Genomic DNA, 72,089 nt, shown 5'->3' with positions numbered 1-72,089 from the left:
AGATTTCTTTGTTGTTGTTTGGATAATAGAAAAAGTACCCCGGCAACTTATTTAACCTTGAAATATTGCAAAGAAGTCGTACTATATTATTAAATATGTATGTGTTGTGATATTTTGGGAATTTTTGCAAGGTGTTGTGGGAAAAGCTTGCAGGAAATGGCATCACATTTGCCAGTATCTTTGAATTGACATCATTGTTACCAAACTATCCTTGTCTATGCATATGTATTGATTTTCCGTCAGTAGGTAATATTTTTAATACTGAAAACGTCGAATGTCATGGCAATTAGAACGCATGTTGAAGATAACCCCTCTCACGTGTCCTAGAAAGCCTGTGTGCGTAGTTTTTACTTTTATTGAGTTATTTCATAATTAATGATTTTATTTCATACAGTTTGTACATCCTTTGATGATGACCAAAGACACTTCGAAATTTAATGCGTGTTGCTGTAGCTTTTACTTGTAATGAGGATTTATTTATAGGTGATTTTGGGTAATTAGTCAATATCCCTGGATGCAAGCTTCCAATGTCAAAATGTTTGCTGTATTCATTAATTAAATCAAGACGCTTGTGCATGTGTCTAATAGAGCTAATTGGTGCCATTTGGATTATTAAGTATTTGGGTAATTGGGCAGTATGTTATGAATTAAATCTCAAAATGTTATATAATTCAGTACCTGCTTCGATGATAACAAAGTGTACTTGGCCGATATTGCTTGTTGACATAGACATTTGCATAATTAATGTCTATGGTCATTAAGTAAAGGTTAGGCAATTTCATGTAATTTGGTACACACATTGACGAAGACAAAATGCATCTGCCCCATATCTTAACAATGCATGCTTCAAATTCAAATAGTTTGGTATATGCGTTGATGACAAAGCAAAGGATATAGGAGTAACACTCTGACAGAAGGCATTCAGTTTATATATGTTACAATTTGTCAGTATGGTTATAGGTATCGATGTGATGTGTAAATCATGGGAAAATAAATACAATAAAAGGGTTCCTCTTCAGCTGTCCAAGAGTTAATGTTGACTAATAAAATCGAAAGAGACTATGTAATGAGGTGCAAACAAACCATATTTTATTATAGTACATAATCAGTAAGCCTTCTGGCGCAAGTCATGACAATGTCTGAATAAATAAAAGAAACTCATACCTTCTAACTGCTCAACTGTCAGATGCCATCCGGATCTTCTTGAACTGCCATCAGCTTCCCATCTTATCCATATACTAGGACCAGGGGATATCCAATCATTAGGTAAAGATGACCCGGACATAGAGTTCACTTGCGTCAATTGGATATCCGAATCATGACCGTACCCGTAGCTCAGGTAATCATAACCACCCTCGGTGTTGAATGCCACAAAGTGAATTTTGAGAACGTTACTAGTATCTGTAGTCAGTTGCCAAACGCAGTCATCATTGTTATTGTAATAATCAGGATAGTTTGGTGAAGTTAAAATCATTTGCTGACCGAATGAGACGTACACATCTTTATTGCCACTGCAAGCTGTAATTGTAAAGAATGTACACTTATTAGAAAACATGTGATTTAGTAATAGTCGGTACACAACAAATCTGTCTTAAAATATCACCATGTGGATGTGAAGGAATTGAAAACATGTCTACTATCTATTTCATTGTAATATTTTGTGACACCACCCGATAAGGCATGCAACTATCTTTCAGATAACGACATGAAACGATCTGTTACCGGAAATGCGCTTTTTTGTGTGTAGCCTAAGTATCAAAACCAAAATTTTAGGATACGGTGATTTGGGTCTTTGGATTTCTTACAAAACCTGCTGGGTAAATGACATTTATACGACCAGATATCCTCGTGGTATTAATATGCATCAATATAGAATACAGAATTTAAAATGTTGGTTTAATTTGTTTTTAGAAACAATAGTATATTTTACTCTACAATACATTGTGTTACAACTGCATTATGAAGATTTGAGACTCAGCTTCAAATTTAGATTTGGTCGACTTATCAGAATGGTAGTAAGCATTGTCATGATTTATCTTTTAGCATTCACACTATTGCCTGCAATAACACCGCCCAACTACTGATTCCAGTCGACTAATAATCACTTGTATAATTTGCTTGAACACACAATAATTCGAGTCCACAACAAGGCCAACTTCTTTTTACTTCGATTACAATACAAGTATACGAATACATTTGTATTCTTATACTTATCCCGCGTCTAGACTACTCGGGCCGAAAATAATGCCATGAAAATATGACTTCAGAAAGTTGGATAGGTGGGTAAAATGTTCACCTTTAAAATTTCTTTATGGGGGAGAATTGCTTCGATGCTAAGACAAAATACTCATTGGTTCAAATACTAATAAAATGTGATAGCTTGATGCTTTTATAATATTGAAAGAAACTGCTCACCGAATACTCACTTAGGTCATGATTAGGCTACACAGTTGTTTTAAAAATGTTATTCAAATACGAAAAAGACTGAAGAAAGCGCGGCGACTTGTCAAGAGCAAGTCTCGTCTTAACTGACAATCGACCGTATTGAATATACAAGGTGTAGGCAGGTGAAAGACACTCCCTACCTTTTTGTATCAAACTTAAACAACATCTTGTAATAGCAAACTAACATTTCAGGATTTTCAATGGTACCAGAATACCCGAAAGAGCCCCTGTGGAAAAATCGTAGTCATGTGGTCGATTTTCTGGCATTCATTAACCATGGCTGCGTTTTTTACTATATGGAGGGTGTTCGGTTTACATATAGAGGGCGCTGTGTATAACCCCCACACATCCTGTCTCAAACCTGTACTTCCTGCAACTGGTGTATTTTATCATCAAAATACCAAAGATATGCTTCCTAAAAATTGGTTCATTAGTTATAGAAAGGCATTGTATCTGTTGTGGGAAATAGTTGTCAATATTATGTGTAGGTACAGTGTAGTGGCAAGTTTAAATCGTGCGCGGAAGTTCAGTTTGGAATCTATCACCGTGTTCAAACTGTACTGGTTGTAACTGGAGTGTCATATTCGATCAAAAAACCGCAACATCATTGGAAATTGTAAAATACCAATAATTAGACATTGAGCATTTTAATCATTGATCAATATTATGCATAAGGAGTATGGAAACAGGTTCAAAATGAATATCATTTGATTGACCATGTATATAAATACAAACTATACGTTCACCTACAGGCGATGTAATACTTTTCTTGGTGTTACGAGTAAATTATTGTACCTAACAAAAATATCTTTTAAAGTATGGTTGCAGTTGTAGCTAGTGCAGTATTAAGCTCGCTCATTCTCCATCGTTTAGAACAAAGTCATCTGTTACAGGTAATATTTCGTTTGAATCAGTTGTAGATGGAAATATTACTACAAGAAAACTACAACAAATTATGATAATGATATTAGACTTACCACATCCATATTCATCTTTGTTATTACTGCATTCTCCTGTCCCATTACATATCGTAGATGGGGGTGTGCACTCGCTATAACTATGTGAACAGTATATGTCATCACCTTCGCAAACTGTCGAATTTGGTGAAGCTATAAATGCAAAATAGAATTTGTTCGATACTGTATGTAACATCTAGCTACAAGATGTTTCTTACAAAGGTAAATGTTACCTACTTTTTGAATATCTTTGACATTAATTAGATAGTTGGATATCTTTCAACCGAATATAACCTAAAAATGACAGAAACCCATACGCGTGAGTGTATTTGAGGAGTACTTGGGATATCTGTATGAGTGCTTGCAGAGTTCTCTGTACCCGTACTTTCACGAGTATATGGAGTTATTTACTTACTATACGCTCAAGAAATTGCAGCAGAAAATACCACAAATACTTATGAGCTGTAATTGTGCAAATAATCGCTGGAGTGTAATAAGTAAAGGATATACTACACGGTGCATGTCAAGACGACGCTGGTTGTCAGGGGTAACATTGTATTATATATTGTATTTGAAGTATAGAATAAAACAAGTACATTCTTCATTTATTGAAATACATGGCGAATTGAAAACAAACAAGGCATTCATTCATAATAATAAGTATTAATAATAATCCGTGCAATGCCAATATTAAAACGAATAATAATGACAGCAAACAATATTTCGGTTTCATAGAAACCAGTTTCAAGATGCGTTCTGCTAATCGCAAGATTTCTTTGTTGTTGTTTGGGTAATAGAAAAAGTACACCGGCAACTTATTTAACCTTGAAATATTGCAAAGAAATCCTACTGTATTATTGTACATGTTGTGATATTTTGGGAATTTTTGCAAGGTGTTGTGGGAAAAGCTTGCAGGAAATGACATCACATTTTCCAGTATCTTTGAATTGACATCATTGTTACCAAACTATCCTTGTCTTTGCATAAGTATTGGTTTTCAGTCAGTAGATAACATGTTTAATAATGCAAACGTCGAATGTCACGTCATTTAGTACGCATGTTGCAGACAGCACCTCTCACGTGTCCTAGAAAGCCTCTGTGTGTAGTTTTTAGTTTTATTGAGTTATTTCATAATTAATGATTTTATCTCATACAGTTATGTACATCCTTTGATGATTACCAAAGACACTTTGTAATTTGAAGTATGTTGCTGTAGCTTTTACTTGTAATGAGGATTTATTTATAGTTGATTTTGGGTAATTAGTCAATATCCCAAGGATGCAATCTTCCAATGTCATAATGTTTGCTATATTCATTAATGAAATCAAGACGCTTGTGCTTATGTCTACTAGAGTTAATTGGTGTCATTTGGATTGTTGAGTATTTGGTTAATTAGGCAGTAAGTTATGAATTAAATCTCAAAATGTTATACAATTCAGTACATGCGTCGATGGTAACAAATTGTACTTGGCCGATATTGCTTGTTGACGTAGACATTTGCATAATTAATGACTTTGGGTCATTAAGTAACCTTTAGGCAATTTCGTGTAATTTGGTACACACATTGACGAAGACAAAATGCATCTGCCCCATATCTTAACTGTGGATGCTTCAAATTTCATATAATTTGGTGCATAATTTGACAATGACAAAATGTATGTACCCTATACGTTAACAATGCATGCTTCAAATTCAAATAGTTTGATATATATGTTGATGACATAACAACGGATACATGAGTAACACTCTGACAGAGAGCATTCAGTTTATATATATGTTACAATTTGTCATTATGGTTATATGAATCGATGTGATGTGTAAATCATGCGAATATAAATACAATAAAATGGTTCCTCTTCAGCAGTCCAAGACTTGATGTTGACTAATAAGATCGAATGAGACTATGTAATGGGGCGCAAAGAAACCATATTTTATTATATGACATAATCAGTAAGCCTTCTGGCGCAAGTCATGACAATGTCTGAATAAATAAAAAAAACACATACCTTCTAACTGCTCAACTGTCAGATACCATCCTGAGCTTGTTATCTGATAATCAGCGTCCCATCTTATCCATATACTAGGACCAGGAGATATCCAATCATTAGGTAAAGATGACCCGGACATTGAGTCCACTTGCGTCCATTGGATATCCGAATCATGACCGTACCCGTAGCTCAGGTAATCATAACCACCCTCGGTGTTGAATGCCACAAAGTGAATTTTGAGAACGTTACTAGTATCCGTAGTCAGTTGCCAAACGCAGTCATCATAATCATTGTAATGATCAGGATAGTTTGGTGAAGTTAAAATCATTTGCTGACCGAATGAGACGTACACATCTTTATTGCCACTGCAAGCTGTAATTGTAAAGATTGTACACTTATTAGAAAAATGTGAATGGGTAACAGATCCTACACAACAAATCTGTCTTAAGGTATCACCATGTGGATGTGAAGGAATTGAAATGTGTCTATAATCTATTTCATTGTAATATTTTGTGACACAACCCGATAAGGCAAGCAACTGTATCCTTCAGATAACGACATGACATGAATGGTTATCGGAAATGCGTTTTTTTTGTGTAGCCTAAGTATCGAAACCAAAGTTTTAGGATGCAGTGATTTGGCTCTTTCGGTTTCTTACAAAACCTGTCGAGTAATCGATTTTACACGACCAGATATCCTCGTTGTATTAATATGCATCAATATAGAATACTGAATTTAAAATGATGGTTTAATTTGCTTTTAGAAACAATAGTATATTTTACTCTACTAACAGTACATTGCGTTACAACTGAATATGTAGATTTTTGACTCAGCTTCAAATTTAAATTTGGTCGACTTATCAGAATGGTAGTAAGCATTGTCATGATTTATCTTGACAGGCATTCACACTATTTCCTGCAATAAAACTGCCCAACTACTGATTCCTGTCGACTAATAATCACTTGTATAATTTACTTGAACACACAATAATTCGAGTCCACAACAAGGCCAACTTCTGTTTACTTCGATTGCAATACAAGTATACGAGTATTCTTAATATACTTATCCCGCGTCTAGACTGCTCGGGCCGAAAACAATGCGATAAAAATATGACTTCAGAAAGTTGGTTGGGTAGGTAAAATGTTCACCTTTAAAATTTCGTTATGGAGGGGAGAAATTGCTTCGACACTAAGACAAAATACTCACTGGTTCAAATACTAATAAAATGTGATAGCTTGATGCTTTTGTAATATTGAAAGAAACTGCTCACCGAATACTCACTTAGGTCATGATTAGGCTACACAGTTGTGTTAAAATGTTATTCAAATACGAAAAAGACTGAAGAAAGCGCGGCGACTTGTCAAGAGCAAGTCTAGTCTTAAAGTTGTAAATTGTTTAAAATTGCCATTTTTTTCAATATTTTGAAATCACATTTTGCCGTTGGTATCATATTCTATGCACTGAGTTACACTGATTCTGCATTTACTTGGTTGATATTGATTGCTGGTAAAATTGTAATTTTTAAAAAATATGATAATTTTTTGTGTGTGTACGTACACAAATGTTATGGAAAGATGTGTACTTGACGCATGACTTATCATTTGTACATGCGCACAATATTGTTGCTATTAGACAACATGGCGTCGAACATGATCGATGGTAATGTGGAACTGCTCCATTCCGCTTGTAAAACAAGTAGGAGAAAAGAAATGAGGGCAAAATCAACATTTTTAGTGAGATACACCGATGGAATGCAGTCAAAGAACAAACTGGTCTGCCAAAACACGTGGACGTTGCAAGATTGCTGTTAAATAAGTCTGACATTGGTAAATAATAACATGACAAGTACCATAATGGTACTATTAGGAGTATTTGTATGTAGTGATCACAGAACTAAAGTATTTTCACTCTTCAATATGTATTTGCCTAAACACGTCTATATTATCGACATTTCACTGTATTCTGATAAAAAATACTCCATGGCATATCTTGAGAACCTTGTCCCTGTGAACACCGGCCCCACCACATCACGACGACTAACGCGACCCAGCGGTGAATTCGAATAATAATCAGACTATATAGTCATGCAAGTAAACTCAGGGCAGCTTGATATATTGTGGAATTATTGCTGGAAATAAAATACATGCCAACACGGCTTTCTTGTAGCGATGACCTTGACGACATTATCTTATACATCCATGATTATATATATGTGAACCGGGATGTGATAATGCACTGCAGCCTAAAAATGGAAAATTTTACCGTATGATCGCACGTCAAGTATCGAAGTCTATGCATTTGGAGCGGAGAGGGGTATATGTTGAACTATTTAGCGACCTGGGCATTTGCTAACGTTCCTTTCATAAATATTTGTAATAGATTGATAATTGGAAGTGAATTTGGGTGTGTTCAGAGGCAAAACTTGTTTATACAGTGATTTTTCTCGAGTTGAGCCACTTTCTCCTGATAACGATCGGTACCATTGTCAAAATGAACGCATGTCACGAACACAGTGAGGTCTGAGTCTGCCATGCATATCGTTGTACAATGTATCACGTCGTCGTGTTTCATTGCATGCCCTTGAATAAATACTATCGCCAGTCGCACATTGAGCAGTTTATATAGTCACCTGCTGAGAGGTAAATTTTTGTGGAATCGTCTGTCGACATTGAAGTGAAGTAGGTAAGGGGTAGACCATTCGATTTCCTAGGGTGGGGGGCTTGGAAGATTGGTGGAGAGTCATTATTTTTTTCCCTCCTGCTTGCGTGAGAATTGTTATTTTTTCTCCGCCGCCTATGCTGGCAACTTTTTTTCTTTGCTTCTTCGAGATATCCGGATTTTCTTACGTCAATGTTGACCACCAACTTCTGTTGCCACAATTTTCTGTTTGGTTTTCGCACAGGGTAATACAGAGAGTAAAAAGATGCTGTTCTATCACACACATATTTTATTTAGAAAACTACATATTTCATACATGTTTGATTTTCAATTAAATAAACGTCATTGACAGCTTTTATGCCATGGTATGATAACACACTGAAAATACAAATCGGAAACTTGATTGGTGAGCTCAAACATTCAGATAGACCGGCCAGTTTTTCCAGCTTGGGGATGGGAGGGGGTTGTCAGTGTCTCCACTAGAAGCCCTGGAGGTTTTTTACTTCTAAAGGCAATAGGCTATTCACAGACACTTTCAGACAATAATTTGCAAGACAGCCTCTAACAATTGTAAAAAGCAACTACACATGGTTGAAACATTTTTGAAATAAAGTTTCATAGCATCTTGACAGCAAGAGGTGGAGGGAAGAACTTTGATCTGAGGCTTGGACATGTCGACCTCTTATCGGGGGTCCGAGGGGGTCTCCCCTAGAAGCTTTTGAAGTTTTTTTTTTACCAATTTTGGTGAATCTTATTGTTGGTTTAACGAATGAGTGGCCTCTGGGATAATGGAGTCCAAGGGGTTCCCCGGCAGGTCTGCAGTTTTTTTGTTTCTATTTAGGCAATTTTTAGGTTATTCACAGCCTCTGAGATATATTGCCAAGCTTCGAAAAGCTAAAGTAAGTATACCTTTTTAAATAAGTTTTTCATGTTAGAAAAGTGGGCCTGTAACATTGGTATAAAGGCATTGATATTGCATGTATAGTAAAGTTACTGATGTGTTAGAGCACTTTAGGAGGTCATACCTAGTGTACAATAGAAACTTGAATTTAAGTTATGGTGGCGATATATGTTGTCCGAAATAGGAAGTAAATTCATCCCTTCTGACAAATTCATACTGATGAGACTAGAACAATTTAGATTAAGTTCTTTTATAAACTATCTAATAGTATGAAGATAGCGATAACAAAACCTTCAAGTTCACTGTTTTTGCCCCAAAGTGCAAGATAAGTGAAGCACTGATTGTGAAACAGCCAAACACTTACATGGCATGTTCTGTAACTAGTGTGGTAGATAGGTAATACATGTATTATATGTACGTATAATCTTATGTATAGTTATGTTTGAACCCTTACATGAAGTACTATTTAAACAATTTATGAAAGAAACAGAGACAAGAACAAATATATATATGTACCATAGGCTAACGAAACTGACTGGTCCATGACATGTGTTTGTATATGTCTGTCATGATTTGACAAGTGTCCTGGTTGGATAGGTACGATCAGATTGAACAATATACTCGGTCCTGTGCATCATTTCCCTGCCAAGACAGTTTTTTTTTCTAGCAGCAGTGGTCCATCTTTTTTTCCATCACCCACTCATATCCAGATTTTTTTCCAACAACTCCATTTGGCATCTTTTTTCCCCGAAATCTTCCAAGCCCCCCCCCCCCCCAGGATATCAAATGGTCCACCCCTAACATAGATGGGTAAACCTGATCACTCAATGTGACATTCACGCTCATCATAACAAACATTACTGCCAAGATAGCCCTGTTTGCAGACGGTGTACACGTACGGTAACTTCCGTTGGTTTTATTTTCAATTCAGGTGCGAAAATCAATAGCTAGAAAGTAGCACGAAAGTAATGAAAAGTGACAATGTGACACTTCTGTACGTCATGTAAAATGAACTTGCCGATACAACCAGAAACTATATACAACAATTGGACAATAATTATAGCTTCTTTCAACTTTCAAGGATAACAAACATAGCTCTACATTTGCCTACACTACGCAAGGCAGATACTTCGAACGTGTCAGCCATGATAGTGAAGTCGCGTCCCAAATTCTCACGTGATCTCGTTTCTTAAAGAACATGGCAATTTGTGCGGTAATGGCGGAAGGTTCAAAACATTTTGTTTACGATCGAATTATTCTCTGAAGCCGTACGTCGTTACAAGGGTCAATTTGACTTGCATGCGTGGACGAGGCAATTGATTACATGGTAAAGGTTGGTTGTACACGATCTTTTACAGTATTTGAAATATTGAAAAAATGGCAATTTTAAACAATTTTACAACTTTAATTGACAATCGACCATATTGAATATACAAGGTGTAGGCAGGTGAATGACACCCCTGCCTTTTTTGTATCAAACTTTAACAACATCTTGTAATAGCAAACTAACATTTCAGGATTTTCAATGGTACCAAAGTACCTGCAACTGGTGTATTTTATCATCAAAATACCAAAGATATGCTTCTCGAAATTGGTTCATAAGTTATAGAAAGGCATTGTATCTGTTGTGGTAAATAGTTGTTAATATTATGTGTAGGTATAGTGTAGTGGCAAGTTTAAATCTTGCGCGGAAGTTCTATTTGGAATCTATCACCATGTTCAAACTGTACTGGTTGTAACTGGAGTGTCATATTCAATCGAAAAACCACATCATTGGAAATGGTAAAATACCAATAATTAGACATTGTGCATGTTAATCATTGGTCGATATTATCCATAAGGAGTATGGAAACAGGTTGAAAATGAATATCATTTGATTGACCATGTATATAAATACAAACTATACGTTCACCTACAGGCAATGTAATACTTTTCTTGGTGTACGATATTACGAGTAAATTATTATACCTAACAAAACTATCTTTAAGCTCGTTCATTCTACATCGTTTAGAACAAAGTCATCTGTTACACGTAAGATTTCATTTGAATCAGTTGTAGATGGAAATATTACTACAAGAAAACTACAACAAATTATGATAATGATATTAGACTTACCACATCCATATTCATCTTCGTTATTACTGCATTCTCCTGTTCCATTACATATCGTAGATAGTGGTGTGCACTCGTTATAATTGTGTGAACAGTATTTGTCATCACCTTCGCAAACTGTCGAATTTGGTAAAGCTATAAATGCAAAATAGAATTTGATCGATACTGATGTACCAAATACACAGTATGAAGCATCTAACTACAAGATGTTTCTTACAAAGTTAAATGTTACCCACATTTTGAATATCTTTGACATTAATTAGATAGTTGGATATCTTTCAACCGAATATAACCTAAAAATGACAACCCCATACGCGTGAGTGTATATGAGGAGTACTCGGGGTATCTGTATGAGTGCTTGCAGAGTTCTCTGTACCCGTACTTTCACGAGTATATGGAATTATTTACTTACTATACGCTCAAAAAATTGCAGCAGAAAATACTACAAACACGAGCTGCAAAGGTGGAAATAATCGCTGGGGTGTAGTAAGTAAAGGATATACAACGCGGTGCATGTCAAGACGACGTTGGTTGTCATGGGTAACATTGTATTATATATTGTGAAGTATAGAATAAAACGTACATTCTTCACCTATTGATATACATGACTAATTATAAACAAACAAGGCATTCAGTCGTAATAATAATTGTTAATAATAATACTTACAAGGCCAATGTTAAAACGGACAGTAATGACAGCAAACAATATTTCGGTTCCATAGAAACCAGTTATGCGTTCTGCTATTCACAAGTTTGATTTTTGGGTAATAGAAAAAGTACCCCGGCAACATATTTAACCTTGAAATATTGCAAAGAAGTCGTACTATATATAGATATATATTTCATAATGAAAACGTCAAATGTCACGTCAATTAGAACTCATGTTGAAGATAACCCCTCTGACGTATCGTATAAAGCCTCTAAGTGTAGTTTTTAGTTTAATGGAGTATTTCATAATTAATGATTTTATTTAATACAGTTTGTACATCCACTGATGATGACCAAAGACATTTCGTAATTTAATGCATGTTGCTGTAGCTTTTACTTGTAATGTGCATTTATGTATAGGTGATTTTGGGTAATTAGTCAATATCCCTGGGATGCAAATTTCCAATGTCATAATGGTTCTTGTATTCATTAATGAAATCAAGACGCTTTTGCTTGTGTCTAATAGAGCTAATTGGTGCCGTTTGGATTTTAAGTATTTGGGTAATTACGCAGTATGTTATGACTTAAATCTAAACGTGTTACATGAATCAATACATGATGATAGGGAATTGTACTTGGCCGATACTGCTTGTTGACGTAGTCATTTTCATAATTAATGTCTTTGGGTGATTGAGTAATCATAATGCAATTTCATGTAATTTAGTACACACATTGACGAAGACAACATGCAACTGCCCCATATCTTAACAACGCATGCTCCAAATTTATAATAATTTGGTTCATAAAGTGACGATAACAAAGTGTATGTGCCCTATATATTAACAATGCATGCTTCAAATTCAAATAGTTTGGTATATGCGTTGATGACATCACAAAGGATATAGGAGTAACGCTCTGACAGAGAACATTCAGTTTATATATATGTTACAATTTGTCAGTATGGTTATAGGTATCGATGTGATGTGTAAATCATGCGAAAATCAATACAATAAAATGGTTCCTCTTCAGCAGTCCAAGAGTTAATGTTGACTAATAAAATCGAATGAGACTGTATAATGAGGCGCAAAGAAACCATATTTTATTATAGTACATAAATAGTAAGCCTTCTGGCGCATGTCATGACAATGTCTGAATAAATAAAGAAACTCATACCTTCTAACTGCTCAACTGTCAGATACCATCCTGAGCTTGTTATCTCATAATCAGATTTCCATTTTATCCACATACTACGACCAGGGGATATCCAATCATTAGGTAAAGATGACCCAGACATTGAATCCACCTGTATACTTTGGAGGGCGGAATCATGACCGTAGCTCAGGTAATCATAACCACCCTCAGTGTTGAATGCCACAAAGTGAATTTTGAGAACGTTACTAGTATCTGTAGTCAGTTGCCAAACGCAATCATCATAGTTATTGTAATGATCAGGATAGTTTGGTGAAGTTAAAATGATTTGCTGACCGAATGAGACATACACATCTTTATTGCCACTGCAGGCTGTAATTGTAAAGAATGTACACAAAAATGTGAATGAGTATTAAATAGACAGTACACAACAAGTCTGTCTTCAAATATCACCATACGGATGCGAAGGAATTGAAAACATGTCTATAATTTATTTCATTGTAATATTTTGTAACACCACACGATAAGTGTATCTTTCAGATAAGGACATGACCGTGCATTTTCATATGCTGCGCTAAACTATGGAACGTACTACCACTCGACATCAGAGAATCTCCAAACTTGGAAACTTTCAAAAGAAAACTGAAAACGCACTTATCCTCCAAGCATACAGTGTGGTTTAGCCATTGAGCGTCATAGAGCAAAACAATGTTTTTGGATTTTGGCGCTATATAAACTTTGCTGATTGATTGATTGATTGATGACATGATCGGTTATCGGAAATGCGCTTTTTGTATAGCCTAAGTATCAAAACCAAAGTTTTAGGATACGGTGATTTGGCTCTTTGGGTTTGTTACGAAACCTGCCGAGTAATTAACATATACACGACCAGATATCCTTGTTGTATTAATATGCATCAATATAGAATACTGAATGTAAAATGATGGTTTAATTTGTTTTTAGAAAAATAGTATATTTTACTCTACAGTACATTGTGTTACAACTGATTATGAAGATTTCAGACTCGGCTTCAAAATTAAATTTGGTAGACTTATCAGAATGGTAGTAAGCATTGTCACAATTTATTTTGACAGGTATTCACACTATTGCCTGCAATAAAACTGCCCAGCCACCGCTTCTTGTCGACTAATAATCACTTGTATAATTTTCTTGAACACACAATAATTCGAGTCCACGGTCAATTGCAAGCCAACGTAACTTCTTTTTAGTCCGATTACAATACACAGTATACTTATACTTATTCTGCACCTAGACTGCCCTGGCCAAAAAGAATTATAAAATATAAACTTGTAGTCACAAGCCAAATTATAAAAGCATAGTGCAATGATACAAAGCCACAACGAAAGTCGAACATTTATAGGTCGCTTCTACTTCATATATAGGCAAAAAAGTGAGAAAGTCAAAGCCTAGCTGTGTGAAACCATTCAAATTTACATGTAGCTATCTATCAACTTCGAGGTTGGCTTTCACTAATATCAAACTAATCGCATTTGAATTGGTAGTAAGTATTACCATAACAAAATTGTACAAATTCAATAATATTGTGGTAATTTTGAACTTACAGCATCCAAACTCATCACTGTTATCGCTGCATTCTGCCGTTCCATTACACAACGCAGATGTGGGTACACACTCGTTAAGGCTGTCGTCACTGCACTGCAGGTAACCACTCGAGCAGCTACCTACTGCTACAAAGATAAAAATTAATTTGATAAATAGTGCTGAACCAATAACGAACTCAGTTCAATCATATCCAGTATGTTGCATAAAACGCATCTCTCCCCAGAACCCGTCTTTGCAAAAGTGACTCTTCCCCCTCAATTTCCCTTTCTTTAAAACATGACCCCCCCCCTCCCCCACAGTTCAAATATTTCAAAACATCTGGGAACCAGAAGCAGTGGATTTGATCCTACCTTCAACCATCATATTAATAAGCCACCACATATTTATGGCATTGGTTGTTTTCCATTACTACCACCATCACAGTAACATGTGGACGACACAGCATTAACTTATTTCAAGGTTTAGATGTATGTATAGCTGACCTGAAGGCCAGAACTCCAAAAGACAAGATGGGCACAATCCTGACATTTTCTTGACAGAGGTCAACGTCCCTTTCAACGCCCCAATATTTTACGACACTGTTCCCACTTCACCCTTGTGAGACCCACCCACCTCTAAAAAACCCACAAATAACAATAATCGATTCATTGCATGTTTGTGAGTAGTGACGTAACTGATATTTTGTGTATAATAGATACAATGATGGCAGTGGTGGGCTGTGGCAGCAGTTAGACGTAGCAGTGGTGGGATGCCAAAATCACAAACCCCATTTTTATGGTAAATTAATTACGATGAGTCAAAGTAAGTATGACCCTGGTCACTGGGGGGTCTTCTACGAGACCATGCAGACGAGAGTCTGGGGAAACCACGTTTCAACTACCCTGCGCTGGGGTCACACAGTACATTTCTTCCAAGTCATAAAAAGTGGGCATACGAGGCCTGTTTGTTGTAGTTTAGATGTATGAGAAGTGATAACTTGTCGCGAAAGTACCTAATTCTATTAGACTACAATGTTGGACGTGAAGTATTCTCCAGCATGCACTGCTATGATCGGTACTTCCTGTGCTGGCGAGATTGAATCTCGTTTCCACAGACTCTCGTTTGGGGTGGTCTAAGTTATAGGTAGAGAGCCTCCAGCATACCCAAATTAACAGATGAAAGCCGGTACGGTCAGTATACAGGGAACCTCAGTTGTACATCCTAGCACTGGCATGTTCACATCCTTATGCTAGAATGTAGCCCCATCCTAGTACTAGAAAGAAGAGTACAGCTATGTACCACTTGTGTGCCCCTTTAGCCCCATCATCACAGGGTATGTTTTTCCAAAGCCCTGGTACATGGTTGTGAAAAATATACCTGTTGCATGGATATGGAATACCACTTCTGTGTCACGACTGTTTTGCACATCCAGTACCATAGCTGTAACATCCTTGTAACAGCTATAGTTGAATAATACCCTGTAGTAACTCTTTTGTTCATATCCGACTAGCATTGCTTACAGGAAATACCACTGTCACAGCAATGTTGACATATATAGCTGGTGCATGGCTATGGGAAATGTCTACGTTACAGCTATACTCACATAGGTGGTACATGGCTGTAGGGAAAAGCTTGTGTACGCGGGTGTTATAAAAAATTGTTGGCACACCAGGTACACGATCTGTCAAATCTAGGTATGGTACGTTATACACCTCGTGTGTTGGCCAGAGCTGTTACAGGGATATTGCACACAGAGTTGGTATAGCCCCCCCCCCCCCCCGTGGCTCCACTAAGCTGGTACAGCTCAGTATGTGCACGACCCTGCCCTATAGGTATGTGAGGCGTGTGCACGGTTCCCTGTGTAAGTTTAAAGTATTTCTACTTATGAACAATATACATTAAGTAAACCTCTGAAAATGAAATTATAGTTACCAATTTTACTCCATTTGTTATCAGGGCAGACGGGACAACACGATCCTGGTGTCTGAATAGGATTTTCACATTGGGGTTCTGGGCATTCTATGTCATAACAATCCACTTTATTGTTTTCGCAGAGGCACTCTTCACAATTCTGTTTCCAGCGTTCGCCATTTCGACGAACTTTGCCAGTATTAGCATCTGTGCATGGCGGATCTCTTGAACCATCTTCTATTTTCAAATGAGAAAGGAAACCAATCATGGTAAAAAAGTTTTTTAATGAAAAAGAAGGACACTATCCATTATCAGAAGACTTCACAAACTTCTAAAACACTTGGCAGTACGATTGTTAATTTCAATTAAACTGTATTATGCACTCTCTTTCCTAAATATAATAACCTTCCAACTGGTTTTTAACGTCACTTGAACAAGTGACGTTGGTAAGCAGACCTTACCCCATGTTAAACCTACCTATAAAGACAATTTTGATGACTGTAATTTTCCCTTTACAAAACAAAATGTACACTCTGATACTATAGTAAAGTATAGCCTGCTCTTTTTTAAGCAAACACAGCTTACAAATCAGATTCCTATCTAGTAAAAGTAAATCGTAAATGTGTCGAATGAGAACTGGTTCAAAACCTCCCCACTCCTAAACTAAGAATGACGTTGTTATCCTGCTTTGAACTATTGTCATGACCTCGTACCACTAGGGAACTTGCAATCCAGACTGAGCATGCTCAGACACAAAGGACTATGGGATTATTTATGGTTATTGTAATATATTATATATGATAAATGATAAAATTAATCTCCCACAATTGTCAGGGTCACTATGAATTGATTATTTGTGGTTACAATGTATCAACATTGTTTACAATACTAATTGATTAGTATTTATTATCACATTTCCCATGATGCAACATTCAACATGGCGGGTTTGCATGTTCCCTATTAATCATTTTGATTTGTAACCAAATTAACACATCTTACACCAGATCTGGACACTGAAGAGTAGAGAGAATAACCAGCTCCACCAGAGAGGGCGGAGCAGAGAGTTGCGTTTTCACCTTCTTTGTCAACTTATTTGTTTGATGATAGCCTGAACATTCAAGGCGTTGTTTCCGCTTCTAAAATATATTCGGTAGTGAGTGGATACATAAAGCAAACTTAAACAAATGTATTTTTTCTGACAATCCGACAGACGCCAGCCGTAACATTGAAAGAAACGTTTTTGAACAAAAATAGAAATTCTTTGACCTTCATGCACGTCAGTTTTTTTCCCCAGCGATGTCTTTACATATTTCATCAAACTATCACAGAAGGGTATGCTGACCGACATTTCCTTTGGTTTTGGGGCGAAGCAATATTTTCTCTAATATAAAAACACTTATAAAAGAAAAGAAAACCCCGATCTACCTACCGCATTCTCTTAGGCCACGTTATCGAAAACACATCAATAATTTTTTCCCTAAGCTGATAAACTGTTGTTTTTCTTGACTGTTTGACTGCCTGCTTATAATGTGTCCCCAAACACGTATGGCTGAGTATGTACCTCCATGGCATATCGATAAAAATATTGTGGTCTTGCCTTTGAGATACGGACAATAGGATTAGATTTTCGTCAGTAGAGATCCGTTGTTATTGGCCACATATTACTCATATAATATTCGTTGGCAACAACTTACCTTAGGTTAAGGTTGAAAAACTGACTCCTCCTTATGCAACACTCTTAACTTGTGCATGGAATAAAAATTCTTTAAAATACTTACTTGATGTTTTCATTCCTATGGCCAACACGGGATAATCATTGGTAGAGGGTGTTGTTTGTTCAAGCTGTAGTTTACCAAGTTTTCTGTTCGGTTGGAATTCATTGGATTCGGTTGTCATCACATTCTGTTCACGTCCATATTTACTACTACTAGGTAGGGCTCTTTGTCTCGTGGTACTGGTTGGCGTAAAGGTGGGAGATGCAGTTGTGGTCAAACGAGGTGCAGGGGCATTGGTATTGGTACTGGTATCTTCGGCTCTCTCTGTCGTCACAATTCCTGGTATTTTGTCTGTTGTAGACGATGGTGAAGAATTGAGAAGTTCCGATGTTACTGTCGATGCAAGACCCAATGTTTCAGTCGATGCGATTTTCTTTGCAGTGTGTGTAGATTTGGTAGTCAAACCAGCAGGCGGTTCAAGATGTGTTGCATCCTCCATACCGACGTTTCCACTGTTCGGTAACTGCACACTGGTATCTGCACTACGGTTTGATGTGATTTCTTCCATTTCTGAAATATGGAAATAATGTCGATAATTTGATGAATTAAATGAATAACAACTGGTGAGTTTTTTCTTTCCATATCCAGAAAATGGTAGTACACATGCATTATAGAAAATAAATTTGAAGGAAAGAAACAGAACCAACTGAAAAGATAACATTTTAAAATTGAACTGATGAATGGAAAGGCATCTGACAGCATTGAAACCATAATGTGATTGTGATATGATATGACATTATATTGTGGCTGTGTCAACATACTTATCATCTTGAATTATTTCATGACATGAACATACAAGAAAACCAGATTTAAACTGAATGCCTTCCGTAAGGAATTTCATGATTTACGCAAGAAATTTAGCTCTATATCTGTGATTCGTCAAGTCCCAATGAAAGTTAGCTGTCAAAAATGTTGTTGAAATGCCCGCCACGCCTCCTATTCTCAGCACAGGAAAGCTAGCCATCCTCGACTTTACTCGGTTTTTGTGATCCCCTACATACCCAGGATATGGCATGTGCGTGTTGAACTTCCTTCTGTCCCACCACGAGTTTACACATTCCTTTAATCACTACTCAAGATTTTGTTGAGTGGCGCGCCCTCACTATACACTAATTATATAGAGGTCAATGTATAGGTCACCATTATTGATACATATTTGGGTATAAATTATAGATTATTACACTTAGTCTAGATAATATAAATATGTGAGAGTGTATTTATATCCTGAGATACAGAGTTAGATAAATGAATATGTACAAGCCTTGCAACAAACAGCGGTAGTTTGTTATCGAGAGAAATCGGAAAAGAACACAGTAAAAAGGAGAAGGTTTGAGGTCAATATAATACTTCCTAAATTTCTAATCGAAAATCTAAAAAGACACGATTTCTCTTTATTCATCTGCGCATTAGTGTGTGAAATTTGAAAAGAAAATATTGTTTTCTGGCGAGTTTGAATCAAGTTAAATACCCTGCCTCAATCTTCTTTTTTCTTGTGTTTGTCCAGCCAATGCAGAGTGCAGATCCAAGGGAAACATAAAATAAGGTCGGCACGTACGAAACCCCTGAAAACAGAGTCTTTCTCAGTGTAGAGCTATGTAGAGCATGAGTATAAAGTTGGCGTCAGATTCAGATTCAGGTAGCATCATATTGAGCGTCAGATCCGAATACACTTGATGGCAGTGAAGCAGAATCCTTCCCTGTACTCTCAATGGTATTATTTCAGGTTTGAGTCCGTCGGGTGTCTTCGGATCTGAGGCCATCTGACGCTCAATAGAACGTTCATAAGATAACGCTACCTGATAGTGCTATGAATCTGATGCCAACTTTATACTCGTTCAATCGATTAATTACTCAAATTACTCAAATTGGTCATTAATATTCATCGGATTATTATCAAAACCTAATCAGTTCTGGCCACTACCCTACTGAACATGTCTATGAAATTTCGTTTGAATTGATGCAGCCGTTTTTCTGAAATGGTAACACACACACACACACACACACACACACACACACACACACACACACACACACACACACACACACACAGACTTCATCGCTATATTAAGACCTTCCTTACTGAAGGTGACCAGTGCCCCTGTCACATTTTGTTTTGCCATTAGTATATAATTATTGCTATAAAATTACATATGATTTGGGGGATAAATTTGCAGCACTTCGATAAGACAACTTTTAAAATCTGCAAAGATAGTCTTTATTACATGTACCCGTTCTGCTGTTTTTTGAATTTCCATGCAAGGATTGGTGAGTAATTTAGTAATAAATATCAAAGTTCTTTAGATGACTAAAGTGATATCTTACTATCGGTAATCAGATTGAGTTGAAAGCAGCCTTTTTTTAAATTTATTTATTTATTTATTCAGCTTTGACATATAAAGTCACACAGGTGACTAACACCTATATATAGAAAGCGACTCTCCTCAATGTTCAGTGTTAATGAAGGAGGAAACCGGAGTACCCGGGGAAAACCTGCATTGTTCGGTAGAGTCAACCTGAATGACACTCTTCTTACTTTACAGCGTGGCCCGACCGCAGTGGTAAGAGGCAAGTGGTTTAACCACTCGGCCACCGACAACCCCAATTATTCAAATGTAGCATATGCAATGGAGGGTGAGATATGTACATAGGTTGAAACTTCAAAAATGGTAGTCAAATAAAAAAAAAAAAAAAAACATCCGATGTATAGTATTTGACCCACGAGCATTTGTTTTGTCTGTATTCTACTCCGGAATATATGGCAAATAAAAAAAGAGTTGACTTAATAAATGGCAGTGAAACTTAAAACCGTCCAATTTATTTGATTTCGTCATCAACAACCGGTCATTGAAAACTTAACCAGCTAAAATTGGGTTACTGATACATGGACTTGCCTTAGAATAGCGATCGTTCACTGAACGGGCGGGAACGACGGTTCATAGTGTCGTTGGTCAGTTTTATACAGTGGCCAACCAGCAGGACTAAGAGGTGTTCTCTATCGAAGTGAGGGATTCTCAATCAAAAAGCTCATCTTCTATGCGTGATTTATTGTGAAGCTGGGAGCACCTGTCTCTCCTCGGCCTTGGCTTCAATAAAGTTTATGTTCTAGTTTTACACCATACAAAGTCTCATATGCAGTTTATCCTTTACTACAAGTCTTGCTGATCGAAAGTTTTTCCAAGGTCTATGACTAGGTAGATAAAATGAATAATTACAAAGGTTCAATAACATTTGATTTAAAATTTACAGGGCATTTTGTGCAATGGAACCTTCTATACAGACAAGTAAGTTTTTATGTTGGATGTATTGTTTGGCCGAGAGTAGTCTTTTGTCCTCAAGTTCAAAGCGACGGCTGAACTATTATATAAATACGATCCCTTGATGAAGGGGGATTTAGAAGGTGTAAATTGGGTTGACCTTTGCAGTTCAAGTAAAACCAGTCCAGCAAAGTCGGAAACCATATGCCTGAACATAAAAGTATAGAAGGGGAGCCTCCATGGTCTGAAGAATGAAATGCAAGAGTACGACCCGGACCAAAATTGTTTGCCAAAATTACGAGGAGAACTTAATTACGGAGAAAAATACTTGTGGAGAGTAATTTCAAAAATGAGTCATACTACTGGACCATGAATGGAGTAGTGACTGCTCAGTAAGGAGGGCTCAACTATTACCATCTGAATGTGTACACTTTTATCTCGGTAATATCACCACGAGTTGCTGCTGATGAAGTCTTGTCAGTATTGGATAGTGTAAGACAAAGGGGGGTTACAAGGTGTGAATTGGGTTGACCTTTGTCGTTCAAGTAAAAACCGTCCAGCAAAGTCACAAAACATATGCCTGAACATAGACTCTCCTCCCACTACACAAACTTTAATATTAGCTCTGGTAGAGGACTGTTAATCCTGTACATGTCAAACACCAAGATCAACATTTTGACAGCAAAAGGGTATGAGGGTGTTGAAAGGCCGGTGTGTTCAATCTCGATTGACAACAACCACGGTCAGACATTTAAATTATCATAAATATGATTATAGTAGTTCTTTTCCTTTTCAGACAGACCTTCAGGACTTCAACTGTTAACTATTAACTGAAACAACTCTAAATTGCACTATTTATGAAATGTAAGTGGGGGAGCTGAATAAACGCGTGTGGTACGTAGGGACAACAACCAACGCAAACGCAATTTGCGAGTTCTTGTTTTCATTGTATGTTTAAATACATATGCTTTGAAATTTAGAATAGATGTAGAAAGTTTGATACGTTTCCGTCAGTAATTCATTTTGTCAAGTTATGACTATATACTACATATGCAGTGGATTCTGAATGGTTTATACCTTCTCTATGCATCAGTCTTTTTTCTGCGTTTGTTTTTGAGATGTCCTGCACAACACCCTCCCATGCACATTTTTAATGTTTGGCATATCGCCCACTGTATTTGCCGTATATACGGTGTTGATATTAACATTTGATTGCAATAGAATGTCATTGTTTAAACAAAGATAATAGTTTTACATTTAATTATTCGTTTTCTTTATGTTAATCTAGAATACTTATTATATAATTATTTTTGCTATTCTATAGAAACTATTTCTTTCTAAATTTCCCTACACAATAGATTGACAAAGGACACTATACAGATGGAAAAAGGGGATACCAGTTTTGCAGCCAAAATAAAAGAAATTTAAACAGTAAATGGCAATTAATTTTTAATCTCTTTAAATTGTAAAATCTAGTTTCAAGCACAAGTTCATAGAATTCGCAATTTATTTTGTTCGTAAGCTGTCAGTCATATCCTCGCAATTGTCCATCCCATATCTGAACTTATAAGGGAAAAATATCCTCATTACTACGAATGGTACTAGATACAGAGTCAACTGCCGAAACAAGCAGAAACAACATTTTCTCTCCATCTACCTGATATAGAATCTGATGTCGCCATACGTGTAAACCCTCGTACAAGTTAAAGTAGGGGGTATAGTTTTTATAATTTTGATTATATCACTTTTGTATCAGTCTTGTATTTATACACATCTTAACATAATAATAAATGTGAACTTACTTATCATGTAATAGGCGATGCCCCCTGCTACAAGGAGCGAAAAGAGTAGAACAGAAAAACAAATGCCCAAGAATTTAGATGAGGAATAACAGGGTTTGCTTCGTGTAGGCTGAACTAGTATTTCTCTGGTATGGGCAGGGTGAGCAAACCTCCTGGTCTTGACTTCTCCCTTTGGAGTTGCATATTGATATATAGGATCAGATGACGTCACTGAATATCGAGACGATGATCCACTTCCTGATGATACGCCAGAGTGTTGTGAAATGTTATCGTAGGCGTGGTTGTCCATCTGCAAAAAAAAATGATTTGTTCTGTTTTTACATGAATTAAAACGATTTCACTTGCAACGACGTCACCAGGTTGGGCAGAAATCTTAACAATATTGCCATAAAACACCATCAGCAAAACGATGTCGTTTGACACTGAAAGGCGTAACAACGAGTCGTCACAATCAGTTCGTGAGGCATATGAATGACGAAAAGGGTTAGCCGAACCATAACCTGCATGTCCGACTCGTTACATGCACGTCCCAGAGTGATGCATGAAAATGGCGAACCACTGTGATATATACATGGCGACGACACTTCTTTTTGTTCTCACAACTAAATGTGTCTAAAGTCACAAATCATCAATGCTGAACATACTTCTCTAACACCAGCAAGGCATTTACGAATCCAATAACATGTATCCTGTACTTACCATCCTGTACTTATCATAATGGTGACCATTTTAAGCTCTGATCAAATGAATATTCATAAGGTATGCATCGAAATTCCTCAAAACAAAGTTTTTTAAAATGTTTTGTGAGGTCACCGTGAACTCTCAGCTGCCATGAATTAATACTTAAAACAATTTTTTGCATTTTGCGAATAGTATTCTTCTAACATTAAGTTATTGTAAGATGAACAGTGTCAAATAATGACTGATTACAGATAGTTGGAAGAACGATGACGTAATCACATTGTTTATCCAGTTTTCATATTTGTCAGTATCGAGATCGAGAGAGAGAGAGAGAGAGGGGGGAGGGAGAGAGAGATAGAGAGATAGGGAGGGAGAGAGAGAGAGTGTGTGTGTGTGTAACACATATTGGAGTTACGTAACAGCAGAGGTCACCCCTCTATTTGTAACACTAGTATGCATAATCCTGAGGCTAGCGTACGTAATTGTCACTGTTAATTTCCGCATTGAGAACGTCCATCCCATAAATAACCCCTAACTTTTAACACACTTTATTACACTACGATGACTATACTTCAGTGCAGTCGTTAATGTTTTTTCCCTTAATCCATATCGCTAAATCTAATTATACAATTATATTAACCTGACGTGAAAAGTTAGTTGAGGGTGTAGAATACAATTGATCATTTGGTGACAAATACAAAAGAATGTGTGTACAATTGGTGCCTTGTGACACCACAAGGCCATCCTTTTGTTGCGTGGTCTTGCATTACAAAAGCAACTTCATTACCAAAATCATGCTGGTGGAGGGTCTATGCGTAAATCTTGTGATTAATAATAATAATAATAACGACTTTTATTTCAATGACAAACAGACACAAGATCGTCGTTTACAAGACTATATAGCAATGCATGTTAAGAAGGTGAAGTTAAAGGTTATGTGTTCTGACATAACAGGAATGCTTTCATATGCAAATACTCGCTCAGCGGAGGGTGTCATGAATGTGGAAGCAGCATAATATCTAACGAGATTGTCACTATTCGTTGTCTTTTTTTTCTCCTCAACGCTATAGAAATGTGTTAAGTGGCTATTTGTTTTTATTGATTTAATGAAAAGTGAAAAATAGAATTACAGTGGCCGGTTAATGAAAAGATGCTGGTGGCAGTCGGTCATTACTAGACATAATAAGTGGTCACTTACTTCATGAAAGTAACACCGATTGGGTGATACTTCCATGCTTACTGTATGTACAACTTTACAATTCTCTAGTACAGTAACTTCGACCATTCGTTATAGTTCAGTTGGTTTTAGTTTACTTGGACTTGACGTGACCAACGCTGTCAGGAGAAACCAGCCAGCTATGTACTATTATAGCCTTCTATGGACGAATGAGAGAGAACGCCCAGTCCGTGACCTGCAGACTGCAGTGTTGTGGGCTCCGACTGAGAAGTCGACTTGCGTGACTTGTGAAGATTAGTTGTGAAGTGGTGGCATGACTTTATCGTATGACTGTTATGTTATGTTATGTTATGTTTATTTATTTAAGTGTCATGTGTGGACTTACCCATAGCCACACCCAGCCCCTAGGGCTTACAAGACACTAAAGTAATACAAATCGTTAACTTATGAATAAGTAAGCGTACATATTTAAACATTGTACATAAATTCCTTTCTCTTACAAAAAGCATCGCTAACAAAATTTGCTAGGTCAAATGGCAAGTTTGTCATTAAAAATTCTAGGTTTTCGACAACGTCTCTTGTGTCAAAGTGAGGAGATATTTCCCTAGCTTTTGAAAACAGAAACTCTCGAAATTCATGATAAAGTCCACAGTGAAAAAGGAAATGTATCTCATCTTCAACTGCGTCTTTGCAGAAATCACAAAGTCTTTCCTCCCTGTCTAAATTAGAAAATCTACCAGTTTCAATTTTTAAAGGAAGAATACCTAGTCTGAGCTGAGCTAAAAGTGATCGCTTACCACGTGACAAATTATACGTTAAATAATTTTCCAGACCATAATGTTTTTTGAAAGTAACATATGTTTTTAACTTAGGCTTTTCTTTCACATTAATTTCCCAATTATTACCATGAAAGATTCTCAGTTTTTCTTTCACAAACGAAATATTACATGTCTCCATATTATGAAAAATTCCTTGTAAACCAATTTCTGTAAATAATTTCAACATATCCTGGGCCCAATTTTTTGAATTTAACTCGTAGTCCCATAAAAACACTTGTTTGGTTATCCTGTTATCTGGCATAGATAATAAACGATTCCATAATCTGGCCATATTAAGCTGGTGCCTTATCAGACAACTGTCCCAGCCCATATCTCCATTAACAGCAAGTATCGGAGCGAATTTATGGACACCGAGAAAATATCTCATAGCCCGATTTTGAATGGCGTTACATTTCGACTTGGATTTAAAGCCCCAAATGCCAGAACAATAATCCAATATTGGGGCAACACATGAATGAAAAAGAGTTGTAAAAGTATTATACCTGAAATCTTTAAACCTATGAATTTTTGAAATTACGGCACCAAGAGCTCTCCCAGCACCATTTGAGAGAGTTTCAGCAGTTACATCATAGTCTAAAAATTCATCCAGTACTACACCTAAGTACTTATACTTCGATACAACATCCAGGTCTGCATTACCAAAATGAAAAGAAACATTAGTTAAAGTTCTCCCTTTGATTCTAAAATGAACAATTTGCGTTTTTGATTTATTTACCATCATTCGCCATCTCCTACACCAATTTTGCAAATGATCAAGGACATTTTGAAGGTTTGCCTCATTTTCAGCTAAAACAACAATGTCATCGGCATATAACAAAATGTTGACCAGAGACTCCCCTACCGGGATACCCAGACCTAAATCATTTATCTCAGTCGCCAAATCATTTACAAAGATTGAAAAAAGTGTAGGAGACAACACATCACCTTGTCTAACACCATGAGATGTTGAAAACCAAGGTGTCAAATTACCATTCAAATTAATACAAGAAAGTGGTTTACTATACATACTTTTGATAGATTCGTAAAAAGGCCCATTTATACCATTATTTAGTAATTTGAAAAACAATAGATCTCTGTCAACCCAGTCAAATGCTTTTTTCATATCAATAAAAGCAGAAAAAGTGGACAGACCTTGTGCTTTTCTATTTCTAATTATAGATGTAAGTGCATAGATATGATCAATGCATGCTCTTGCTTTTCTAAATCCATTCTGTTCATCAACAATAATGTTTTCTGAGTCAAGTGCGGTGCATGGTGTAAGTGCTTGCAATATTTCATGGTGCTATTATACACGCAGATACATCATAGGTGTACAATTTACGTCTAGTTCTTAAATGGCAAAAAGGAGCCATATCTACAGTATGATCAACAGGTAAATGAGTCAGTATCTAAATTCCTGCTAGGTGAGATTTGTATTCGATGTTAAAGCACTGACAAGTAACACATGTGTTACTTGTCTGTGGTTATAGTTTGCATGATATGACACCTACCTCGTTCAACGAATGCTGTATTTTTTCAAAATGCCACTTTTACTGCTTCATCCACATCTTTATGCTGAGTGTATATCAAGATGTTGAGGACCACTACCTTCTGGACACGTCAGAGTCCGTGTATTGACACACCCTATGGACCAAACGGTTATTTATGGTTGCTAACAATTACATTTGCATAGCCAATGGTATGGGCGGATACATCCATTGTTTTTGACGTATCTGAGCACGCAGGAATTTGTATAAACATTCTTTTATTCCATCAGCAATTTCAATTTTTAAATTCCAGGGAACCTTAACTTCATGTTTATTTTGTCTTTATAGCTGTCAATTCCCATTTTAACTAGCTGTTGATCAGCACTGTCTCTGTAATTTTAGCCTGTCTTGTTGTTATCTATGTTCTTTGATTGTTGTATATGTAAATTTTTGACACGAGTGACCGAAAGCGATTCTGCATATATACACTGTGGACAATAAAGTTATTTCTATTCTATTCTGTTCTATTCATAAAGTTATTTCTATTCTATTCTGTTCTGTTCTATTCTATTCAATTCAATTCAATTCAATTCAATTCTATTCTATTCTATTCTATTCAAATCTATTATATTCTAATAAGTAACTTCAAATTAGTCTACATTGTAAGACTAGCTATCGGTCATTTTGATCACTACTCCATTTTCACCTTTCACCATAACAGTGATTGAAAGGACACTTTTCTGTGTTATTTAATACTAAACTTTTATTTGCGTCAAATCTGTATATACATATTGCGTACGTAAGATGTTAATAACTAATTAGAAAGGGTTGTAAAATTCAAACATTACATATTAAATGACTGATACTTAATATACGCCACATTCTTGTATTTGAAACTATGTTAGAGGAAGGTTAAATGTTAAACCAATAATCAAAGGAAACGTATTACAAATCATATATTGGAAGGTCTTTATATCGAAAAAATGATATCAAGCACTTTGAAATATTCTGAGTATAAAATTCGAGTTCCCAACTGTAAATGTCATTGTAATTATTGAAATTGGCCATACGGAAGGGATTTATTTTAGATTCTTAATTTATAAAACAAATTTACTATATTTGTCATGAATAATCTATGTGAAAATACATATACCAAGACCTTGGTTGTAACTAAATGAATTGCAAAAAAATCAGTGTGTGTAAAAAGCGTACATTAGCAACATTTTGCTCACATTTTTAGCTTTTGGTAATTTATTGAATTACAAACATGTACTTCGGTTTGTGCTTTTGAACTTTCACAATTTCTTTCAAGTAGGGAAACATAGTAAATTAAAGTTTTATATATTAAAAATCCAAAATAAACATCCCTTTGTCATCCAAAATGACCAGTTTAAGAAATGTATAAATGAATACCGTATATTGGTGTTTGTTAAGTTTATCTACTGTCTTTACTCTTTGGTATATGTTGTGGAACTTTTGAAGTATGAAATAACACACAAGCTCTCACCCGTTGACACAATACTTATTTAAGGTTCCCCACAGCCGTCTGTTTACCGGTAGGCAAAGTCAGAGAGAAACCAACAGTCGTTGGGAGAGGGGTGGAGGCATAGTACCTCTAGGAAATGTATGTAGTCAGTTCAATGGCCATTTCTATAGAAATATCACGAAATGCAAAGTGCAACTGCACGGTATTTGATGAGAAGCGGATGAAACGTCACTTGTGTATCATTTCGACCTGAAACATTTACATTGTGAAGTTTAATAACTAAGAAACCGATTATCTCTAGATTAGTGTCACTCTTATAAGTCGCAGTGAAACATCCTGATTAAATAATACAGCTATAGAAGGCACGGCAACAGTTTCCCTATAACAATCGCCACTTCTAAATCTTGAAGCTGTCACTTATTGTTGTCCTCTGAAATGAAGAAAATTTAAACTTATGTAAATGTTGGATTAGTAAATTTGTTAAAATAATTTATTCCAATCTCTCTTGTTTTTGGTATTTTCGTTCTAATAATTATCCTGTTGGCGTATAATATATATATATATATATATATATATATATATATATATATATATATATATATATATATATATATATATATATATATATATATATATATATATAACTTGGTGAGTATCAATCTGCTAAGACGGTGCTCTATACCGCAGTGGCAGAGCGTATATATATATATATATATATATATATATATATATATATATATATATATATATATATATATATATATATATATATATATATATATATATATTTATATATATATATATATATATATATATATATATATATATATATATATATATATATATATATATATATATATATATATAACTCGGTGAGTATCAATCTGCTAAGACAGTGCTCTATACCGCAGTGGCAGAGCGCAATAGTTTTGGTAGTACTGGAACTCTTTCTTGGTTAACGTTGTAACTCGGAGTTTCACGCATTGGGCGATCATCAGACAACTGCTCTGTTGTCTCAGTTGTCTGATGATCGCGCAATGCGTGAAACTCCGACTTACAACGTTAACCAAGAAAGAGTTCCAGTACTACCAAAACTATATATATATATATATATATATATATATATATATATATATATATATATATATATATATATATATATATATATATATATATATATATATATATATATGTGTGTGTATATAAATATATATATATATATATATATATATATATATATATATATATATATATATATATATATATATATATATATATATATATATATATATATACATATATATATATTATATGGGTTAAGGAGAATGGTCAAATTTCGATGCTACTGTTAGTTGCACATTTGCTGAAAGTACACAAACCAACTTGATAATTTGAGACCAATATTGCATATGTTGTAACGTAACAACATGTTTATCTGGTTAAAATACAACTTACATAAAATTATTTCATGTGACTCGTTACCTTATTTACCATGGTTCGACATAGTTTCTTCAATCCATGTTATCCCAGATGTCACACGAGCATACACACCAGGAACTCCATATCGTGCACATCCATCTCCCCAGCTAGTGACACCAGCAAGGTACCATCGTCCATTTTCCTTTTGGCATACCAAGGGACCACCACTATCACCCTAAAATATCAATACGTTATTGTCATGTCACATCCATATTCCTACAATAGACAGATTACTAGGGACTAGTCAAGCAAAGACAGACAAACACCATTGTGGCATGATGACGATTACATAACTATAAAGTAACACTGACTTAATGGCGACCACTAACAAGATTAAAAACATGGAAGCAACATTTAAAAGAAAATATTTTGAATTCAATAGTACACGCTGAATTCTCAAAACATCTTTGAAAACAAACAGTGCTAACACTGGAGTTATATCTTCATTCCTAAATATCTCATTGAAGAAAAAAGATATGTTGACTAGGATATTTAAATTCAAAATCGTTCTAGAATTATTCAGTATGAAACTTGCAGTCTGAAGGACCTATTTGCTCTACTATTGGCCTGAACATTCATTTTCTATGTTTAGGGTCGGCGGCATAAACTAGCTTCAGTCGGGTTACCTGAAACACCAGCTTTTATCTGGCCTACCGGAATATATAACACTATTTTGTCAGTGGCTATCAACAACGATATTATTTTTCACGGGGTTGATAATTCCAAAAAGTGTCCTGTTGAATCCACTAAATGAGCGAGGGTCCATATATATTATACTGAAGTTAAACTTCATTCCGACAAGTTTTTAGATGTACCCGAGAACGTCATTATTATCTATTGCCCTGTTACGTAACCTAGTACACCTACTCATTGTCATGTTAATGTACAAATTCACCATAGGAATCCCATTCCTTTCACCTCCGGCCATAAAACGTTTAGTACATTTGTATTACATCAATTAAATTGGCATGGACTTCTACTAGGTTTTAGTTCTTGTCACTGAGAATGGTTCCACGCCTCCTCCATGCTACATGATCACTTTGCACTTCAATAAAGTCAACCCATTCAACAATAATTACCTACATAGCACATTGGCACATAATCAGTGAATATACCGCACTTGTATGGAACTAATGGTACAGTTTTCTAGACCGGTCAAGGTACAAAGTCGTGATTTTTTTACATACACTTTACTGAAGAACATTTTGCAGAAGTTAAATAAATGAAACCAGTTCATCATTTACATTAAGTTGCTATGCTCAATAGTCAACTTTAAAACACAAATAATTATAGAATGAGGAGAGATTCAGTATTGAGGAGATTGAATTAGTTTGCAACGTTTAATGTATAGAGTCAGTCTGTGTTGCCGTTATCTACCCATACATAACAACAAACATAAAAAATACGAGTTTGCTAAACCCAGCAGTAACACCTGCTATTTTTTATCTTACCTGGCAAGTGTCGATACCACCTCTCGGATCCAATGCACAAATCATTTCATCAGTTATTCGGCTACTTCCGTATTGATTTTCGCAGTATTGCTGACTTGCCAATGGTACAACTGCCTCTTGGAGTATATCTGTCGAACCATATGCTAAAAATAAAAAAATGCACAATTACGAGACATCGTCATCATTAAGAAAGAATTTAGATTAGATTAGATTAGATTAGAATACATTATTAACCAAAACAACAGTAATGTCGATTGGGAAATTTTGGGTAATATGACCGATAAATCTGAAACGTGACGAAATCCTTTATACATGTTATTTTGTACCAATCCTGTCATTTACCGGAGTCATATTTTGTGCCCTGAATAAGGTATACACGTGTGTGGTTACTCTGTTTTCAGATTTGGTACTGGTATCTTGTGAGAGGAAAGTCAGACATACATAAATAAATAAATAAATAAATAAATAAATAAATAAATAGTGGATTAACTTTGCACATCTGGCCTAATTTGAATAATTGATTATATACCTGCGAGATCATGTACTCGCAATGCAAAAGTGGAACAATACTCGCCCTATGGAAGGCATTCACTTTACACCTGGTGTACATGTATGATCGGAAGGTACTGTGCATCATATTACGACGTACGAATTATAAATCAAGCAGACGACTTACAGTATTCGGAGAGTTGCCCCCATCCTGTGATGTAACATGGTTCTCCATCATGGAAGAAATTTCTGTCATCTGCGGGTGGCAAGCAAGCTGGACGTATATAATCACTAAATTCAATTTCTTCCTCAATGTATAACAAGGCGAAGTCCCATTCGTTTGTTGACGCCACATAGCGGGGGTGTACGTAAATCATTCCAACTTGTGTTGCGAACTCGTAAGATGAACCACTAGACAGACTTATAATACCAGTTCGAATCGTTGTACCATATATTGAAGACGTTACACTGAAAAGAGTTTAAACACGTTTGAAGGGTATCATCATAGCTCTTGTAACTGTCAGTCTGTCTGTGCGTGTCTCTGTGTATGTATATGTTTGTCTTCAACTCTGTGGACACGATATCTAAAACCTACTGCATCGATTCTAATGAAATTTTGACATGATGTTTCTTTTGGAGATGGTAAAAAATGAAGAAGGTAGGTAAATATCCAAGGAATATTACAATGAATGTTACATTATCATATCGAATTATTTGCATCATTGCATGACGTATTGACCATGTACAATCAAAAGCAAACGACACGCCAGTTTTCTGCGGCAATGTCAACAACCCCAAAATAAAAGAAATTAAACTGTCAAATATTGTTCGACTGCCAAAGGAAAGCGAGATGCTTTAAATGCATGCTGTATGGATTAACCCGCAATGGTATGAAACAACCCTGCAAGTTTTGGTCAAATACTCGCTGAACTTGAGTGGAAAACACTAGCTGAAATAGGTCGCGTTGATGTTGTACAAGATGTATAATCACCCTACCTCCATTAATATGTCATTTGAAACAAAACAATGCGTACACCCTCACGATACGTAAACACATTAGCCTATCACCAATACCAGCATCGAAATACGATTGTAATTTGCATTCTATACACGCACATGTAAAGTCTGGAAACATTTACCTGAAACTTTCGATGTGACAGTCATACTCTTGCTTTATCAACAACATAGCACCAAACCAATCCTTTCAATTGTGTATTGATGAAATCATTCGTTTATAAAGCTATATATGTTAGGGGGGCATACAATTGGCAATTACACGACAAAATAAACTTACAAGCAATGAGCAGCAGTCAGCACCCAATGTTCGTTTATAATGGTGCCACCGCAATTATGACTTCCATATTCCATTACAGTAACTTGCCATGGCCATCTTCCTAAATCTGCATTTGTTCCACCAACTATCCTTCCTCTTGGTGCAGCTAAAGGTGTAGTGCCACAGATTCCACTCTCTGAATACAAAGATAAAGCAATGTTATTTAGGGAATGTAATTCTCAACTCAGTAAATAAGTATAATGCGACATAAATCTGTGATTATTTTTTTTTCATCTCATGAATGTTAGTGTTTATATGAAATGTAAATCATGTTGATTAGTATTGGCATACAATGTAAACCAACGAATAGTTCCATGCAATTTAGTGTAACTAATCCAGTACTTCTAGCAAATCTAAATCATAGGTTCTGTTAAATGAATTTCGATGAGTAGTGGTTTCCTAATATAAATATTTCATAGGGTGTACAAATTATTAGATAGATTGACACCAGTCCCTTAGGAGATTTTGTTAGTCTTATCATCTTCAAATGTTTTGAATTTATTATTTTAGTTTTGTAAAGGCAAAAGTTCTCATCTTTCCCTTTTAATTTATCCCAGTTACTAGTCACCATGGTAATCTCCGCAGGAACTGGTATCAGTCACTAGTGCTTAGATAAAGTGACCTGAAATGCGGCCACCGAATTCTCAGCAATAGAGAATGATAGACAAGCCCAAAGATTACTCTTAGACTAGTTAATCAGACAAGAGAGCACTTAATAACTAATTTGCATAACAGGCAACTACCTATGTGACTCCCTTTACCTTTGTCAAGAATAATAAAAAGATGGCGAGTGAGATGATCTGATCACACCCCACAGACAATTTATAAACAAACATAATGGACAGAACGTTTGATTGTATCATATTGCTATATAGGGATATCATTTTTCTTGTATGTACATACAGTGGAGGTGCTCTTTCATCTTTCAATCTTTATACTTACTCTACCTATACAAAAAGGTCAAAACTTTCGCCGTGCACTACTACGTACCTTGAGGCGACATTATACAATACTCATCTTCATCATCTGCACTCGGTAGGAGTTCGCAATTTATAGGCCAATCAATACCACCAGCTGCAAATTTTGGTTCACAACTTTGTTGTACATCTAAACAGAAATCCTGACATGGTTGTCGATAGAATCCCTCATCACTACATTCAGGAGCAAACATTGCACACATGAAGAAGTCGAGGTGTTCATGACAAGGTGCTCGTACATTTTGAAGTCGTTCCAATAAATCGGCCAAGGACGACACTGAACTTTCTCTTCGAGCTCTGCTTTGAGAGTACTTTGACATCCGGGCAAGATTTAATGGAAGTGAACGACACATCTCGATAGTAATATCCTTACAATCTGGAAAATACACAACAAGTCTTATGCATTTGAATACTACAACACAACATAATACAACATAGTATTGCATTGCACTGTTAACTATAATCTTATCAGAAAGGTCACCCCTTATCATTAGTGTAGATAATTTGAATGCGGACCATACTTGATAAACTCTCAAAGTAATTGCGCAAATTTAGAGTTGACCTCGAAGACAACGGTCAAGGTCAGAAATCTGTCAAAATAGTAAGCTTACCCCTAACAATGTGTAGGTATACATTTTGATATCTCTAGGTATTCTTCCAAAGTTATTGAACAATTTTGAATTTTACGATGAAAATGAGGGTCATGGGGAAAGTCACGTGTCTGGGTTGAAAGCTTACTGTGATAAACATATATGCAGACACTTGAGTGGTGTCTCTAGATACAAAACATCAGTGGTTATTGAGCAATTTGCTATTTGTCCCTGAAGATGGAGGTCAAGGTCAAAATTCAAAGTATAATAAGAAAGCTTACGTGTGGAGTCGAATCGAATCTCTGTGGAGCAACATTTTGAGTTATGGAATAAGAAAAATGTTGGCTATTTTACTTTGAAAATGTTGGTCAAAGTCAAAGGCTGAAAGGGATGGGCATTAGCCATTCCTACAACATCCTCCGAGCTATGCATGTTTGGGCTTCAAAAATGTCATTCAAATTTGACATGTTCATTTTAATGCTTATTGTTTCTGTTCTTTATTTTTTAGCTAAAACTGTTTATATAGTGAAGGTCGATAAAATGAAGTGATGTTCATATAGTGCTTGACATTTGTACCAGGTTTGGTTGAAATTGACTGGTATGGGTGTCATAGATATGGCTTGCCATGGATGGATGAATGGACACACACACACACACACACACACACACACACACACACACACACACACACACACACAAACAAACAAACACAAACAAACAAACACACACACACACACACACACACACACACACACACACACACACACACACACACAAGAACGAACGAACACACGCGCGAACGTATATATTTTCCATGGATTACAATAGCGATACGTGCCATTATAGTTCAAACTGCCTGAATGCCATGGATGCATTAATTGCACAACTTCACATGTCGGGACCTGCTTGCCACGTTGTGACTGGGTGGTCTAACAACGAATTCAATTATACATACCACATAAAACATAATTTCTGTCTAAATGTCTAAATGAAGCATTTAGGTTAGTCAGAGTTGACGGCGGGCAAATAGTGGGAGAGGTGACAATTGATCTGGCAGAACATTTATGTACTTGGGTACAGGGAAGTGGGTCTCTAACAGTTGAGCAGTTTGGCGTAGTGTGGGGTGGGGATTGGATTGAGGTCTTAAGTAATGTCTTTCCTTGCCCCTCCCCCTGTCGTACATTCTGTTCACCACCTTAAAGCTTATCCTTAATGGCAGGACTGGATAGATATGAACTTAATGACTGATGACACGTTATGGGTTTTTACCATACCATGTACGTGGCAAATTACATAATTATCTTTTTTCGAAGGATGAGAAAATCAAATGACTTCGGAGCTGTAGTCAAGTGTAAGGTGTGTTTTTATGACAACATACATCAAAACATGGTTATACATACCACACGTTACTCCAGCGTATCCAATGGGACAAATACACAGGTAGCTATTAAAGAGGTTGATGCAGGTACCATTATTTTGACATGGGTTTACTCCAGTTATAGTGCATTCGTCTATGTCTGCGAAGAAAATTGGAAAAGTGGAAAATTGATGATTAACATCAGACCAATAGAAATCAGCATTGTCAAAACACTAAATGAAGGTTATTTTAATGACCCAAAAAGTTTCACGTTAATTAATAGGCAAATCGAATGCATCGGATTTCCGTGGTGATTAGGCTACCTGGTATTTTAAATCTAACAGAAAAAAGGAAGACTACGCAAAGAATACAGGTCTAGAAGTTAACCAAACACCAAGATGTAGCTGAATGACAAAGCGGTGTATCTTAAAAAACTTAAAAAGTCCTAAGCTAATGATGCAATTTTAGAGCACTTTTTCAAAGTGTCATTTTTCATTGTCCTATTGTCGAAATGCCAAAATATCACCAATGCAACGTGTGTCGTGCATAATAAAATTACCTGTTTCGCATACACGTCCAGTGAAGCCTCCAATACAAGAACATTCAAAATCATCATCACCAATTGGTAAACATACACCGCCATTTAAACATGGGTTTTCCATGCATGGTGTCACTCCTGATAATTAAAGAACAATGAGAATATACATGAAGTCTAACCAATTCTGTATTTGCCTAGTTGAATAGCTACTTAATCTAACAATGCTTTCCCATCAAATCTGTTTACTAATAATTTAGTTGGTTAATTACAACATGATGTTTGCCCAACCATTTCCAACGAAATATTTTGTAACATATTGTGTACTATTCTATTTTCCAAAACTAATATATGTGATAATTTATGGGCTTCGGCCTACTAGATACGCGGCAAATTACATTTTTTTTGAAGGATGAGAAAAGAATATTACCAAATTATTTCGGAGCTGTAGTCAAGTGAAATTTGTTTTTAAAGATAAGCAGGGTATCTTCTTGTCACTGCCAATGAAAAAAGTGGTTATACGCAAACTTATGCATCACTTTAAATACACTTACGAACACAGTCTTGTGCTTCATCGGGTGTTGGGAGTGATGAACATTCCGTTGGCCACTCAAAATCATCATTAAAGAACGTCTCACTACAATCAAGATATACGTCATCACAAAACGATCGACAAGGTTGTCTGTAAGTTCCATTGATTCCACATTCTGGGGCAAGTAAGGAACACATGAACAAATCAATGTGTTCACTGCAACCTTCTGTTGACCTCAAACTGTCCATTTTCTCTATAGCTTGCTGGCGAGTAAGACCTAAGTGACTGTAGAAAGTTGAACCGCCATATGGTAGGAACTGTTCACATGCTGGTATGCCGAGGTTTTCACAGTCTGTAATAATTTAATTATATGAATATATATCAGGTTGCTGAAGAGATAGATTTGCTGCAAGTTATAATTTATGAATTGTTAATTGTGTAATTGTTTAATAGGTTCAATATCTTAAGTGTTTCTGTAAGACACACTATTATAATTACTGTATTCGTCATAAAAATAACATCATGACATTTTCCTTTCATTGACACAGAGATTACAATGACATAAATGAATAATTATTGTACAGTACTGATTATTAGATATATCCTAAATTTCATTATGATGATCAGTTCGTCCAAATTCTTTGTGAAGAGATTCTGTCTGTTATGCTAAATCTTTTACGGTATTACATTATCTGTTTAAGTTCTTGCTGGTTTTTACTGCCATATTCTAAGTATAATATATTGTTATTACCTTTACGAACCAATATACGACAATAGGGAACTTTCAATCCAGACTGAGCATGCTCAGACGCAAAGGAGTATGGGATTATCTGTGGTTGGCGTAAAACCTAATCTGGAGCTACTGATAAAATTAACCTCCCACAATTGTCAGGGTAACTATGAATTGATCATTCGTGGTTACAAACAATGTATCAACAATGTATTGTTTACAATCACAACTCATTAGTATATATTATCACAATTCCCATGATGCAACATTCAACATGGCAGGTTTGCAAGTTCCCTATTAAAGTTACCCACAAAACAAGAATTCTTGTCATCGTAGGGCTGATAACTAAGAGCCAAATTATTTTGTTCAAAAATAAAAGCTGAATATAAAGTGTGCCAGATGAAAATGCGTTCATGGTTCAAATCTTGCCCAAGGACTCTTTAGCCATTCAGAAACAAACGGCAGCGATAGGGCTTGAACCTTTCAACCTGCACTTACGATATTGAATCACACACAATAATGTTTAGTTCAGTGGTGTTCTTAAAGATAGTTCTAATGCATAATTCTTAGTTTCAACCCCATGGGTTTTGACAAGTTTGTCAACATGGTTTCAACAGGTAGGTACCTTAACTAACTCAAAGGTAACCCTTTCATATACACGAAAAAAAATGTAAAGTTACCAACTAAACGATCTGTTTTAACTTATTATGTCTGTCAAATGAGAACATACTCACAATAAACATCCTGTACTTTAATGTGAAATCCTCTGTCAGTGATATAAGAATCAGCAACAAATCGAATCCATATCAAATTGGATTCAGATTTCCAATCAGCTGGTAGCAGACTACCAGAGTGCTGAAATTGTTGTGTGGATTCGTCAAACGGGTCATCTCCATATCCTACACTCAGAAAATCTCGATCGTATTGAGTGTTAAAGTCAATAAAATGAACATTGATTGCTCTACTGAAATTAGCACTGATGACCCAAGTACAGTCGTCATTGTTACCGTAATCGCCATAGGGATAATCTGGCGAAAGGATGCTTTCTACACCATTTATGTCAATATGAATTCTCATGAAGCATCCTGTTGGAAGAGAGATAGTGACATATATTGAGACAGTCAGACAATGAGGCTCACAGACAGACAGTTATTCATAGAGAGAGAGAGAGAGAGAGAGAGAGAGAGAGAGAGAGAGAGAGAGAGGGAGAGAGGGAGAGAGAGAGAGAGAGAGAGTGAGTGAGAGAGAGAGAGAGAGAGAGAGAGAGAGAGAGAGAGAGAGAGAGAGAGAGAGAGAGAGAGAGAGAGAGAGAGAGAGAGAGAGAGAGAGAGAGAGAGAGAGATACTCAGAGAGGTCAATACAACTGGCTTTATTCGAAGCATCTACATTTTGTATTAATCATTTGTTTGGTGTTATGCATATCATTACAACATATCTATGACACCTCTATCACGTGCCCATCTTATTGTTTTCTTTGTAATCATCTTCAACCTCAACGGTTGTGCTCAAAACCTCAGACTATCTAGTGGTCTCAGTCAAAACACAAAACCTACCCTCATTATACAAAAGACTCAGGATCGTTTGTAATTATTGTAATGCCAAGCCTCAGACGATCGGAAGGAGTGCCTTCTCAAAATGAAATGGATAAGATACCGCTCTATTAAATATATAGTTAAGCGTAACGAATCCACAGTGGGGGAGGGGGATTAGTAGAGGGAAAGAATAAAATCTTAGATAAAATCAATCACACACACACACACACACACACACACACGCGCGCACACACACACACACACACACACACACTCTCTCTCTCTCTCTCTCTCTCTCTCTCTCTCTCTCTCTCTCTCTCTCTCTCTCTCTCTCTCTCTCTCTATCTCTCTCAAGATGACATGTTTACGAATTCTAGTTTGAATGTCATCCTAAATTTCTTATAGTGAACGTACTGGAAAAAATAAATACATACCTTCTAAATTATTTACTGTCAGATGCCATCCCGACCGTTGTGCAGAACCGTCAGAAGTCCATTTAATCCATATATTAGAACCAGGGGATCTCCAATCCTCAGGTAAGGAAGACCCTGATATTAAGTCAATTTGTGTTCCTGTGTCATACGGGTCATTACCATATCCATAGCTCAGATAATCATAACCACCCTCTGTATTGAAGGCGACGAAGTGAATTAGGAGGACGCCATCAGCGTCTGCATTCAGTAGCCAGATGCAGTTCGCGGAGTTAAAGTAAGAACTGGGATAGTTCGGCGAAGTTAACACGACTTGTTTGTCAACCGGAACGTGCAATGTATCCGTTCCATAACAATCTGTAATTGCAATGAATATACACATATATAATACCCCTACACAACATATCTGGCGGAGAGATAAGACCATGTCGTGAAAAAGGTGAATATCGCCCTATACATTATACAAACTACACAACGTATTTAACCTTTGACCGGAGGCACTGAGACAATTCATCTGTGTTCATTCTTTTGAGAGGTCTCCTCTTTTAACTGCAGCATATGAGAGACTTTTATCCTTACTTCTTGGCAGGGAGAAGATATGTCGCATTGCATCGTGTTTATAAAGTTGGCAACAACATTTCAACTAGTGTAAAAAAGAGCGTTTGTTGGAACTCTCACTAAATTTTTGATGATGCAAAAACGGAAGGCGTGGACATTGTCAAAATTCGGTAAAGCATGCCATATAATTTATTTAGTACACCGGCCACCCCTTTCACTTATTTATTCACATGTCCACTCATAAATCATTCCATTGTTCATCATTGTCCGTTTCCGAATGGGAAGTTTTCATTTCACAGGTATATTTCAAAACTGTACGTGTCGACACGACATCATTTGTAAGAACCTGAACGACCCTGTAGCTCATTTGTAATTACATGTAATAAATATATAGTCAACTTCTGCGAAAATAATACGCCTTTGTGCCTCACCAAAGTGACCTGTCGTCTCGAGTGCGCATCAACAACTGCAGTGATACATATATGCAGAATGTATGCACACCGACCAAAATAACTCCAGTGGGCAATTGTTCCGGGAATAGCTTCTGTATGTGAAAGCATTATCAACATGCAGGCAATAGCGTCACTAACCAATACTTGAATATTTACTATTTTGGCAATTTCTTCCTCTTGTCTAAAATATATATTATTAAACTCGACTCTCAATTTGAGATACCAGACAAATAGTTTTAACCCTGGTTCGGTTCTTATCGGTTGAATAATGACAAAACTATAGACATTTTGACATATTGTGATCAATTGAGTGTAAATTAATGTCAAAGACTAGATTAATGAGAACATGTGGTCCCAGTATACGATAAGTTAGAATTTCGCTGACGATATCATTAATGTTATTATAAATACGATGACTTCATGCTTTACTTACATCCAATCATAATAGAGATATTAAGACATCATTGTTTAATAAAAGAAATGTAAACACTTCATAAAGTAAGAGTTTGGTTAATAAAGGCAGACGGGATTTAGATGAGAAAAGGTAACCATCTCGATCAGAGAGGTAATTGGCGAACCATAAATCGGTGTCTGTTGAGCTATTTCCAGCGTGTTCTTATGATCCGGTTAGAGTGGAACGTGATGTAAAGTGTAGCTAGTTGAATATTCCTTATACCGTTTGGGTGAAATCAAAAGCGTGACAACAGTGTATTTGAAAAAAAAGGTCATGTGATGCGATTCTGGCCAGTTATAACCTGTATCGGCACGATGAGGTATCATAATCCTCAACGAAAATGTAAATTAGTTAATGCCAAAAGTAATGAGTTTAGACGTTCATTATTCAAAGGAGTACGTAGGTCATATTGATATCATAAAACTTACTGCATCCAAATTCGTCACTGCCATCGCTGCATTCTGCCGTTGCATTACAAACCGACACTATGGGCACACACACGTCAAAACTGACCTCACACCTGTGGCCAGCACCAGGGCAAGTTGGCAAAGGCGGTGTAGCTGTAAATTGACAACAAACTAGTATAAACAAGTCGTCCAGGAAGACAAAGATCCCCGCAAATATTTCACATGCAATGACGACATGATGTAAAATTAACCCCTTCAATACTGAAAACATTCCCGCAAAAATTGTTTGGACAAAATTCTTGTTTTATGTAAGTTTTTGGCATATATCAACTTCATTTTAGACTGGAATTAAAGAAATGTTACTTCCTAATAAAGTAATATTATTGTAATTATGAAAATATTCATATAAATTGGGTCCCCATATTATTTAAATACTCGTCTCTAGTCATGAAAGGGTTAAAAGGAAATGATGGCATCAAATAAATATTACAAAGTGTCTATAATATGTAAGAAATGGCTTGATGTTGATATTTGATCATGAAGATCAAAGTGAACGCCAAGGTCTTAAAAATAAAACGTACATCTGATAATATGGGGTGGACACTTGAATGGAGTTTATGCATGAGGAGATGTCTTGGTTTATGCAATTAAAATCATGATTTAACTACACATTTGACAGATGCTCAGTAAAAAGTTATGCAAATGATACCATGGGATTTGTACCCCCTTAAGACATATTGGAATAACCCAACGTATATTTGATTGCGGTTCTATGTACTAACTTTTGTTTTATTCTGATTACGCAATTAAAGTAATCCCCAAGTTTTGATCGTATTTTTATGTGACATTGAACCTCAGGTAATGTGAATTTCTATACAGAAGGTCTTTTATTGTTACTTATTGGTTTTTTTTTATTGCTCACAAGTTTAAATCGTTTCAGTCGAGGTAGTCGTGTGTATATCTTGCCAAAGGTCCGGCGGATGTAACACGGTGATGAGGACCCTGGAATAAAAAACTTCTAAGATGGCCGTTGTCCGGTTGAATTGATGGGAGTTGAACTCTCCACGAAATCCAAACTATCTGCAGAATCGTGTAATGAAATCGTATTTAACAGGGACACGAAGGGAGCTGGATATCTACTGACATTATTTGAGCTGGTATTTGCGAAACCCTGACGAGCGAGGAAGTTTTTCCTGGACAATTTCGAATGTCAGGTTTGCTGTACCTGAACGAAGCGTGCATGATAGCAGAAGTCGACTGCATTTCTGATACGACGATTGCCGAGATCGACGATTAAGGACACTCGCACTGATTTCTGAACGCTGATGCTTCACGTTTGGAAAGCTGATGTAAGTACGATTCGATTAATGCAAGTCGCATGGAAATCGGACTGGATTTGATAAAGTTACGGCCATTCATAACTCTGTATTGAACTTTTGATTACTATCGACGAGCGGATTTGCCAGGTTGAACTCATATATAGCGAATCACGACTGATGTCTGTGTTATCGTTTATTCCTATTTTATTTCTATGAAACACTAACTGAGACGATCGATGCTTTATAAATCAATACAGAATAATTGCGGACTCTGTGATAATTATTCTCATTGATATTCAGAACTCTTCCGTTGGATTTTTGCAAGCAAATCGACGTCGCTGATATCATTAATGTTGTTAGTCTGACCAACGCCCTCATCGGTAGAAGTCGACGTTGTTTGTCACTTTTGTTTATGACCTTTCGAATGACCCCAGGAGTGACTTTATGCAGGTGAAGCTACGCCAGTTTTCCTCGCGTTACTGTGTTAACTGTTACTAACATTGCTATAGAGGATTTACGAGGGATTACTGCAACGGACACAACTGTATGAATGAACACCTTGGACCCACTGATCTGATTTGTGTAACAGGTTTTTTTTTGAATCGATACCTTTTATTTCTATGATATTAAGACATTGAATACTAGTACATAAGTGAGCACATTTGATAACGAAATTGTAAGTTTTTGATAACGAAATTGTAACTTTTTGATAACAAGATTGCAAGTTGAAACTATTACTGTACCGGTACATTTGAATGTTGATAGGGTTGTTGTTAATTAGATTTCATCCTTTCACTTTACTGCATGTGTCAGTGTCATTTGTCCAGTCGATACACTCGTCTTGGTATACCCCTACCCTCAACGCGACCGCATTTTACCACAAATTCACGACCCAACTCACACGAACGAAATTGTTGATTGCCCTTGTGGAGTTTGCTCCTATACAGCTAGCCCGTGAACCACATCGAAATAAAGCAAGGGTAACATCTGGCGCCCAGCAACGTGGGGCTGGATTGTAAGGTTTTCCCAGTGGAGTTTTGTCATTTTTACTGTTTTGTACAAATTGGCCACAGGGAGGGACGACATTTTGATTCAGCCCACTGAGGTTTGGTCTTTGCGGTTGAAAACTAAAGACGAGCAGGGTTGGACAGGTGATACACTTTTTGATTGAGCAGGAAATTAATGACAGGTACCAAGGTCTCCGATTTACGGAACACGACCATTTGCAGTTTTCAATTATATCTTTAAGTGTTATTGTGAACTCAAGTTATCGACAGATCACCTTTGATTTAGGAACATGGCAGATGCGCAAGGTAGTGACGGTAGAGTGAAGACAGAGGAAGACAGTGAGGTGAGTATGACAGCGAAGGGGGTCCCCAATCCCGACCCATGGCACAGCGAACATGAAACTACTGATAGTATTAAAGGGGCTAAGGCCACTAAACATGAGTCAGTGGGTATGACACCCATTGGGGGAGGGGGCGTGTCTAGGCTATCTCATGGGACTATACCAAAGCGAGGAGGCGGCCGAGGCATATATACTCCAAAATCGGTGCGATCGCTACCTACGAAAGGTTATGGTTTGAATGAAAGTGCACTGCAATTTGGCAGCGAGCGCGAGCGGATAGCCGAATTAGAACACGAACTTAAATCTCTTCACGAGCGCGAGCGCAGACACAATGAAGATATTGAATTTGAGGATTTGTTACAGCGAAACGGTAAGAGAATGAAGGAACGACTTGAATATGAGGAGTTGACTCATCGAGCTTTGGCCGAAGTGGTGAATACGGCGCCAAGGGTACCGACCTTTACGGGTGATTATAAAGGTAGGGATAGTATATCGTATGAGTCTTGGTTGAGAGAGGTTCAGAGTATGAGACAGAGTGGTATTCACAGCAATCGGGTACTGCAGCAGGCCATACGGAAATCCATACGCGGTGAAGCAAGTGAGATTATTCTAGGATTAGGAATTGACCCATCTATCGAAAAGATATTGAATAAGCTGGAAACTGTATATGGGGTAGTTGTATCTACGGCTACGTTGAAGCGTCAACTGTATAACGACTATCAAAAGGATGAAACGGCAGCGTCGTTTGCGTGCCGTGTGGAGATAAACCTCCGGCGTATATATGATCGTGGGGGTGTCCTTGAAACCGAAATGGATTCAATTTTGCGCACCACTTTGTGGGAAGGACTCACGGACTCACGAGTGAAAGACATCGCGAGGCACAGATATGAGAATGCTAAGAATTTTGATGAGTTACTACGGATTATCCGTGTAGCTGAACAAGAAGTACAGGGAACTCGTAGCCCTAAAATGAGAGAGAAGGTGGAAGATAGACGAAAGACGACGAGAGGACATACAGCTGTAAAGCAGCTTCAGGAAATGTCTGATTCTGATACCGATGACAATGGTGAGCGCTCAAAGAAAAGAAAGCCCAGAGATCATGAGACTGATGAAGTGTACACTAAAATGACAGCGATGTTAAAAGCGATGCAATTACAGCAGGAACAGGTGAAGCTGGTTATGGAACAACAACGAAAAGAACATGCCGCTGGAATGGAAGAGATCAGGAATGCTCGTGCAGCGATGATGGTTCCGCCACATGGCATGCCTCGACCATTTGATATTGCCGCACAGATTCCCCAGGAGGCAAACCCAAGACGTGGAGCGCCAAATCACTGTGATGAACGAAACGGAAACAAGAGTGAAGGTAAGTCATTCGCTTGCTACAACTGCAATGGTGAAGGTCACATGTCACGTGATTGTAAGCAGCCATGCGGTAAATGTAAAGAAGAAGGACACACATCAGCGAAATGCCCGAAAAGAAAACATGCATCTGTCAAAGCTCAGCGCATGACAGGTAGACGACGACATGAAAAGAACCAGCGAAGAAACGGAAAATCAAGACCCATTGATGGACGGGTTGTTGGTCCGTTGAATGAGCAGTATGCTTTAGTGAACGGAAACAAATGTTTGGCTCAACTGGACACTGGATCGCAGGTTACCATGATCAGCGAGGATTACTATTGTCGATACTTATCCGATGTACCATTTACCCCATTAGACGAAGTTCTTGAGATTGCGGGGGTGACTGATGATGTTTTGGAGTACATTGGTGTAATAGAGGTTGAAGTTGGCTTCCCTATTCATGTCTTCAACGATGCAACCATTTTCAGGCTATTGGCATTGGTGGTGAAAGGAACTGAGTATAACAATCGAGTGCCGTTGTTGGCAGGGACAAACTGGTTGAACCATTATATGACCATAAAGACGTTGAACGACGATGGTAATACAATGAGCAGGATGAAACCAGTAGCGAGAAGAGCCATTACTACTCTACGTGCTCGTGAACAGTTCTATGGACCAAATGGAAACATGGGAGTGGTGCGAGCGGCAGTTAGCGAACGGGTGACATTGAAGCCACATACTGCACATACCATTCCAGGAAGCATGAAGGCTGGTCCCAAAGGAGAGAGACATGAAGTATTGTTAGGTGATGATGACGACTGGAGTGAACACAAAGGGTGGACTCTGAACCCAATGGTGACGGTTGCTGAGTGTAGGAGGCGCTCAACGGCGGTGCCTGTGGTAATAAAGAACGAAACAGACAAACCTGTCGTCATTAAGCCAAGGCAAGTTGTTGCTACGGTGAAGGCAGTACGAGGTATAGAAGTACAGCCACGAAAGACCCCTAAAGACAATGAAACTCGAGATGAACCATTGAAAGTGAGAGAGGTGAATGTTAGAGGATTATCCTTTGACATGACTGATTCGCCAGCCAATGAAGGTCAGGTGAACAAAATACGAGAGGTGCTGGAACGTAACATTGGATCATTTTCGACCAGCGACAATGACTTAGGGAGATGTACAATCCACAAACATGAGATCAACTTGAGGGATGAACGTCCAGTCAAACAACCCTATCGCCGGATACCACCAGCCTTGTATGAGGAGATCCGAGCACAGTTAAGAGGAATGTTGGACAACGGAGTGATAAGACAGTCTAAAAGTCCCTGGTCTTCTCCTCTTGTCCTTGTAGCGAAAAAGGATGGAACTACTCGAATATGTGTAGATTATAGACGTTTAAACGCACAGACGACTCCCGATGCGTACGCCCTACCTCGTATTGAGGAAGGACTGGATGTGTTGAGCGGTGCAAAATGGTTTACATCAATTGACTTAAAGAGTGGATTTTGGCAAATAGCGATGGCGGAGAAGGACATCCCGAAGACTGCATTTGCAACCCCCTTTGGTTTTTACGAATTCGTTGCAATGCCCTTCGGACTCATGAATGCTGGTGCTACATGTCAGCGTGTCGTGGAGCAATGTTTAGGAGATTATAACATGAGGATTTGCATGGTCTACATGGATGATGTGATAATTTTTTCAGACACGTTTGAGGAACATCTAGACCGAGTTGATAAGGTTCTCAAACGGCTTAGAGAATTTGACCTAAAGATTAAGCATACCAAGTGTCAGCTTTTTCGCGAGAAGATAAACTACTTGGGACATGTTGTATCTTCGAATGGAGTTGAGACCGACCCCGGCAAGACTGAGGCATTGAGGACGTGGCCAGTCCCCACCAACGTTAAGGAACTGAGAACATTCTTAGGATTTGCGGGGTATTACCGTAGATTTGTGCAAGGATACTCATCGATTGCTCGACCGTTGCACGCTTTGACAGCAGGGCATCCAACAAAACGCAAGAATGGGGGAGAAAGAAAACGACCACCCCCATATGAATGGACAGACGAGTGCCAGAACGCTTTTGAGCTGATTATAGACAAGCTTACTTCAGCTCCAGTTTTGGCCTATGCAGAATATACGCAACCTTTCGAGCTTCACACGGACGCAAGCCTGATGGGACTAGGGGCTGCTTTGTACCAAACTGTCAGAGATACAGATGGACAGGAACGATTGCGACCAGTCGCATATGCGAGTAGGAGTTTGACTGCTAGCGAGAAGAACTATCCGGCTCACAAACTGGAATTTCTTGCCTTGAAATGGTCCGTTACGGAAAAGTTTCGTGACTACTGCTTTGGCAATGATGTCACAGTGTTGACCGACAATAACCCACTAACGTACATAGCGAGTACTGCAAAATTGGATGCAACAGGACAGCGATGGTGGAATGCTTTGTCTCAGTACAAATTGAAGATTCACTATCGACCCGGCTTAAGGAATGGTGATGCGGATGGGCTATCACGACGACCAAGTAGCAAGGCTCGAGGATTTGATGAGTCAGAAAAACGTTTCCTGAAAACTGTAGTGATGACTCCTGATGAAGTGCAGGCAGTGGGGGAGCCACTTCTGACTGATGGTGATGAAGATACACCATGGGTTGAAGCCTTAGCTGCCTCAGTACGAGCGATACCAAAGGAAATGGCTGAACCACCGGAGATGCCAGGAGAGGTGACATTGCCTACAATTACGTCAAGCCAATGGGCAAAGTTACAGGACAGAGACCCGACTATACAACGTGTAAGGACCTTGGTCCATGCGAAGGACGACAGTAAAGATAAGATGACAAGGAAACAACGAGCAAAGGAATCACAAGAAGTAAGATTAGCACTGAGAGATTGGAGTAAGTTCTGCTTCCGCGATGACGTTTTACATAGAGCAAGGACGTCATCCAGTGGAGAAGTCTACTACCAGTTGGTGCTGCCACACGAATTTCATCAGGAAGCCATGAAAGGAGTGCATGATGACTGTGGACACCTGGGACAGGACCGAGCAATTGATTTATTGAGAGCTAGGTTTTATTGGCCCCTGATGTCAGCCGATGTAAAGAAGTATATTCGTACGTGTAAGAGGTGTACTCGAAGGAAGGACGACGCAGGACTGAAGACACGAGCTCCGATGGTGAGTATTGAAACTTCACAACCACTAGAACTCGTCTGTATGGACTTTTTGAGCCTTGAAGAATGTAAAGGAGGGATCAGGAACCTACTGGTGATTACTGATCATTTCTCGAAGTTTGCCGTAGCGATTCCCACGCGCAACCAGACGGCTAAAACGACAGCTAAGCACCTATGGGAAGACTTTATGCTACCATATGGATGCCCGGAACGACTTCACTCCGATCAAGGTCGGAACTTTGAGTCGCAAGTAATACGGGAGTTGTGTCTATTGCTGAACATCAAAAAGTCACGTACCACGCCCTATCATCCCCAAGGGAATGCGCAGACTGAGAGATTCAATCGTACGCTCCTTAATATGATGGGTACACTCGAGAATGAACAGAAGGCCAAATGGAAGGATTATGTGAAGCCATTGGTACATGCGTACAACTGCACGGTTCATGACACAACAGGTTTCACACCTTACCACCTACTGTTCGGAAGACAGGCAAAGATAGCTTTGGATGTACGATTTGGAACATCACCGGAAAATAGGGATCCTACGACGCCGTCAAAATATATTGCTGATTTGAGATCCAGGATGGACATGGTATTTCAGATTGCGAAAAGGTCTGCAGAGAAGTCAGCCCGTGCGAGTAAAGGACGATATGATCTGAGGGTTCGTGAAGTAATGCTAAAAGAAGGTGATCGAGTATTACGCAGGAATGTAAATGTACGAGGTCAACATAAAATTGCCGATCGGTGGGAGGAGGCTCCGTATCTTGTTGTAAGACGACTAAACCCTGATCTGCCAGTGTATGTTATACGCTCAACGAAAACTTTGAAAACACAGACAGTTCACAGGAATCTGTTGAAACCTTGCTGTGATCGACCATTGTCGAGTTATACCGAAGACGAGATGAATGAACGTCCCCAGGATAAGGTTATCCCGGAAAATACTGAAGTGGAAGGAAGTTCATCTACACAAAGTGAACAAGACTGTGTGTTGAACCCTGAATCGCCACCCTTTAAGCCTAGGAGTGGTAGACCTGTGTGCTTAGAAGGTATGAATGAAGCTACGGATGAATCCATGGACAGAAGTGACCCAAACGAGTGTGTGGTTATTGGGCAAGATTCCCCTGAACGAAGCACGATTGTTGTGAGTGATTCTTCAGACCATGTGCGAGGCACTGATGGCCCTGCAACGAGCATGCATGAAGATAGTATGGGCATATCATCTGACGACGAGTCTGATGGAATTGCTGAAGAAGCCAATGTGGCACCGCAGACAATTCAGTCAAGTGATGTAGTTGAGAATGTCATGGATGCGTCAACGGATAAAGGAACCATAGAAACCGGAAATGAAACTATGGGGGAGGAACAAGTAGAGACCACTTGTAGTGAACGAACTAATACCCATGGTGATTGTTCAGATGCTGATGAGGAATCGTCGGTGGAGGAAGGAGAAACAGAGGTCCGCCCTCTGCGTCGATCAACTAGAACTAGGAGACCGCCTAGGTACTACGGTTGGTGTTCGCGACTGATCAAGCAAGGCAAAGGTGATAAATGCAATTCAAAGAATCCTAGTAGTGGAAAGAGGTCATCTTTCGATTCACCGAGGAATAATCATGAAGTTTCTCAAGGAAGACTGACTGCATTGAACAACAGGAACCACGACATAACAATGAAAATACTTGAAATCATGGCCAATGGAATGTACGGGTAGGTATGTAGGAATGTTGATGAATGTGTGTATAGAGTGGATTAGCATAGTTATCCTTTAACTATATCTCGTATGTGTATGCTGATGCCATCGATGATGTTTCAGGTAAGTTGGTCTTGAGTACCAGCAGCGATTGATGAAAGGTAAGTGAGGGTGCGTATTTAGGAATGCTTCGTGCGCCTTTGCAGATTTGCGATTTGGTTTAGCCGTGCCTTTGGGTCCTGCGCGTCATGCGTTGCCCTGCGGCCTCTGCGCACTTATCTTTTCTGATTACTCTTGCAGGTTTATGGATCGAGACTCTACCCTACTGCTATGACATGAAAATGGTGTTTCGTCGAACGTGCATCTGAGGATGACTTGAGTTTCTCGTTTTTTAGGTATCATGCCTTTGCCAACGAGAACGTTTCGATGTTGAGTCTCGTTAAAGTTTGTGCTTATGTTTGTGTTCTGTATCTCGTCGACATTTTCTGGACTTGTTTTGATTTCCAATGTTCGATCATTTATTTCACTTTAAAAAAAATATCTTGAAGTAAGCATATGGTAAACTGTCTCTATGCTGACTTGGGGGAGTGTGATACCATGGGATTTGTACCCCCTTAAGACATATTGGAATAACCCAACGTATATTTGATTGCGGTTCTATGTACTAACTTTTGTTTTATTCTGATTACGCAATTAAAGTAATCCCCAAGTTTTGATCGTATTTTTATGTGACATTGAACCTCAGGTAATGTGAATTTCTATACAGAAGGTCTTTTATTGTTACTTATTGTTTTTTTTATTGCTCACAAGTTTAAATCGTTTCAGTCGAGGTAGTCGTGTGTATATCTTGCCAAAGGTCCGGCGGATGTAACACGGTGATGAGGACCCTGGAATAAAAAACTTCTAAGATGGCCGTTGTCCGGTTGAATTGATGGGAGTTGAACTCTCCACGAAATCCAAACTATCTGCAGAATCGTGTAATGAAATCGTATTTAACAGGGACACGAAGGGAGCTGGATATCTACTGACATTATTTGAGCTGGTATTTGCGAAACCCTGACGAGCGAGGAAGTTTTTCCTGGACAATTTCGAATGTCAGGTTTGCTGTACCTGAACGAAGCGTGCATGATAGCAGAAGTCGACTGCATTTCTGATACGACGATTGCCGAGATCGACGATTAAGGACACTCGCACTGATTTCTGAACGCTGATGCTTCACGTTTGGAAAGCTGATGTAAGTACGATTCGATTAATGCAAGTCGCATGGAAATCGGACTGGATTTGATAAAGTTACGGCCATTCATAACTCTGTATTGAACTTTTGATTACTATCGACGAGCGGATTTGCCAGGTTGAACTCATATATAGCGAATCACGACTGATGTCTGTGTTATCGTTTATTCCTATTTTATTTCTATGAAACACTAACTGAGACGATCGATGCTTTATAAATCAATACAGAATAATTGCGGACTCTGTGATAATTATTCTCATTGATATTCAGAACTCTTCCGTTGGATTTTTGCAAGCAAATCGACGTCGCTGATATCATTAATGTTGTTAGTCTGACCAACGCCCTCATCGGTAGAAGTCGACGTTGTTTGTCACTTTTGTTTATGACCTTTCGAATGACCCCAGGAGTGACTTTATGCAGGTGAAGCTACGCCAGTTTTCCTCGCGTTACTGTGTTAACTGTTACTAACATTGCTATAGAGGATTTACGAGGGATTACTGCAACGGACACAACTGTATGAATGAACACCTTGGACCCACTGATCTGATTTGTGTAACAGGTTTTTTTTTGAATCGATACCTTTTATTTCTATGATATTAAGACATTGAATACTAGTACATAAGTGAGCACATTTGATAACGAAATTGTAAGTTTTTGATAACGAAATTGTAACTTTTTGATAACAAGATTGCAAGTTGAAACTATTACTGTACCGGTACATTTGAATGTTGATAGGGTTGTTGTTAATTAGATTTCATCCTTTCACTTTACTGCATGTGTCAGTGTCATTTGTCCAGTCGATACACTCGTCTTGGTATACCCCTACCCTCAACGCGACCGCATTTTACCACAAATTCACGACCCAACTCACACGAACGAAATTGTTGATTGCCCTTGTGGAGTTTGCTCCTATACAGCTAGCCCGTGAACCACATCGAAATAAAGCAAGGGTAACACAAACACCAAAATAATGTAAGTTTTAAATATCTTTTGTTCCGCACTCTCTTTACACATGATTTAAAAAAGATTGGCCACAGATGTACATGGTACAAAATCTGTGATATGCCAGAAATTACTTAATAATTATGGCCCCTTTGTAGGTCAAGGCAAAGATAAAAAGTCACTCTCTTGCATATGATTATCTGCGGTTAGACACTTGAATGGAGTCTCTATGTATTTAAGTTGAATGCATTTAAATATTGATTGATTGATTGATTGATTGATTGATTGATTGAGTGAGTGAGTGAGTGAGTGAGTGAGTGAGTGAGTGAAATAGAATTTGGAAATCAGAGAAAAGACTTAAAATGGGTTCCGTTCGTCTTGTCAATGTCTGTATGGTGAAAAAGCTTATTATTGATAATGCCGGGAGTATACACTTGAATGGTGTCTGTATGTATCAAATAAACCTATGGATGTATCAGACACAATGTGTATATTTAGAACAAATATTGTCGCCGTTTAGTCATAAAGGTCAAATGTCACAAAATTAAAGGACGTGCATCCGACCCAACAGTGTTGAAGTGTTTGACATTTGTGCCAGGTTTGGTTAAAATTAGAGCCATGCCTGTCAGAGATAATGCTGTACACGGACGAACGGACGCACAGACACATGGACTGGCATGGTTTATTTCTATGACCCCATCCAGGATGTACGAGTTGCGGGCTAACTATAAAACAAACTAACGTGACGTGGGTATAAGAAATAGTGCAATATGTACACACAAAATGACATTGTTCTTTTATCATTACCATCATCATCATCATCCTCACCATCATCATCATCATCATCATCATCATCATCATCATCATCTCATCATCATCATCATCATCAACAACAACAGCAACAACAACAACAACAACAACAACAACAACAACAACAAGTTCATTGGCCATGTTCATTTCATGTAAGCAAAATGATAACATCATCTGAGTAACCATAATAGTTATACAGATGCTCGTCAATCAAATTTTGCTAATTTCGTTTTCGATGAGTTATTCTGTATAATCTACCATTTGAGGGGTTTTCTAATATAGTCATATGCCAATAGAGAATATGTGTGACAAATTTCATTGGCATTTAAATCAATGGTTATTATCAAAATAGTGAACTGAACTTGAGTCGTGTTTAAATGTGTCCCAATGTACTCTAACATCATACAGTCCAAATATCTAAATGACAACAGATACTTACGGCAGTTACGTTCATCGCTGTGGTCATAACAGTCTTCATTGCCGTTACAAACCTGGTACGCCGGTATGCATTCGTACCCATTACTACAAGCAAACTCGTATGAATAGCATGGGCGTGGAGTATAGTAAGGGGTTGTCGTCGTCGTCGATGGGGGTACTAGAATTAAAGAGAAAACGAGTCAGTAACTTTCTTCAAGCTGTATATATAATATCTAAAATTGGGTGTCATACTAAATATGCATCGTCAATTCGTGTCATGACTACATCATCACTTCTCGGAATGCATCAAACAAGTCAGACTCACAGAATGAATAGCCCGGTCTTTAGCCTTACTTTCATTACATTCCTTGATTATTTCAAATCTTTATCGTCGACTTCACCAGATTTGTTGCTTCGTGCCCCTACTCAGATTTGTTGCTTCATGCTCCTACTCAGATTTGTTGCTTCATGCCCCTACTCATATTTGTTGCTTCATGCCCCTACTCAGATTTGTTGCTTCATGCCCCTATCCAGATTTGTTGCTTCGTGCCCCTACTCAGATTTGTTGCTGCATGCCCCTACTCATATTTGTTGCTTCATGCCCCTACTCATATTTGTTGCTTCATGCCCCTACCCAGATTTGTTGCTTCATGCACCTACTCAGATTTTTTGCTGCATGCCCCTACCCAGATTTGTTGCTTCATGCCCCTACTCATATTTGTTGCTTCATGCACCTACTCAGATTTGTTGCTGCATGCCCCTACCCAGATTTGTTGCTTCATGCCCCTATCCAGATTTGTTGCTTCGTGCCCCTACTCAGATTTGTTGCTTCATGCCCTTACTCAGATTTGTTGCTTCATGCCCCTACCCACGTTTGAACAAATGTGCATAGACAATACCCAGAGCACGTTCATAAAATATATTGATTAAAGAATGACAAAAGACAATTTTACTGACAAAGAGAACAAACTACTTCACACTATTAAAAGTGGTAAATAACTATTTTTCAATCTTAGCTCCCAAAGGAAAGCGTATGTGTTGGTTATCTATATTTGCCTTTGACGGTCTGTGACATTCTTTGCTGGAAAAACAAAGTAAATAAAGTTCGGTACACATATTCTGCATGTTATTACCCAGAAGTGACTTATTTGAGGAAGGTTTGCCTCGGCAATAATTCCTCGCAATTTCTTGTAACAATTTGGTGTTTTCTCCTAGACCTTAAGACCTTATTTTATTTACGAGCTCATATTTGGCAGATGAATACTGTATGGGAAACGTAATGTATGACAGAGCATTTGTTTGCATTAATCTCTATTCAATATACCAAATTAAATCAAAACCCGTTCCTTAAGAATGCAAATTCTGCACACATCTTACTGCGGATATTTCTAGATATGGTTAGGTTTTGAAATCATTTGCTGCGTTTCACTTATCCTTATCTAGATGTCATATTTCAAAATTAGTGGTTTTCCCTGTTATAGTGAAGAATTTGGGTAAAGTCAAAAGCAAAATGGACGAATTAAATGAATCAGCCATGCAATATACTAATCAAGCAATGTGTGACACACTTTGTTTCAATCATTAGTAATAATTTGTCGGACACATTACCAACTTAAACTGGATAATGTATCAAATCATATATTTCATTCTATGTAAATGCTCCTTCTAAAATCTGGGTAAGGCTTATTGTATAATCATTCATGTCATCAAGGTGTAAAATTAACTCAAAATTTGAATTATTAGCAGTAATTTTGTAATTAATTGCGCTGAGTGTGTTCTGGCAAACTTCAGCACCCCTCCTCCATTTCTTTGTGTTTGCATTATTACATGTGCTGTAAAAGAATAATTATTTATCACAGTGTACAAAAATTTACCTGCAGTGATGTTTAAAACCTTCAAACCAGAAGGTCTATTGCTTTGCCCAATAGTAATGACGTTATTTCCGGTATTCTTATCTGCTCTCATAAGTCTGCCTGAATTCCAATCTGTCCAGTAAATGAAATCTCCTGCTAATGCCAGGCCAAATGGATGCGCATCACCCAGCTGTATCACGGCTCTGCGAATAAGTACATTTGACAGTTCGATGTATTCTATGACGTCCATCTCAGCATCACACCAATAGAGTTTACCTTCTGTAAAATAGAAACAAGATAACGTCTAATCAAACTTAAACAATCTGTCATCTGCCAAATATCCTTCCGAAGTCGTTTGAGAGTGTTTTATCTGAAATGTCATTTCAGACTTTATTTTCATATCTTGACACTTTTTTAAACATAGACATCAAATATCAGGACTTCCACATTTCAAAGTTACTGACCGAAGATTACACTTATTTAATAAACTAATTTGCAGATCAACATGAAGGGCAAAGGTCATTATATTTCGCGTAATTCTTTATGACAGCCTTTAAAACGACAGAGCCTCACAGAAAAAAAGACATGTTGCGAGCTGTTAGAGGCAGTGGTGTAATTCAGCTATGAATTACATATTTATAAATATCTGCTTCAGTTTCTCTGTATACCACAGGCATCAAGATTGTCTCAAACACACATCTGCGTTCCTGTGTTCAACTTCATAACATACAATGTAAATGGAACGTCACCGTGTATGCATTCAACGTACTCAAGTGATAAAACACAGAACATAATCAGGAAATTGACAATTACTTTACAAAGACACCATTTATCACATTCACTCGGATTTTAAATCAGTTGTTACCTTACCTGATTTATCTAAAGCCAAGCCATTTGGCCATCCTAAACCAGATGACACAATGACCTCTCTGTTATAACCACTTACTGTTGAGCGTTCGATTTTCGGATAATCTCCCCAATCGGACCAATACATTATTCTACATTTAATAAAAATACGTAGTTAACGAAGAATATATAATTCAAATGATTTTGTATGACGCATGATCTATAGAATATAAGTAATGCATCATTATTAAAAATCCCAACGTCTAAGATTCACGTCTGGCCCATTTGATTGTTTTCGTATGCCTTACAAACTAAATAAATTCATCAGTTATCCATTCGTTTGTATTAGTTACTGCGGTGTAATTAGTTTTGTATATTGACATATGGTTATAAAACTAGCTAATATTACACATTTTTGGAGTATGCAATATATTCATTTTAAACAAAATTAAACTCTCCCATCATATTTGAACACAATGGTGCACTTACATTAGCACAGTCGTAAGGCATGGTCCATCGATAACCCAGAATCACACATGTACACACTTAATATGCACTGCCACACATATACGCATCCACCCACATAACCCCCACCACCCACATACACACACACACACACACACACACACACACACACACAAATATATATATGCACACATATGCACATACACGCCTACACATAAATAAAAACAAGTATGCCTGCCCGCCTGCATACATACATGCTAAAAGTTCTTGCATAATGCATTTATGATCCTCATTACTTTAGTAAACCAATTCCCCAAGTTTCTGATCCTCGGGCTTTGTATCCTGTAGTTTGAATGATTATCTTTCACCTGACGAGGAATAGAAAGGAGCACACCACTGACGACACACGGAATCCGCCTGTTGACGTGTAAGCTCAGCTGGATGGAACACTCTGGCTATTAATCAGGGGACGTGGGTTCGACTCCTATACATGTCACTTTTCATTCCTGAATTGTATTACATACATACATACATACATACATACAGTCTTAGATAATCTTGCTCCTGTCACTGAAAAAACCGTGATCGACAAAGTACGCGCCCGATGGTATTGCGAAGAACTGTTATTGTTAAGGAAACAGGTGCGGCGGTTGGAAACAAAGTGGTGTCGTACAAAGCTTGAGATCGATCGCCAGAATTTCGCGGCAAAGCGACATGAATATTTCCGTAAGTGTGATGAGCTGAAAGAAACGTACCATCGGACCCGAATACAGGAGGCTGACAGCAAGAAATTGTTTAAGATTATTGCAGAGATGTCCAATACTAAAGCTACCAACTCAAACACCTTGCCTAGTGACATTCCTTTGGTTGAAATTCCAACTCAATTCATCAACTACTTTGAAAATAAGGTATTGAAGCTACGCGAAGGACTTGGAACTCCTTGCACTGATCCCAATGACAACTTACCAACCCACACGTTTACACATTTTCGTCTCGTTTCACCAGACGATGTCACTTCAACAGTTTTGCGATCGCCATTAAAAACATGCGACCTCGATCCACTGTCAACAAACTACGTCAAAAAATTCATCAACACTCTAGCTCCCTTCTTGACCCATTTCTTCAATACGTCGCTTTCTTCCGGCACAGTTCCTAGTCACTTTAAAACAGCCATCATTCGACCACTTATCAAGAAACCTGATCTGAACAAGAACATCTTCAAAAACTATAGACCTGTTTCAAATTTGTCATTTCTATCCAAAGTCCTTGAACGAATCGTTGCATCGCAATTAAACGGCTATCTCAGCAAATATAAATTGTTTACAAAATGCCAAAGTGCATACCGTGCCAATCACAGTACTGAAACTGCTCTCGTACGCGTACACAATGATATCATGCTTGCCTTGAACGAAAAAAAGGATGTTGTACTCGTCATGCTTGATTTATCAGCCGCATTTGACACCATTGACCATGAGGTGCTTCTACATAGACTTGAATTTCGGTTTGGTATCACCGGTACAGCCCTGTCTTGGTTTAAATCGTATTTACTGAATCGTAGTCAACGCGTCGTAGTCAACTCCTGTACATCTCCGAATTCACGCATGAAGTACGGTGTCCCACAAGGTTCAGTGTTGGGCTCGTTACTTTTTACATTGTATACTGCTCCTTTAGAAGATATAATCCTTGCTCATGACCTTGATTATATGATGTATGCAGATGATAGTGAAATTTATGTAACATGTAACACCCCCAGTGACATAGTAGTATCTCTTGAGTCATGTGTGAAAGAAATTCGTTCGTGGATGAAATGTAATTTGCTAGCACTGAATGATGATAAGACTGAGGTCGTCCAATTTTCGTCACGTTTGAAATCAAATGCTATAGAACTAGCCAGTCTGCGAGTTGGTGACCTCAATATCACTCCATCTGTTTCCGTTCGGAATTTGGGTGTTACTCTAAGTAGCGATGGTTTTATGTCCAACCATATCAGTCAGATATGTAGGAATGGCTTTTTCGCGCTTTCTAGAATTGGCAAGATTCGCAGATTATTAGATAAGGCAACAACAGAAAAATTAATCCATGCATTCGTAACATCTAGGCTAGACTACTGTAACAGTCTCCTGCATGGTATCTCGAAAGACCAGCTTGCTCGCATTCAATCCATCCAAAATGCAGCCGCTCGCCTTGTCAGTCGCACTCGCAAATTTGATCACATTACCCCCATCCTAGTTGATTTACATTGGCTGCCAATTGATGCACGGATCAAATTCAAAGTCTTGTTACTTACGTATAAAATTGTACACAGAATCGCACCATTGTATCTGAAAGATTTAATTGAGTTGTATGTCCCAGCTAGAGATCTTCGATCATTGAATACATTACGCTTAGTACCACCAAGAGGCAAATTCAATAGAATGTATGGCCAAAGAGCTTTTTCTGTCTGCGCTCCTGCTTTGTGGAACCTTTTGCCCCTAGAAATTCGCACCGCCGAAACGGTTGATTGTTTCAAACGCCATTTGAAGACGCATCTTTTTGTGCAATATTTCTGTTAAACTCATATTTTACAGGTACATTCATGATATTTTCCCAAGGCTTTTAATATTCGACCTCATTCGTAATTGGACATGAATTTCTGTTTTAATTTTTTTTTTTTTTTTGCTCTTAGACTATTTTTGATATGTTCTTACCTCGATCTCTTTTTTATCAGTATTGACTGCATTTTAATTCCCTTTGTTTCATGAACATTAATTATGTTGTTTTTTTGTGTGTTTTTTTACTTTGTTGTGTACAATGCACTGAGACGTATGTGTAGTGCGTTCTTTAAGAATTAAATAATAATAATAATAATACATACATACATACATACGTACATACATACGTACGTACGCGTACATGAACACAAACAAAAAACAAACAAACAGCTATGCATCACAGAACACAATAACCGAGTGGGAATTTATCTTCAAAATATCAATGTCCCAAAGAGCAAATTTCTATATACTTACTCATTCTCTGTATCCAGTACTATGGCACGAGGTTCCGTCAAATTGGAAGATATGATAGTCTCTCGATAACTGCCATCTAAATTTGATCGTTCTATTTTATCCATGTTGGTATCCGTCCAATATAATTTTCGATTGATACCATCAAGGAACATGCCATCTGCCACTATTGCAAGAAAACAGAGAAACTTGTAATACTTTTTGGAGAGTATTTTATTCCACTGCAGAGATTGCAATTGCAAAATTAATTGCTACACGAAAGTGTTCACACATCATTACAACTCGTTTACACCACTCCCTTGCTTGTTTTGCCAGCTTTGAATGGGATGCTGCAGAAAAAGACTTCGTACCTCACTATTATAAAAGTCCCTTTGTTTGCCCTTCCATCTAATAGTTACAACTCGTGAATAACTCCGGTGCGTTTGCTTCTTTGTAACATTCAGGAACGAAACAATGGTCATGTGTGCAACGACATACAATGTGAAATTGGTGTACGTAATTTGTCATAGCATAAACCACAGTGTTGAGAAAGAAATTTGGTAAAAGTACAATTTAAACGACCTCTTGAAGTTTAGTTTGATTTAAAGAGTCAGACATTCAGAAAAAAATATTTCAAGACGTCCGATTTTAGACCATTACAATTGTCAAGTTCCTACCCCCTTTGTACCCGGAAACCCTTCCTGACACCTCCCCATTTCCCCCTCAATCCTGCCCTCAGCTGTAGATTCTGCTCGTTCCCATAGCCATATTTAGTAACGAAGTTATGATAAGCTTATGCAAGAAATGTTGCGATTCTGGTAAGCGATCGTGAAAGTTAAGGTGAAGGGTAAAATTCAAGATGTCCAAAAATGTGCCACATAATATGGAATGGACATTTGAATAAAACATTTTTGTGTTGCGGTTTGTGACGTCATCATCATTTTAACACCTTTAGCCGCATAGCTATATTTGATTGGATGCAACCAGTCTTGTTGGAAAATTGCTAAGAAAAAGGTTCCATGCAGTACATGTATGACTGTGGGCTGGCATGTGGCACAACTCATCTCATCGGACTAATATTGGTGTCATTTGGTCACACTTATCACAGATTTTGTACTGACTGGATGCTAGAATGCAACCGTTTGTAGTTTACCTAAACTTCCACCTGACTAAAGAGACTCTTGGAGACTCACCATCAACATTCACAAGTGTTTCGTGGTAACCTCCATTCAATGGAGCTCTATAGATGTAGTCATTTTCAACATCCGTCCAATATACCTTTCTGTCCACATAATCGAAGTCCACCGCAACTATATTTCTCATCCCACTCAATGGTAGGGCGGTATATTCAAAGTTAGGTGAATTCAAATCTACCTGATATATGTTCATCTGATCGGCCAGCAATATTGATCTAGCAACGTCTGCATGTGAAATGCCATAAAAAAAACATTAAGATTTTCTGTATAATTCTAAATGAAATATCGAATGAAGAGGAAAATAAAGGGTTAAACACACTAACAATAATCAAGAAATATGGAAGCTACAGTCATAGATATGTCCACAATGATAATATTAATTACTTTATACGTCATGAAAAACATGAAATTTGCTTTGCATTAATGGTATGAAAGTAGACTTGCATTAATGCATTAATGGAATGGAATGGGAAGTACACGAGTTTGCATTTTTGTTATCCAGGTTTCAACCAACCGAGGTGTGCCTGAATGAGTGCCCACCTACACTTTGAGAAGAGGTTATAATGGAAGCGCGCAGGTCGTTAACGCGGTTCAGTACGGTAGTCTCTTCGAGTTTATCTTGTAACGTTGGTATCTAAATATTTGGGATAAATTTGTTTCTATTTTCTATCACTAAAAGTTGAATATCACCATGCATGCTACTCACCACATTGTTCCTCATCACTGTGATCATAGCAATCAATAATACCGTTACATAGTTTGTCATTTGTTACACATTGCAAGCCATTGTTGCAAAGCCACTCATGATATGAACAATATGGATATGTGGTTGTGGACAAATACGGAATGTCCGTGCCCTGGTTTAAATCTGAAAGGGAACGTGTTAGCATTAAATGATCTCCTCTAAAAGATATTCTGTGGAATTAACATGTGGGATGCTGATAGCCACTGATCTCCATAATTCAGTAATATGGCGATCATACATAATTCATTGTGGACAACAACAACAACAACAACAACAACAACAACAACAAACAACAACAACAACAACAACAACATTAACATTAATAATAAATATATAAGAATAATGATGAAAAATAAATTCGTGTAAAATGCCGACCCAATTACAACTAGTAAGGCCTTCATGTTTGATGATACCAGTGCATATTAACCTATCAATATTTTATTTCATCTCTAATCAATTTTTAAAGAAATTTGACATCTATTTACAATCTCGAAAAAAAAGACAAAACTAAATATGTATTATACGTACAGCATAGCTGTTCATCATTTCCGTTAGAACAGTCATAAGAACCATCGCAAACTGTATATGATGGTGTGCACTGTGGTGTTCCATTTCGGCACGTAAACTCATGACTTGGGCATTGCCAACTTGGCGGACTGTAGACTGAAATACAAAAGACACAATGTTTATAACAATTGAGAATACAGGGTAAGAGAAAAATAAACTCAGACTTTGAAAAGTAATATTTCGTAAATAGATTGTTATGTCTATGAAAAATGACCACGCTGTCATAACTTGAACATTACAAATGTTAGGCTACACCCCCCCCCCTCCCGCGTGATCGCAAAGTTGGAAAATGAAAAAAACACCTAAATACAGCTACAAAAAGAAAAGAAACCCAACAGACTAATAGACAGACAAACACGTAATTGGCACACACACACACACACACATACACACACACACACATGCATACATAATTACATACATACATACATACATACATACATACATACATACATACATACATACATACGTACACACGCACACACATACATACACACAGCCTCGCTTTCCTATCGCCTATTCAACTATCCCTTATTTTACTAACCGTCGATCGCCATGATCATCAACTGCCATCCACTTTCCACAACACTTCCATCAGAGAACCAAGCTAACCAAATCTCGTTTTCATCAGCCATCCATTCAGGAGGCGAACTATCGCCTGATAAAATCAAGGCTCTTGTGTCATGGCTATACGGATCGCTTCCAGATCCAACGATTAGATGATCGCAGCATTCCTCAGTGTCGAAATTCAAGAAAATGGTCGATAGATATTTAGAGCGACTACTTGATATATACCAAATACAGAGTTGGTTATTTGAGTAGGACATTGGGTAATTGGGTGACGTCAGAATTGCGCTACCTTCGGTTCCAATGTAGATGCTACCACCACAAGTTGAAGGCACTGTGTTGGGGTAACGAGAAAACAAAACAATGTATGTAATAGTCATTTGTATATAGAGCTACATTGATATTTAGCGTTGATAGTACACCAGGAAATACTTTGCTATTCTTGAAATAACAAAACAGTCATTCATATTCACTTCAGATTTAGCCTTGATATGAACTGCCCGTAATGACTGAATCATTATATAAGTATTTGGTGATTACACACACAAAAACAACACACAATTCAACACACGAGTTGTACTTCTGGAAATGCAATGCTTTGCTAATAGTATTCTCTTTGACACAGTCCAGGAAATCTGTGTTTTGGATTTACAAGTCCTACCTGGATCTATGTTGCCTGTTACGTTGACACAGCTATGCCCACTTGGAATTGGTATACATAACTGGTTACCACTACACAATCCTTGTTGTAATGTACAATCGTTGGTACCTATGAAAATAACGTAATACTTCTGAGATGTGACTCACTAAACCAAATTGATACAATTGGACAAGTACTACGTAATGCAGTCAATGTCAATATAACCAGTACTAGCGGCCATACTTTGTGGCAGTAGTTCCATTTTAGCTCTTGACATATACACTACCGTAACTTCGACAGATCGTCAGAAAATGTGTTGGCTTTGCATATATACAGAACTGCTCTTCTAGTTCTTTACATGTTTCATACATACATACATACATACATACATACATACATACATACATACATACATACACACACACACACACATACATACATACATACATACATACATACATACATACACACACACATACATACATACATACATACATACACACACATGCACACACACACACACATACATACATACATACATACATACATACATACATACATACATACATACATACATACATGCATACATCACCTCCCCCATTACCTATCTTGAAGTTCCTTTCTACTTGCCTATCTACCTACCTAGCTAATTATCTAACCTGCCTACCTAGCCTGCCTACCTACCTAGCTATTATATAGACATTCCTAATATTACTTACCAACAACATTATTGGAGCTTTTAAACAACCTTAGTTCATGTATGTAAATTGACGATGGGGCAGCTATGAGTTGTTCGGCCGTTACCGTGCCAGTGGATCTATCCTGTCTGCTAACACGATAAATGCCCCTTTCTACATCACTGAAATAGAAGTTGTCTGCATCTAATTCCAGTTCTGTGGTTTGAATATAAGGCATACCGCCTGGCATTGAGAAACGGAGATAAACTTGCAGGTTCAAACCATCTTTGTCACAAGAGTTTATGCGGCCTCTATACGCGTCCAGGATATAAATGAGATGTTCTGTAAGAAGAATGTATAAAATTTAGATATGATTCATGGTGTTATAACAAAATTACAATTTATATTTGAAGATAATAAACACAACTGAAAGATCATACTTACCGTGGTGGTCGATGTTTAGGGCGCTGATTGTGTTTCTCTCGTCACTGAGAAGGAAGGTAATACTGTTCTGGTCACCATCCATTTGTGATCGCCACAATACATAACCGTTGCTTGTTCCAAAAACATACCTAAAACAATATATTTTAAACAAGTTCAAATCAAATATTGTTACAAGAGATAATCCAATAGTGACATACATGTAGTATCCCTTCCTTAATAGTGATTTATAATTCAGACAGTTTCAAACCCCAGCATACAGACGCACACAGAGATACAAAGGCTGACAAAAACTGTTTTGTATACCATGACTATAACTATACTCAATGAGATACGGACATGTAAGATATACAAGTTGGACGTGATGTGATGGTTCGACCAATATCAAAAATGTACCCATTGGAATTCGACTGTGAATAAAGTGTGATAATGAATAATAAAGAACTGTAAAGTTGAGTAAGTGTTTTGGCTTTTTCTATCTCTTTCAGCACAAGTTTTCACTCATCCGTGTCGATAAAAGAGATAATATCAAGGTCCACTTACCCGTTCAGTGGATCAAGTATGATATTATGAACGTATTCAATGTCAGGATTGTATAGCAAAACAGTTCGACTGTTCAATGGATCGTCCAGAGACATTACTTCGAATGTTCTTCTGCCATTATCAACCCAAAATATCAATCTCGATATCATATCGACAGCCAGTGCATAAGTTTCTGTCGGAGGCAAAATGAGAAGTCAGTCACCGATCGACAGACTTAAACATTCGCTACCCTACGTATGTTAATTACATAGTGCCTCATTAGTTTATACTTTAAAAGGATATGTTGTATTAGTCTCAATTCTCATAGACTGAAAATCAAGAAAATGAGTTTGAAAGATAAGTAAATAGAAAGCTGTAGTGGTTTAATTTTATCTTGATTTCTGTATGTTTACAATCAAGAAAGCCATATGTGATCAATCGTGGGTAACCCACTGCATTTTGTTACTTTTTGAGAATACGGATTAAAATCGTTATTAAGAGTACATTTGTCAAGTGTTTCCAAGTACTAGCCTGGGATGGATATTTTATAGCGCCACCTACAGGTAGTGATATGATTGGGAAAGGACACCAAGCATAATCATAGTCTTGCACACCATTAAACTACGTTTATAGTGAATAGAGAAACTGGGCTCTCTTTCTGTTTATTGTATTTACCTTAAGATCTGTCGTAGAATTGTTTCGCATCCAACCAACGTTAAGTAACAACTCGCTACTTCTTTCACAAAATTCTCTTGAACAGTTTACACATTCCTGACATACATTTATGCAATTGGAAAATCTGTGGCAGAATAGGTTTAATATGTCGAGGTATTTCGAGAAATAAACGATACTCGGCACCCCTTCTTCAAGTTCAGCTCGAACAGAAAATGTCATCGATTCTAAATGGGACTACGTACAGAAGGAGCATCCCCAAAGAACTTCACAAACACCAGTAGCAAAGGTTTTATAGCTAAAATGATGTCGGCTTGGTGTTTCACTCATGGCACATTACGTTTTGACACAAAGATAGACATATTTCGATTCTAAACTGACAACAACAGAGACGCAACAAAAACAACAGGATCTTTTGCCCAATCACACATTGAACAATGATAACCATTGCTATTCTTTCACAGTGCAGTAAACACAAAATATTGTTTGGTTCTGGTTACCCATCCCCACATAGTTTTTCATTGTCGACCCTGAACTTTTGTCTTTATGCATTATTAGAAAATAATAATAAAATCGCGAAAATTGTGAAGTCTCACAAGAAATAGTAGAATATAAAACTGTTCTTCCAATCTGTAATGCTTGTACATCTAATGAGAAGAAACCAATAACACACAGACCATATGGAAAACGATGGAAACCATAACTACCTGAACTAGACACTCACTATCTCATCTGAAAAAATATGTAATTGTTTCTTTTGCATTATAATTTATCTGAGGGTGTGTAATAAATGTCTTGTTTCATGAGTGAAACACCAAGCCTACATCATTTTAGCTGTATTTTACCTGGAACGTTCTCAACGACAGCGTCTTCACGACTACCATTAGTGACCATTGCACGAGCTATGCGACTGTGATTTCTATCACTCCAATACAACCACCCATTTTCAGTATCTATATCAGCTGCAAGTGGACTTCCAAGGAAATCATTGTTGTCATATAAATATGACGGCAATATTACGTCTTTCACGATTTCACTTGCACCAAGAAACACTCGTGATATTGCAGGAGAGTCGTCGGTCATCAAGAGGAAAGACTTATCTGAAAATTAGCATATACGAAAAATATCCATGTATTCACCCCTAGATCACGTCACGTCATGCCACGTCACATATCATATCATTCCACAAACGCCAGATACAGCGCTTAACAAGACTAGGAGTGAACAAGCATGGACACGTAAGAATGAATTTAATTAAGTATAACAGCGTAATGTAATTCCTAAGAACTACATTAGAGTTTTAAACCATTGAACCACGTCTTGTTATTTCAAAAATGTGCTACAACCGGGATTTGGAAACAAAAGAACTTACCTGTGATGTCATAGGCTTTGGCTCGGAACTGTGAAAAGAAACTATCGAGAATGGCCGCACCTGTATAAGTAATCACTATCTCTGATTCATCTGATACAAACACTTTGGAGCTGAAAGATCCACGAAGGTCTCCCAATACACGATTGTTCTCAATGATTCTAACAATAGCGTCCATTTTAAATGTCTCAAAGGAGAGAAGAATAAACTGATCAGCGTCATTCCTAATCGTAATGTTGCAGACTTGATCTTGTGATGTTGGAGGGGTCAGGTCAAGGGTATCAATAACCACAACACTGCCGGGTGTTAAAGTAAATTCAGCGTTGCAGGAACCTAGTGTAGGAGATATAGAGATAGACTCGTCAATGTTACATATACTACTCCGATAGCAAAAATAAGACGATATTATTGAATAGATTAGAAATGTACATGTATATGGATGGGGCTTTATTTTCACAAACTATTTCCATGGCCCTCACCAGAAATGTTCTATCCGTTGCTTTCAGAGTTTGTGTATATATTTTTTTATATATTGTTCAAAGTTGTATGTCAGCTGTGTTGGGAAATGGATCGCTGATGTTGATGTTCAACATAGGAATATCTTGTAGAATGTAAGAGTCATGTAAAAGTAGTCACCTGGCTCTAACACGGAGACACTTTCCCTGACAACATCCAGTCCAAATTCACTTAATGTTGTATCGATTGCATCCAAGAACTGTCCCAAGATATCTTCAGAAAGTACTGAGCGTTTGAAGGATTGAAAGTCCAACATAACGTGTACTGCTGTGACGCCAGGACTCTCACCAGGTCTACAGAAGGTAGAGTTAAAGACGATTCAAGGTTACATTGGCAGATATATTAACTCATTCAATAACTGTTATTTCCTGTAAGGACCAACGTTGCATATGTTGACAAAATGTGGTATGCATGTATCATATGATTTATCACTTTTGTGGCAGATTTGATTCAAATCGGATGAATGGATGGATGGATGGATGGATGGATGGATACATTGTAACAGTCCTCCCTTCGGGGACACTAAACACTAGCCATGTGTAATTACTGGCTCAAACACTTAGAAATTTTAATATGATTGGTCTATACCTAGCAGAATAATAGACAATCTGGAATTACTTTCTTCCTCCAATGGCAAGGAGTCTGCTCTAGCTATAAATCAGGATTTCTCCATATTTTTATTGATAATCAATAGAACATTGAGCCAATTTTCCTCTATCACGTGATGGGGGGGGGGTGATTTAACATATTAGAGTTCAATCAACCTGGTTAGCATCATTTAGTTCGTCACAACATTCTGATTTGAGTGCGATATCGATTAGTACTCCATGAAGCAAACGCGCGCGCGCGCGCACACACACACACACACACACACACACACACACACAGCACGCATGTTATTTTTGTATCATACTTACGCGAACTTTACGACATAAACACCATTGACACCTGAGGAGTGGAATATCTCCGTAGTCTGTCGAATAATCCGAATAATTACGTAATTAGCAAAATGGACTCGTATTTCAGAGCAGTGCAACCGAGGAAATAAGCGACACAGTGACATTGATGTAGTGACAGTTAAAACCACTTCAACAACAAGCTTACACTATTTGACAGTGTAAAGACCACTGGATGTCCAGTGTCGGGTCTAGGAGTAATAACAGTTGTGAAACTGCGAATAGTTAAATTATTCTAATATTTGACCATTATATTAAACCCCGACTATCTGTTCTGCAATGTCTTATTCAATAGCCACTTCGTGCTAACAAAGAAACCGTTCAAATAGATGATACTTCACTCCTTTCAACATCCCACACTCATCTGATGTCAGAAGCGAATGACAAGCTCAGACAACAACTAGCAGATTCTGAGCTGGCCTATTTCATCATCCAAGTATCATGCATCTAAACGAGTAACAATGATGCAATTTAATATTATGACTCATACATTTCATTAGGTGAGCTTCAAGGCGAATGCCATTCCAGGAAATAAAAGCATTTTTCATAAACTCTGGAATCTGGCGAGTCATTTCATGATATCATATCATATTATTATGACTTTTGCTCCATTAACAAGAAACTCTCAATTTAACCTCTCTTTCACCTCTTTTTTTCCGTGGTGCATCATGGGTCTTATAGCGAAAATTACGTGATCTGAAATCATGAAACAACTCTTCATAACCCAACGTTTATGGAAATACTTTTAACAGTGTCTGGAGTGTCGTTCCCCTTTTAAGTTTTGCAATAATGACGTCACAACAACACATTCCTGATGTCATCTATATCCTGAGGGGAATCTGTATGGTATGAATACGAAAACTATTTGATCATAGATTCTGTCAAAAATATCACTTACCGCATTTATAATCAAGTTTTCAACGGCTTTATAATACTGTGACTCGGGGTCATTGAAATCAGAGGTGAATGGACGTAGTATGTCAAAGAGTAGATAATTATCACCACCCCCTAGGTATATAAAAATACACACATAGTATAATTACACATGATATTCCAGACTGTCGACAGTCGTTCGTGCCTTTTTGCTACGTATCATCTAAAATAAAGTCGTCGCCTCGCTCCGTAGCACTGAATACTAACGCGTACTGGTAGGAAAATGTGAGTGCCGTAGGCTCGTGCTTCCGGCACTCGCTGCTGTGAAGTTGCTAAATAATCAGTACGCGGTTATAGTTTACTCCGGATCGGAGCGATGCGACGACTTTAGTTTTAGATAAAACGTAGCAAAAAAGGCACGAACGACTGTTGACAGTCTACTGATATAAGAAATGTTTTCCATATCTTAGATCACTTCACTCAACGCATTTTGTGTAAACTTCGTTTGCCAATGAAGTAATATCCCAGAGGATAAAAAATGACGTCATTCATATATGCACTCCTGAGTAAGCTGTAGTGATATCATATAATGTTAACTTATTTAATATACCAATGATGTGCGGTATGTGGAATTAGCAATGTATAAAAGGAAAATGACCAATGTCTATATCAATTGTAGTAATTATCAGCCTAGCTTATAAAGCTGTTTTCACTGTCTCAGACGAGATATCGGATATTAGATTTACTTAATAAGGAATTCGTAACTTACAATTAGCACATCTATCCCCGTAGAAGGGCGCGACACATTCACAGCGATATCCAAACATTTCACTGTCATCATCCACACATTTTCCTTCATAATGGCATAAATTTCGAGGAAAACAAAGTCGATCTAACAAATAGTAATGAACACTTGAGTTAGCATTGTTGATATTTGAAAGAAAATAACGGGCAAATATCCCATTTTATTTCTCCAAACATTTAAGTTATCATTGTTAAATCAAAATAAAAGAACATAATATGATTTTATATAAAACTCAACGTAGAAAATTCATAGATGACCATAGTAATCTTCTTCAAAAATATTTTAAGTAATGACCCTTTACTCCATCAAATGTAGATGGATCCTTCCTGAGATTTGGGTTTCCCTCACAATGACGAGTGTAATATTTTTGTAAATTACAGTTCGTTTCCCGAAACCAAGTCAAAGCTATAATTATAAAATGAACTATCAAGGTCAATGAGCCTGATCACCAGGTTTCATGTTGAGATAGACACCATAAAGATAACACACAAACATACAGATACATCATGCAGGATATGTATTTTGTTAAAATATAAACAGTGACTACTATAATCTGTTGAAGTTCAAACAAAATCCACAGTCAGCAGCCAATGAAAGTTGGTAGAATGTGTTAATTTGATTTGAGTAGCTAGGTTAGATTAGTTAATTTGTAACTATTTTCTAGCCTCTCACCCGCTCTAATACAATTTTGCACACAGTGCGTGTATTGTATGCTTTCAATGTTATTTCTTTCTCTTATGATGGGTGAATAAACATAAACATATGTCATTAACTAAATACAAAGCCCACACATTGTAAGTGATGTTTGTGTTTATGGTGTCTATCTCAACATGAAACCTTGTGGTCAGACTCATTGATGTTGATAGTTCATTTAATAGCTTTGACTCGCTTCTGGGAAAATCACTGCAATAAAGAATCATCGTTGAAAATTAGCAAAACGTGTACAGTTTCGTTTAATACATATTCGCTTTGTAAGTTTTAAGCTGAGTTTAAGCGTTTTACTCATCAA

General features: G+C 37.5%; 1 protein-coding gene across 1 annotated transcript; it reads right to left on the bottom strand.

Annotated features, from left to right (window-relative positions):
* Positions 1-28,100: 28,100 nt before the first annotated feature.
* LOC144444770 (uncharacterized) lies at positions 28,101-67,644 on the bottom strand. Its single transcript, XM_078134302.1, has 25 exons — positions 67,407-67,644; positions 65,911-66,082; positions 65,371-65,498; positions 64,969-65,268; positions 64,271-64,378; positions 63,587-63,943; positions 63,004-63,138; positions 62,437-62,598; positions 61,728-61,955; positions 60,559-60,721; positions 57,113-57,240; positions 56,264-56,521; positions 54,412-54,567; positions 42,140-42,271; positions 40,251-40,604; positions 39,019-39,369; positions 37,577-37,906; positions 37,047-37,163; positions 36,531-36,647; positions 34,554-34,916; positions 33,525-33,699; positions 32,418-32,698; positions 31,742-31,884; positions 30,294-30,465; positions 28,101-29,241 (listed from the first exon to the last, which is right to left on the bottom strand). Exons 1-24 carry the CDS (start codon positions 67,642-67,644, stop codon positions 30,295-30,297), a joined length of 5,067 nt encoding a protein of 1,688 aa, XP_077990428.1. The 3' UTR covers positions 28,101-29,241; position 30,294.
* Between the last annotated feature and the right edge of the window lie 4,445 nt (positions 67,645-72,089).

Source organism: Glandiceps talaboti, chromosome 13 (genome assembly GCF_964340395.1).
Source record: "Glandiceps talaboti chromosome 13, keGlaTala1.1, whole genome shotgun sequence".
Taxonomy (NCBI): Eukaryota; Metazoa; Hemichordata; class Enteropneusta; family Spengelidae; genus Glandiceps; species Glandiceps talaboti.
This window is presented reverse-complemented; position numbering and strand designations above follow the sequence as displayed.

Coding starts and splice junctions, on each gene's coding strand:
- LOC144444770 (XM_078134302.1), bottom strand. CDS start 67,644: ATGACCGACGACTCTCCTGCAATATCACGAGTGTTTCTTGGTGCAAGT. Junction 65,499..65,910: donor ATACTTGATCCACTGAACGG/GTAAGTGGACCT, acceptor ATATTGTTTTAG/GTATGTTTTTGGAACAAGCA. Junction 36,648..37,046: donor TGGACGTGTATGCGAAACAG/GTAATTTTATTA, acceptor TTTTCTTCGCAG/ACATAGACGAATGCACTATA.